Consider the following 72,089-nt stretch of genomic DNA (forward strand, 5'->3'; position numbering starts at 1 on the left):
CCGTTTAATCCTATGTTTTCCAAAAAACAACCTCACTCAAAATTGCATTGCTCTCACATTTTCAATCTCCCAAAATTTTTCCATTTATCATGCATAGCTTCTCATATCTATCTAGCTTTTCTCTTAATTTTCATAGTGTTTTATGTGCTTTCATAGCATCCAACTTATGCAAGTTCGCCTATGCTACTTAAACATGTGAACATATATTTTTTTCCAACATCATCATGGCATAAATAATAAAAACAAAAAAATATATATATGCAAAAAAACTAAAAATAAAATAAGTGCTAGCATGCTTTCCTAGTTGCATTGCTACTAACATATTTGCAGGAAAAATAAAGAGAAAGAAAAATGGACACTGACCTCAAGTGCAGAACAGAAGACTAAAGCTATGAATTGAAGTTGAAAATTGGACCTGCTAGATCGCGACTTGCTCTAGAAAAATTTTTAGAAGTGAGAATTCAAATAAATAAGGTCAGAATGGTCAAAATAAGGCTTTAAGGCCCATTTATAGGCCACCTTATGGCCTGGGCAGCCCGACGCACCTTTAATGGCTATCGATCTGCCTAGCGCACCATAAGTGGCCGCCGGTCATTGTTGACTAGTGGACTGTTGACCCAAAAAAAAAAAAAAGAGTTTTTGCCCAACATCAAGGACCAAGCCAAAAGAAATTTTCGGCCCAGTTGTAGCAGTGTACACAATCAACGTAGTTTCTGCATGCAATTTTGGGGCAACAAATGCGGAATCACGTTCTTTATTCAACTGCTTTCCATACCATCGAGATGTCATATAAAGAAAGGGCACCTATAGATACCGTATTTTGTCCACTCTCAATTTGCATGCCAACCCCGAAAATCTCAAAAATATTAACTTTTCTTCCAAAGGGTTGTGGAAACATTTAGATTGACATGGCGCAACCTGTTCGGGTATTGGGGCACTCAAAGTGCCTTTTTAGGTCAAATTGACCAAAATGCCCTTGTTCAACCCAAGGTTGACTAAAGGTCAAAATTGGTCAAAACCACTCCAAAGCAACATTTCTCATGCTTTTACATCAAACCCAAGCTATTTGGAGATTTTCATCAAATTTTACCAACTTTGACCAAGATTAAACTAAACTTGACTCTCAAGGGCCCCAAAACCCCTAATTTTGATCCAACCATCAGAATGGGTTAGAACTAGCTTCATTGTGAAGAGAATCAAATTCTCTTTCCAATGAATATTCATAAGTCGAAATTGGAGTCAAAACGGTCAAGATATCTTGAAAACCGTGCAAAGCACATCAACTTGCTTCTTGAGGCCATAACTTTTGATTCGACCATTGGGTTTCAAAGTTCTTTAGCTTTTCAAAAACTATACATTCAGAACTTTCTAGGGAAATTCAAACAGAAAGACCTCGTTGTAACCCGCACCCTCACAGACTAACGACGATTGTTCACTCGTTGCTTCTCTATCACCTGACATTTATTCACCTACAAGCGACAGAGGTAGTATTCTAAGAACCTATTTGATAGGTCTCTAAATAGATGACAACTAACTAGGAAAATAAATAAATAAAGGAAGATAATGGAAGGAGATTTACAAGGAAGGTGGACAGTGGCTTGAAGCGAAGGATTCCTCGTAGATGATGGAGTGATGCAAATGACGGGTTACTTGTAGACAACGGCACGACACAAGTGCTCTAGTCTCAAAGCTCTCAAGGGATGAAAGACAAAGTAAAGGAAATAACTAGAGGAAAAGGAACTATTTATAGAGTGAAAGGGCACTGTATACGAAGCGACGTTTATAATTGGAAACGAGGCCAACCAACAAGTGCCACGTGTCACCTCTCATATAAACCAAGGGCTACCTATGCCATTTAATGACACACTCTCCAATAAAACATCTAATTAATGATCATAAATACCCATATTACTCCGTGGCCCATCAGCTAAAGCCTACAGAACCATGGAATAGGGGGCAGTTGATAAGGGACTTTTTGGCACTAGAAATTAACTTAAAGAGACGAAAGACCAAGAAAACTGGCAACGAATACGAGGCCATCGGCTTCACAAAAAGCTAACGAAGACTCTAGAATGACGACAATAGAGGCAACACACCCTTAATAAATTACGAAGCTTACAAAGGATGAGGCTGACAGACGTGTCTCCCTCACAAACCGACGAGGGATCCTTGAAGCAACGGATAACCATAGACTGATAGAGTGGAGAAGCTAACAGGTCCTACGTGGTCTTGCTTGGTTCTCATGAATACTCATATAAGGAAACATCTTGTGTTTCACGCCCAAGAACCTAATACTGATCCATATCTCTTTTGTATGGAAAGACACCCTAAAATCTCGGAAACCCTAATACCAAATCTTTCCTACAAGGAAAAATCCCCATTCTTAAGGGATCTTGGTTCACTACTCACCACTATATAAGCATCAAACCCCCTCTTTCGTTAGGTACACAAAAAAATCCCTAGCTCTCTCACTATAGAGGTCTTAGAGATTTCTCATTCACTAACTTAATCTTCAGAGGGATTTTGGCTGGTATTACACCGATGCCTTCTGCTTGATCCTTGTGTCCTTGTTCTGCAAGTGTCTATTAGCGTAGTTTAGAGCCAACAACTCACTAACGATTTTCATGCATCATCAACCATGATCTTCTTTTTTTATGATATTTTATGTTTATATGTGCTTTCCTAAATCAGATGGAAAGCCAAGCCTTTATAATATTTGAGAGAAAAAACAATAACAACAAGAAGCAGTAATCCTTGCCTCCATTTACTTAATGCTTCTAGGTTAGTCAAACCTTCCCCAAGGAGAAGACATAAGCATGGTGCTAAAATTTGTAGTTTTTGTTGGGAAATTTTAGACCCTGACTGATAAAATCAACTAATTTTAAGTCAAGTGATTAATTAGTTAAATTATAAATAATCATTGGTTAAAGAAACAAACATTAATATCATGTACAATGAAATGGTAAATAAGACAAGATATGATAACTAAGAAAAACTAAAACGAAATAAACTAGTTTCATAGTTTTAAAAAAAAAAAAAAACCTTTGGAGATCCTGTAAACTCTTTAATATATGAACACCTTCACGGATGATACACCCACACAATCACACTTGAAACCTCCAACTGACTCCAAGAACTTCTTAAGGTTTTCTTCACAGCAACAAGTTGGTGGTGGTTGCTATCTTCAAAAACTTCACACAAAACACCAATATGATCTTCAATTATTGGAGTCAAAGACTTTTCTTAGTACGGATCCAAAAACGCATAAGAGTTGCAATAATATCTCCTTTTGTTTTTTGAACTCATAGGTTCAATAGGTCGAGGCTAGGGTTTCAAGTATGTAAGCATTAGGTTTTCAGTCTCTACCACCTTATTTAAATAGGACCTTAATAACCCTTTAAATAGACTTTCTTACTAGGTTACACAAATCCACAAACAATTAATAGTCACTTAAATAAAATGTTGCAGTTGGTATTAAAAATCCCATAGCTCAATAGATTAAGAGGTGTGAAGCTTGGTATCGAGATTCATTAATGATAGCTTGGCAGGTATTAAGACTTGCAGATTCAAATCTTTTTGAGCAATTTTGAGTTTTCATTAATACCATGTACTTGTTATTAACATTATGACAGACTTAAACTTGGACTCAATTACATAATTTGATCTCAAATATGGCAATATATAAAAATATGATACTTACAGTTTTAATTTTCTTTTTCTTTTTTTTGGGGACAAAATTAGTGTGTGTGACAACGTATAATATTTTAATTAGGTTTCTAAATATAGAATGAGTACTTTACTTTACTTTACTTCTTTTTTTCTTTTTTCCTTTTGAGAAAGGAATGAGTACTTTACTTGATCCACTTTTCTTGTATACTAGATTTTTGTTTTTGGCAATGGCAAAGCCAACGACCACCGCCACCCCACATTTTTTTTCTTTTTAATTTAATAGATAAACTAGTATGTGAGTTATCCTAGCAATTTTTTTCCTTTTTCCAAAGTATATGTATGCTTCCGGCCCCAAATCCAATCCCCTAATTTAATTTACCCTTTTAAAAATATATATTTTATAAGAAGAAAGTTTAAAGTTACTTCTATCTCCCCCCCACCCCCCCCCCCCCCCCCCCAAACAAAAAAAAAGTTTCAACCAAATAGGTTTACAAGGGATGGGCTCCTCTCCCGTTCTCTCCCGTTCTCTTCAGTTTTTAAATGGATATGCATGACATCTGGCAAGACTGAATCTAAGGATTAATTATCAAGCCATGTCATATTTCACAAAGACTCCTTGACTCCTTCCATCATCTGCTTCCCACTAAAACAAATTCACTGCTCTCCTTGACTCCTTCCATCATCTCCTTCCCACTGAAATCCTTTAAAATCGCTATCCATCTCTCTCAGATTTTTTTATACAACTTCAGCATCACTCTTGCACAATATTTCTTACTTTTTTCTTTCCTTAATTTTTGAAATGGGAAGATCTAAGATAGGCGTCCAATCTATTGAAGAGACTGTTCACATCATATATTTCTTCCAAAAGGGAGAAATTTGATCAAAGAAGTCATTTCTTGCTAAAGCTGGAGCTCTTTCTTTTAGTTTGTGTTAAATTATTAATGATTTCCATAGAGAATGAAAAGATAGCACATCAATTGTATTGAAAGCTTCCTTTCTCTAATTGATATGTACTACCCTTGAGGACTAAGTTGAGCAACTTGTGAAGAGAAGCTATAGTAACCCTTGAAATTTTGTGAAGGTGTTTGTGAAAATGCTTAGGCTGGTGGTAGCTTTTTTTTTTTTTTTTGGTAAAAGTACCTCACTAGCAAGGGTGAATGCAAGGCTGTAAGGTCTTTTTTTTTTGTTGGGTTGTAGGGTCATTTTTTTGTTGGGTGAATGCAAGGCTTGTTTCTGTATTTTCTGCTCATGTAACCATTGTACATTATCTTGATTGATGAAATTTTTTTGTTGGAGTTTAGTACAAATGGGGTCTCTTTATATTTGTTTCTTCTTTGTATCCTTGCGTGAGATATTATAGAATAAGTATAAGAATATTAACTATAGGAAATTTTTATGGAGTAATTTGACAAAACTTGTTTGCTTCTAGAATTGTAAATGCATTAGACTTTGTGTTTAAATCTTACAATTTCTTCATTGTGCCTCTCTAAAGTCATCACTATGACAATGATGTTGTATTTGCTTTCTTTTTTGAGTGCAAGCCTTGGGAAATACTTTGCTGTGTGAGCTACAAGATAAGCACATCATAGCATCTAGAATATTGCACTTTTCTACACAATTGCTTATCTCATATTGGCTAAAAGTTGAGTTAAGCAATTGATTAAAAAATTACTTAAAGATATAGCTAATACTCCATTAATTTCCAAGAGAGAATAAGAAAATGAATATTTTTGCAAAAAACTTTAAACAAATTTCTCTCAAGACACAAAAAAGGGAACAATGGGTCATTTGATCTCTTCAACTTGGGTGCTACAAAAATTTCTCCAAAAGCTATATTATAAACAATGCCAAAAGTAGATTGCTTTTCATGCTTAAAACTTAGCACCATTGGTTGTAAAATCATCGCACAAAGCATATATGTGATGTCCTACTTCTACCAAAAATAATAAAACAATGAGGAGCAATCTGAGGTAGCCAGAGAATGCAAGCAATTTAGCTGCAACATAAGCTTCTATGTTGAAGGAGATGGAGCTCATGGTTGTACAAAAAAGGAGCTTGTTTTGGGTATCACTCCCTCCCCTGCAATCATCCAAACTCTTATTGGTCATTTAATGAGTAAAACTATGAGATGGTAGCATCTAAGACAGTCCAAAAATTCAATTCCATATTGATTTTTTTTTTTTTAATGTTATATTTTTTAAAGAGAAAATTTATGTTGTGGTATCAAGTGAGCAATAGTTTCTTGCACACGCTCAATTCTAGTGACAAATTCAACAATGGGATATAAAATCACAATATAAGTACCTGAGGTTTATGTAATGGTGGTGGAACATGTGGTTGGAGAAGTTAAGCCAGATGTGAGAGTTTGGATTTTTTTTGCTTCTATTTTTTTTAGTTCCCTTTTCAAGACAACCTTTCAACCATTTTCTCCCACGTGAAACTTCCCTTCTCTTTAAACCTTTTGCTTGTATGGTACATGTGCTCTTGACGACCTGATTTTCACAAATCGTTAAGGAAGGCATAAGGGTCTCACTCGGAGATTCAATCTCTAAATATTCTTCTACTTTTGCATCTAACTCACTTGCAAGACTTAGGAAATTAGATGCCTCTTTAGATTCAGCAGCTTTACCCATTAATCTAACATAAGTGGTGCATAAATTTCTATAACGAGCTCGCATTTCTAGCTTAGGGTCACTTTGTACCTCACACTCATGAATGTCCAAGATAATTCCAGCCCTTGCATTCTTGGTCCATCTCTTCAATATGAATTGTTCAGGGATCATCAACTTAATCTTCATCTCATCGAGTACTTTCAAAATATGGCTACACATAATTCCAACAAACTCAAAATTTTTACAACTACATGTAATCAAACCATTTGAAGATGTAACTATATGTTGCCTAGAACCTTCACAATTATGAACTTTATATGTAGAAATCCATTTTGATGAAAGGTGTCAACAACCACCATCAATGACTTTTTGAACTCATCTTGGAACATAATAAAAACAATTCCTCTGTAGATATCTTTGACATGTCTCAGCAAAGAAACATTAACCTTGAAAGTGGGATTTTTTTGGCTCATGTCATAGTTTGCACAAACTTCATTATAACGGACATCATCAACAATCCATTGAAAATGTTTGAAAAATTGTACTATGTCCAAATCAGACTTCAAATAATCTTTTAAAAGAGAGTTGAAACTCTCACTAAGCTATGTACTTTTCTTACCTGTAGAAAAGGTATTTCTCCCGTACACCATAGCCCACTTTTCTCGCACTTTAAATAGATCTTGCAACCATTCATTTTCTTGAAGATCATATTTTTCCAACATTTTCTCCTAAGCACTACTGAACTCCTCTTCATACTCACCATCATATATGCAACTTCTAAAATCAGCATTAAAGGTTTTTTGGCTCTTAAATAGATGATTAAGATTTTTAAGAGCATTTTAATAAATATGCCATAAGCACAATCTATGATAAGTTTCTGGCATCAATAAAGATATTGCCTTTGCCATTGCAGGATCTCAATCAGTAAATATTGTCTTTGGCTTTTTATCGGATATACACTCAAAAACTGTATGAAATAGCCATTCAAATGACTGACTAGTTTCATCATATAACAAAGAGGCCCCAAATACAACTAGCTGATAATGATGATTTACTCCAACAAATGCTCCAAAAGGTCGACACTCTTTATTGCTTCGGTAAGTTGTGTCAAAGAATACCACATCACCATATATACCATAGTCTAAAATCATTTTGGCGTCAGCCCAGAATATGTTAGTGATCTGGTCTTCAACATCCATTTGAACTCAAAAAAAGAACGATGGATTTTCTAATACTTGACTAAGAAAATAATTCAAAAGACCCCTGACTTCACTTTGCTTCAAATCTCTTTTCCTCTTCCTCCTTAAATAATTCTTATGATCCTGCTTAGTAAAACCAAGATTTTCTCTACCTCCAACTTGACAACTCATCAATTCATGTGCTAGTTTAGGTGGTATACCTGAATTATCTGCCAACTCAATTTCAATAGCTTGAACATCAGTAATAATTCTTTAAGAAGGTAACATGTGTACACATGACTTATCCACTAACTCATGATTGTGATTTGATTCAAAACCAATGACCTAATATTTTCCATTAGCTTGAAGAGAAATGGTTAGTCTTGCTAAGCAACCAATTCTAGTTTCTTTTCGTGGCCTTTTCACATCCACTCACTTGTCTTTTTTTCTATAACCTTCCTTATATCAGACAAATCTTCTACTTGATATTACGCCACTAAATCTATCCTCATTTTTCCATTGCTTTTGAATGCTAAATCCAACTTCTTTAGCATAATCATTGTACCATTGGTGAGCATGCTCTTCTGAGTCAAACTCCGTTTTCCAAACAGATATTTTCCCTTGACAATCAAAATTCTGCATAATATTAGCATAAATATCTTCATTTTCTTTATCACCTTCAGGGCATATTTGTTCATATCTAATTATAGGCATTATACTAACTAGTAACTTTGAAAAGAAGAGAACACCTAAATAGAAATTCAAAAACAAAATTGAAACAAAACAAGTTAGTGTTGTTGATAAACAGTCAATGATATAAAAATAAAACAAATAATAAGAAACTGAATACCCATGTTTACTTGCTGCATTACAAAATATTGAATTACTAGTATTGAACAAATCCCTTTTTTCTGTACATTGAAGAGAGCACTTTACCCCACGTCATGTCCATGCTTACTAGATATAATCACTTGAGCATGGTAGCAAGTAAAATAATTATGGACAAATACTTGATAATACTAGATAAGGAAGTCAAATTAGATTTATGAATACTAATTGCAATGGTTTTGATTACTTAAGAAATAATTTTCAAAGTCTAAAAGCTAAAATAGTAGTGAAGCAAAAAGAAAAACAAATCCAAATCAAACAGGGAATTCAATTGTTTGTTAGGAGATCAGTTAAAGACTTAGCAAAAGAGTATAAAAACTATGGGAAAAGGAAAAAAAAAATAATGCAAAGAATGATTGAGCATCTATTGGAATTCAGAACTTTCAACTCCAGTCAAGTTGTTAAAATCAACATCGATTCTGTTTTGTGGTCTCACTAGACAGGGGATTGCTTTGTGGTCTCACTAGACAGGGGATTGCTTTGTGTTCTCACTAGAGTTGGAATGATGTAAAGATTTTTATCTAGGGTATTTTTACTCACTAGAAAGCAAATCTTCTTTGCTGGGCTGGAATTCGAATGACTGGAAGATTTTGGAATGGTTAGATATTTTAGCGGGTTGCTCAAAGGTATAGCGGAATGGCTTTTTGTGAAAATTTTAAGCGCAAGAAGCAGAGTTTTGTGCTAATCTCTGTTAAATGAGATAAAATTTTGCTCACTTAATAAACATCCTTAGATTATATGACTACCAGATGTCATGCATCCAATTAAAAACTGAAGAGAACGGGAGAAAAAAAAAATAGGAGAGGAGCCCATCCCGGTTTATAATCCTACTAGATAAAGTGTATGTATCACTAACTTAAATTAATCAGGTATTTATAAACTTATGATAAAAAATCATAGTTATATAAAATTGTTAACAAACAATTTTAGGAAAATTTTGATAACACTTACATAGGAAATATAAAAAGCCATCAAAATAATTAATTACTTTTTTCTTTTCCCATAAAAAATTTTTAAAACCAATACCCTTGAGGCATCCATTAACTTTTCCCTATAAACAATATCTCAAAAAATAAAGAGAGACCCAATTTTTTCTCCTTCCTCGAATTTAAAATAAATAAATTAAAAATTAAAAAAAAAAAAACCTTCCCTACCTTTGGAGTTAACTGTGGAAAGAGGTTGGATTTTGCCACAACAAACTTAATAGTAAGTGGCAACGTATCTCTTCATTTTCATCTTAAACAATTACACCAACCGGTAACCACAGAGCATCGCCACTAGGCTACAACCTCCCATAGATTTGCAACTAGGCAAATAACAACATGCCTCTCTTTCAATGGTTGTTAGAATCCCGATTTTGGAGCTTAGAACCCTAAGATCCTGATCTTACCCCCTAAAAATGATTCAAATTTGTGTAGAATCTTTTATGGGGTAGGATTTACATGGGATCACAATCCTGGACAATGGAATGTAACATCCTACCTCGTAGAATCAAGTTGGATAAATGTAGATTGTTCATATAGCACAACAAAATTGATGTCTATTAAAGTCATTATAATTATTTTTTTTACTAAACATTATAATTATTTTTAATTATGTCTATTTATGATGAAATTAGGATTGTCTAGACCTATTGATAAAGTTTTAATAGGTTTTCAAGGGTTTGGCATTTCTCATTATCTTAATACAATTGAAACATTTGCAAAGTCTTTGCAACTTTAGAATTTGGATGAATTTTCTTTTTGTAACCAATGATAGATTTGTTAATTTGGAACTTTATGTATATTTTTGGCATTGGAACTTGTAAATTTGAAATTTGAAACTTTTTTTTATACAAGATAGAATTTATACTCTAGCCTAACCTAAGAATATATGTGTGTGAAGCTCCCTCCTAGAGACTTGAACCTTGACCTTAACCCCCACACCTCACAAGCATTTATACTTGTGGAGTAACCACCACACCAAGGGTGCGTGGTGGTCAAATTTGAAACTTTTCATTTGTTCATATATTGGCAATTTACAACCAAGTAATTAGTACATTTATGAGTAATTTGTGTTACATTTATGCATGGTTTTAAAAACCAAACCAGACCGGCCAGTTCGACTGGTTCAATTGGGAACTAATCACCAATCCGGTCCGGTTATGATTAAAAATCTAAAAATAATAAAAAACCAGAATGAATCGAAAATTGGATGGTTAAACCGTAAAAACCAGAACTGGTATGGTTGAACCGGTTATTGGCCATTTTGTATTTATGTCACTGATGAGAGCCTAACACTGGGACGATGTTGCTAGGTTCTCAGCCTAACACTGGGACAACGTTGGTAGGTGGTGGTGAGTGGTGGCACCATTGATTCATTGACATTTGCAAACTGGGGTTGAAGGCATGAACACAGAGAGGAAGAGGTTGAAACTTGAAAGCTTGAACAGAGAGAAAGTGTGTTTACTTTAGAGATCTAAAAAGTGAAAAGTTAAACTTGAAGTGGGTACTAGGAAGATGTAATATAGAAAAAATCTTTAAAAAAAATATTGGAAGACGTGGAAATCATAAAAATGACTTGCTAGCTTTTTTATAGTTCCAATAGCAAGATGGCTGGCTTTTTGAGTTTTGGGTTTCATCCACAAGTTTCTAATTTCTTTAATAATTTTTTACTCCCCCAACGTGGCCATCATTACCATTTTTTATTTAACTAGTCAGGGCAGCACGTGCAAGGCATGTGCTAGCCATGGGAAAAAAAAGAAAGAAAAAAAAAAGTAGTAATTAAAATCAATTCTAGATTTTATTTGTATCACAAAATAAAGATACAAATAATTTGATTTTTAAAATACATAGAGCTTTACATTAATCAAAAGAGATATTAATTATAAGAATTTTGATAATTATGTCATAAAAAGTTAATCTCATTCATATAAGAATTTTGATCAACCACAAAGTTAGGAGAGCTATTTAACATATAAATATCTATTTCACTATAATAATTTTTTAGTACTTATTTGCTATAGTCAATATATCCACTCACTAAAAACTTCTAAGAATTATAACGAATATCATCATCTTCCAACAATAAACAACTGAATTTTGCTAAGAAGATAAAAAATAAAAATAAAAAAAGATAACAAAAGGCATGTGTTATCGAATTTTCCATTAGATAAATTTTAAGTTTTAAAAATTTAAACCTAGAAAATCAATGTTCTTTAGATAACAAATAAAAAACCTGATATTATCATTCTAACTTTCCAAGAATTATTACCGTCTAAAACTCAAAATACTGGAAAAAAAATTTTGGGATGTTAAAATTTAGTGGGAGTATTTTAGACATTACACAATAAAATATTTTAAGAATCATTAACTTTCATTAGGGTTTAACTGAGAGAATAATAACATGACATATTTGCTCTTTTCCAAAATATTAAGGGAAGAATTGCTTGATTTTAAAGTTTAAGAAGGAGGAATTGTAAACTACCCCAAACATAAAGGATGAAAAGTGTTTTTTTACTAAGTTTTTGTTTTTATTTTTGTTTTTGTGTGTAAAATTATGTAGTTTTTAATTAAAATGGTGCACAAAGAAAAAAAATACAAAAAGTCAACCCTAGAAAATTGTATGTGAAATAGTGAATTTTGGCTCAACAAATCTGACTAAACCCACAAAAAATTTCTAAAAACACAAAAGAATGGCATAAAATTTTCATAATACTTTTATAATTTTGTTATATTTTATTTTGACTTGTAAAGAATTGACAGCTCAACATCTTTGAAAATATTGTGATGACAACAAGATGTTTTAACCATTTCACCCAAAAAAAAAAAAAAAATCTATGTCCACGATATTTTCATAACAAATCATAAGTAGTAAGTTGTTATTAGTGGAAAAAAAGTAATTTCATTAGTAAGTTTAAATTAGAACAAAAAACAAATTACTACCTATAATTTGTTATGAAAGTATTGTAAAAAATATTGTGAATGTACACATCTTTTTTCACATTACCTTTATTTTTAGTTGTGGTTGGTTCTAGTATGATATTTTATTATCTTATTTCGAATTATAAGGAATTAACATCTCAAAAATTGTGAAAAAATTGTGCCAATTTATCGTGTTAATATTTTATTATAATGTAAAACAGTGTGAATTGGACAAACCAAAAATAATATAGCAAATCTATTGCAGCGTTACACATTTAAAAATTTATAAAAAAAAAAAAAAAAAAAAAAAAAGCCCCGCAAAACAGTGAAAATTGAACAAGTCAAAACTACTATAACGAAGCTATGATAGCTTTTCCCATATACTCTTTTTATATATAGATGACTAAATTTGAATAAACCAACAAAAAAAAAAGTCTATAAATACAACAAAATATTACAACGTTTTCACAATACCTTTATTTTCAATCGTTTAGGCCATTACTTGAGTGCTTGTCTTCTCAAGCACCTTCCCAAACCTCTTGTGAGTTGAGGCAACCAAGGCAATACTGTTTAGGGTCTTCTCCCTATAAATGCAACCAAGAGATTTGATGTGATGCATTAAATGTGGTGGTAGCCACCATCCCTTCAGTCACGTCAGGACTAACCCCCTCTCTGAAGCTTTTTCCCTACATCATGACTTCCTCTAGTAATGTGCCACTGACGTGGCTTTACTGTCCAAGCGTGTGGCCTCCTCGACGCAATAATGGACTCCTCGACCATGGATATGACATGTGGTATAAGTACTTCATTTAAATTCTAGTGCCCCACAAGTTTTAGTATAAAAAATTATTATTTATTTACATAATTTAAAAAATTATTAATTAAATTATTTATGATGTTACCGGTTGGACCCCGATTCGACCAAAAAATCGATAACTCGTCTCTTTTTCGGTTCTTTTATTGTACCGGTTTTTTAAATGCATTTATGGCTTTTTAATTGGTAGCCAACATAATTATAATAAAAATAATAAAAATAAAATAAAAAACTAATAGCCCCTCCAAGCTAAGCCTATCGGTCTTTCTCTCCATATGTGGCATCGCACAGATCTGAGTCTCCTTTTCTTCATAATCATCGCCGTCCTTCTCTTCCTAATTCTCAAAACAGTCCTCCTAAGGTCAGCTCTTCTCTTACCAATTCCATCTCTTTTCCCTCTCTTCCCATTTTACACTTCTCTCTCTCTCTCTCTCTCTCTCTCTCTCTCTCTCTCTCTCTCTCTCTCTCTCTCCCTTTCTTAATTTGAGACTAGAATCAGGAAAGGAACAAAAAGCAAAGGCCAAAAGTAGTGAGACTGATGAGTCTTCAAATGATGAAGATTCAAAGATGAAGTCCTACATCACTAGAAAGTTCAAGAAGTTTATGAAGAACGCCAATGTGAAAGGATTTGATAAGGACTGTAAGCAATCCAATTCCTCACAGTTCAAAGTCAAGACAAAGGGAAGAAGGAAGCTAAGGATGGCAGTCAGTACACTATTCCCTCTAGACCAAAATGCTTTGGATGTCACGGGTTTGGACACATGAAACAAGAATGTCTAACATATCTCAAGTCAATTGGGAAAAGCAAGGCTTTTGCTGCTACCTTGAGTGACACCGAGCCTGAGATTGAATCAGATAACAATGACGACAAGGAAATCTTGAATGCCTTCACTGCTACAGCTGATCCTCCTAAAGGGGTTATAGAAACAATAGATGAAGAAGAGGACTTGGTCGAGTCTAAATTTGAAAAGATGGATGAGTAGAATGACATCTATACAGCCTATGCAAAGCTGTACAAGGTTTCTGAAAAGCGTGTAAAACTGTATAGGCTAGCCACCAAGAAGCTGAGCAAAGTGGAACTTGATCGAGAAAAGCTCTCCACAAAATTTGATGAAACTAATCAGACCATTGAAGCTTTGCGGTTCAAGAACAACTTCCTAGCTGAAAGGACAAAGAAGCTTGAAGTGGAGTTGTTCCAAGTTAGAGCCCAATTGGAGAGGACTTCTAGTGCTAAGCTAGACAAAATGTTAAGTTTTCAGAAAGTTACTTCTGATAAAACCGTTTGGGGTATGATTTCTCTTCTCCTAATATTACTTCTTCTAATAAGATTGCCATTGTTTCATCTGCTAATGATAATGATGTTGAAAATAATGATGTCAAAACTAAATTTTCTAGTGAGAACTTAGATAAGGGAAAATCTATTCTAGGAGCACCCCCTAAAGTTAAGAAAAAAGAGACTGGAAACCCTAGGACTAAAAAGGAAAAAACAAGAAGTCTCAACAAAAGAAGCTGCATTTATGTCATCAACGTGAAGTTTCTAGGCATAATTGTTCAAATTGCTACAAGTGGTTAGCCACTCAGCAAAGTGATGGTATGCTATCATCCGAAAATCAGAATCAGTTTCCATCCTCTCTTGCCTATCTTTGAGATCTTCTTAAGGCCCTCATGTTCTTTTCGAACTTGAATGGTCTTTACGCTTCCCCTTTTCCTCAAGATCAATGGCTCGCTCAAAGGAAAGGTTTCTCCAAGATGAAGAAGGAAAAAGACTCAAAGTGATTTAGTCACTTTTTCTTCTCTCTCTTCGTTTTTATGTCTTTGCATTACTTGGTTGTTCTACTTTAACGTTTTTTGAGACAATCTAGTTTTTATGCTTTGTATATTTCTTTCATGTTTTTGTTATAGTTGTTTTCAGTTTTTGTTTTATTTGTTTTTCATAAAAAAAAAATTGAAAATTTGGAAAATACAAAAATAGTGTGTGTCTGTGTCTATTGGTACTTGTGTACTTTGGATGGCCATTGAAACAAAATTTTCTAAACTTTGAATCTTTTGTAGCTTAGATGAGCATCTCAATGCACAACTAAGCAAGTGAGTTTTGTGACTCATGTTTGTGATGAGTACGATTAAGTAATCTTTTATACTTAACACTCAAATCACTCTTTTTGACAGGATTGACTAAAACAATCTTAAGAGAAAAGCATAAATAACCATCTTACTACTAAAGCCCACCAATCATTAATAACATCTGTGTGTTTAGGCACAACAAATTGGGATGTTCAAGCAAAATAAATGGGTATTTATTTTCTCTCTTATATGTCCATGCATGCTATGCTCAAAAAGAAAATATGCAAAGAAAAACAAAAGCAAAAAGATCAAAATGCTTTTAAATATGATTGCAAGTGTGTTTCTAGGAGATGTAGGAGTTATACGATGTACCTCAAAGGTGATAGTCCGCATTAAGCAGTTATGATTATGTGCGAGTGTATTTGATTTTCTTATATCTCAAATTGTCATAATACATGTCCAGATACAATGTGATTTAGTCACCACAAGGAATACATGTGTTAATATATGCTCACTAAACTGTTTTAACTTGTTTTTGAAATATAAAATTGGTTAGACATGTTTAGTGTGTTTGTGTGTGTTTTTGGATTCAGGATTGCCTTGCATTTTCTTGTTGAGAGATATTTTTAAGAGCTTAGTATGTTGTTAAAATCTATGTTTGAATAGCTTGCTTGTTGCATTCATCTCTATGTGTTTTTCCCTTCTTTGAAAACACCTTTTCTTCAAGCTCGATAGCTCCTCGACAGATTCGTTTCTATTGAGCCTCTTTTCTTTCTTATCATGACAGATCTTATCGCAATCTCTATCCATCTAGACTTTTGGTGTTCTCCTCGATAGAAGCTCAACAGCTTTATCAATCCATCGAGAAACTGTCTGCCTGGTCGATAGATCCTTGATAGCTTCTCGATCCGTCTAGGTACTTTTGTCGTCAACAAATCCTCAACAACACCTCGATAGATTCACTTCTGTCGAGATTGAGTGCTTGATAGATCTCGATAGATACTTCGATCCATCGAGTTGCGTTTTTCTATATATAGTTGAGGCGAGAATCCAATCTCACTTTTCTCATTCTTTCTCGATAGAAAATCTTTCTTTCTCGCTCCAAACACCTTTCCCTCACTCTAATCCCCTTACCCACTTGCATTTCAGCCTAGATCTTGCATTAGTCCTCTCATAAGTGTCCTAAAACCTTCTTTTTCATGATTCATGCATTTTAGGCCTATGTTTTGGGGTTTTTTGAAAAATTTTGGGGTTTTTGAGAATTTTGTGAAATTGTTAGGTTAGATGTTATAAAATTGATGTTATATGATCATGCATTGCATTCTCATTGCATTTTAACAATGTTTCATGCATTTAGATGTGTGCTTGATTATTGAAAATGTGTGTTGGTAGGTTTGGATTGAGTTTTTAACCCATGATTCAATTTATTTTAGCATGTCACATGTTCATGCATATTTCATGCATACGTACCCTTTCTTTTTTATCTATTTGTTCCTGTTGTGATGTGTTTTCTTTTTCTCTCTTTTTTTCTCTCGAATAGACTATGCATAGCACCCAAGCGCAAATCTACTTCGGCTCTGAACCCTTTTGGTTCGGGGTCTTCTTCTTCTGACCCCGTTTCCCCTTTTCACGTTCGGTTCCGTAATGGGAAGGCCCAACAGGACTTCCTTGAGAACTTTCAGAAACATGGCATTCATCCAGAGTGCCATGTTGTCTTGTCGAATTTTTCCGACACTCCTTTCCCCTGTGTCATTTGGACTAGGGGATGGGAATCTCTCTGTGAGATATCTTTGAGGTGTCCCATTGTGTATATATAGGAGTTTTACGCTAATATACACGGTATCGGTACCTTTGTGCCTCGGTTTGCTACAACATTTCGAGGTACACATATTGTAGTTACTCCGAATCTTATATTCGAGGTACTACATGTCCCGCAAGTAGTGCACCCTGACCACCCAGGCTGTGAGCATCTTAGGATCATGTCTTGAGATGAGCTTCTATCTCTCTTTTGTGAGACATCTTTTATATGAGGTGGTAAGCTAAACACCTCATGCTCGAGCTTTGTAAAAGGTCTGAGATTCCTTAACATAGTGATGTCACTTGTTCTTACTCCATTGTCTCATTATAACTCTATTACTAAGCCTCGTGCTCGCTTTCTATTGTCCCTCCTTGTGGATCTTACCACTAACTTCCCCTCTCACTTCATCATTTCTATCCTTGATGTTTATTAGGATACGGTGAACCGTGATAAGCTCATTTTTCTATCAGTTATCACACGGATCCTTCGCCATTTTTCTGTCTTTATTCCTGATTCTCCCTACTTCACCACCATGGGTACCATCGACACCAGTTCTGTTCAACAGAGTGAGGCCCAACTTCGATCGAAGCAGCCAAGTGTGGAGCCTACTAGTCCTTCGTCTTCGGCCCCTTCTTCTTCTACTTCCTCCTTATCGACTGGTGAGGTGACCCTAGAGGCTATCATGGCGCAGCTTCAATGCATGGATGCTCGCATTGACACTCTTACTATTGAGTTGTGTCAGGTGAACACCATGTCAATCGTATTGCACGACGATAGGCTCGCCTTGGTGGTTTTGCCGCTTCACCTTCACCTTCTCCTTCTCTAGAGGCATCACCAGATGAGGATGGTGATGATGATGATGATGATGAGGATAAGGATGGTAGCTCTTCCAGTGGTGATAAAATGACGACCTCTCAATAACTTACCCTTTGTCATTAGTGACAAAAAGGGGAGTAGTTTTGGGATGAGAGTAGTCTTGTATTTAGAAGGAGAGTTAGTATATAAAATTTTTGTTAGGGGAAGTATTCATATTCTTGAGGAATGTAGTGAGGATTTTATGTACTTTTTTTTTCTTTCTTATTTAGTTACATTACCCTCTTGTACATTGGTCTTGTGACCATTAATTTTGGACATACATTGTATTTATTTTCCTATATATATGATGATGTATGTTATTTATCGCTTATCTCTCCATATGTTGTTTATTTCTCTCTTTATACATATGTTTCTTTATGTATGCAATCTTTATTTCTGTTTCACACAATGATGCTTTAATGAGTTTTGTTAAAATGTTTCAGAAAGAAAGGTTGTGAAAGTTTACCGTGCCATGAATTCTCTTATTGCAAAGTTTTTCAAGAGTTTGTGTTAGGGTTAGATTTGTTTTGTACTTTAACAAGTGATTATGAGTTTAGTGTTTTAAGACTTCTCTTATGATTCATTTATTTGTTGTGGTTTTGTTACGGGTTGCCAAAAGGGGAGATTGTTAGGGTCATATTGATGTAATTGGCTAATCCTTTGACAAAACGTACTTTACTTGTAATTGGATAGATTTAGGATATGTTTAGTACTTCAAGAAACAAGTTTTAAGTTTAATATTGAAGCCATGCAAGTCTGACCAAGAAACAAAAGAAGAAGTGTAGTTCATTAAAGCCCGACAGATATTTCGACAGAAGCCTATCTATTAAGGTTTAATAATGAAGTTCAACAGAAGCTTGACAGATGTTGAATCTATCGAGAATTACAAAATCAGACTTTCTAGAGCTAATTACATGCATATCCTTGAGTATTTGTATAAGGTTTTTTCTCTCACAACCCTAGACATATATATGTGAGAGACCGCACCCCCGGCCTGTTTTTATAGGATGTAGGGCTAAACCCATGTGAATGGGTGGAGTTGTGTTATTGCCTCTCAAAATGGAGGTTCGACTAGTTATATTTTTTCCTTTAGATTAAGGGTTTTACAATGGAGTTGCCACTTATTTAATTATTAGAAAAATAAGAAAATTATAATTGAAATATTCCTTATTTTATTAATTTGAAATTGAATTTACATTGATCATAGAAAAATTACATGACTTTGGTCCTAGATACAATCTAAGATAAAGTACATGGCTTTGTTTCCTAATTACAATCTAAAAATCAAAAATTACATGGATAAGCATTTGATCTACTAACCCTTGATCTAAGTTTGGAGGTTATGTTACAAGGTGGGAACGTGTTAGGCACCCACCTTGCCAGGTGAAACCGGTCTTCTAGACTATGGTGGCCAACATTCATATCACATCATCCAATATATCAGTCAATTTACATGTTGAATTTAATGTGTGTGCATGTGATAAACCCTAATTCAATTTATTAAGCATTGCATTTAGATTAAAAAATAAATTCTAATGAATGTGTGTGGATGGTGATAACCTAGATTCAAGGATTTGAAAGAATTATTAAACAAACATGTTTTTCATATTTTTGATATGAATCTAAGATTAAATCTAGTAATATGCATAAACATGTGATGAACAACCAATAACATGTGAATAATACATAAGAACAATTAAGAACATTCAAATATATTTAAAGGAATTAACATGCTTTAATCTTAAATTTTCATCATGGCAACATAAACAAACAGTTAAGGAAGGAGATTATATTTTCAAGCAAGATTTATATGGTGGAGGAGGGGATTTTTGATGGAGGTCCTAAAGTTGGAGGAAAAGAAGGGCTAGGAGAGGGAGAGTAAGTCTCACTCAATACCTTGAGTTTTAGGAAGACCAAGATATAACAAGACTACTCAACTTCCCTAGAACTCAAGAGAAGAGAAAAGAGGGGAGTTTTTTTTGTGTCTTGGAATGAAGGAGAGGGGGGTTTATATAGTAGTGGTGGAGAAAATATGAATATAAGGCCATTTAATGAGAGTTGAAAGAATCATGAACCTAGACCTCATTTTAGCCTTTGGGGAAATCTGGTGCATTAAATGTGGAGATTGATGAGAGTGAGGAACAAGCAAAATTCGGTTTTCCCGTAACTGCTGTAGCAGCCTATAGAGCCAATTTTGAAAAATCATATCTGATTTAATTCTGATCAGAATTGTCTCATTCTTATGCTCAAATTGAAGTCCCGAATGTCTAGTTTCTGAAAAAATTAATCTCATTCACAGATTCAAAATATTCTGAGAGATATCGATGAAATGATAAGCAGAGGTCATTTGTTAGAAAATGGTTTCAGCACAATTAATATTAATAGTCCCAAATTGGCTCCCAATTAACATTAAATGGCTCCAATCACTTTCATTTCAGACTTAATTGGTTCCAAATTTACTCTAATTAAAAGATAATTGCACAAATTACTCATTGAATAATTAATGTTTAATTATCTAGTTAATTAGGTATATGCAACTCTACCATAAAATATAGTCCTAACCAATCAAATTATGACACATCATCGATCTCAAATTGATTATACTTATAGCCAATTGAAATCAATTGTTCATAATCACATATAGTCAGACTCAATTTGTGATAGTGCATCTCAGCTATTAAAATTTGATTTGATGATAACTTTCAATCTAATAGTCCAATTAGGACTTATGACCAGTCGATTTGATTGTTACAACATCAAGATAATTTTGGTGAAATAAGATTAAGGATCTAATGACCATAACTAAGATGCATATTTCCAAGATAAAATTACCCTTTTACCCTCCATATGAGGTTAAATACAAGTTGCAAAATAGGGTGTCAACAATATAATGATTATTCTAAGGGCTGTCACAGGGGATGCAAAGATGATTGTTACATGCATATTGTGACCGGAGACAATTTGCATTAGTTCATCTTTTTATCTATAAAAGTTACTGCGTCTTTATGCCAAGGGTTTTGTGACCAAAGAGTTTCATGATCTTCATGTTAATGAATTAAAGAACTTTGCAGCCAATATTCTTCCTCAAGTTGGTGTTAGTCACGTACTGAGATTCATGCATTGAATGAAGATATTGCACTACAAAACAAGTCCAATTACGTATTGGAGTAAGGGTTTAACTATAGATGTGAAATATTTTAATAACAATGAATTTAACCATGCTTTTGCAAGTATCAGATTTATTGATGTAGAAGATAACTGTTTATAATTAGAGTTCTGCATTTGGGGTGTTATATGGTATTACATTACACACTGCAAATTGTGGTTGACCTTGGATTCACAAATTATTAACAAGGGAACTAAAATGAAATTTAATAATGGATATGTGAATAAATATTTGCTGGATGTAAATATGAATTTCTCAATATGGCTGCAATGGAAGGCAACATGAGGTTTCCCTTTGGACTCCTCAGGTGCCAAGTTTGAGAAGTAATCAGGCATCATTTTGATGGTGATGAAATCAGTTACAAGTTAAAAGAAGTTATTGCTGTGCCTTTAAATTTTTCCTGCACAGAAAATTGTAGATATTTGTTCCCACTAACTATCCGCTATATATGAAGCTCAACAACATAGATCTTTGACATGGATATAAGATGATGGGTTTGGTAAACTCTGCATGATTGGCCAGTGTTGTTTGTTGGGCCTTTTTATAGGCTTCTAAGCAATGAAACTGTGGTAGATTAGTCCTGTAAAACTTCTGGTAGTGTAGGCCAGTTGATTCCTTGAACGAGTCTTTAATCCATCAATAGAGAAAAGCATCACTTGTTGGTGATAGTCTGCAATCTTGCAAATTCTTTAGTCAGGCTTAATTCTCTCTGCAAGGGTCCCCCCCCTGCATGTCATGATATTGTGGTACTTACATTTTGAGTGATCTTTTTCAGTTTGGTCTGCTTAGTCTCTAATTTGAAATTCGGATTTTTATATTTAAAAAAAATTTCTCATCCTGCGTATTTGTCACCCATTCTTGAGTTAGTATGTTGCTTACTTTGACATCTCACATGTGGAGACCTCTAATTTCAGAAGGATGTTTTCTTATTCTTGCAGGCAGCTCAGAACAATGTGCTTCTTGCTGTTCCAGCACTTCTTTATGCTATTAATAACTATCTAAAGTTCACAATGCAGGTAAGATTCCTATATAGGTCCTCTTACCATATGTTTACACTTTTAGATAGCATGTCTATCTCTCTTTTTATCTATCTATAAATATAATTTAATAATTTTTTTAATCTTTTCTTGAGTATAGACTTGATTATTCTGCAAGCCTTGTATGTCAATACCATGCATAGACCAGTGCCTGGAAGTGTTGGCCACCTAGGCTGTCTTTTTTGGGCTAAGAGTCTGGGTGTGTTTGCACTGCAATGGCAGTATTCTCAATACTCAATGGCTTAGGTCTGTCGTTTTGGAGATAGAATAATCTGAGTAAAGAGACTGGACTACTGCAAATAGCAAATGAAAAAGAAAATAGAGAGAGGAGAAAGATCAACTCGGTATCACCTTAGGGTTCTTGAGCATCACACCTGAGTGATGGGTGCATCATGTATCAAACAAGCAGCTGGGTTTTCCATCCTTTTGCTTGATTCCTGAATTATTAATAAACTATATATAGGCATCTACCTATGCAGCTTTGGGACCAAGTTTCTCAAAGTTAATTGAGCATGCAATTAAAGTGCATCCAAAATGGCCCACATATCAACCAAAATGAAGAAACAAAATTCAGAAAATTGGCCATATGTATAATTAGGCGCAACTAAAGCTGCTGGGAACAATGCAAAAAAACCAAAATACACCTGAGTATCTGACTTGAAAAATTATTAAAATGTATCTTGGAGCAATATTTCAGCTCCTTGAGCAAGTTCCATTTGAGAGTTTTGTGAATTGTTTGACTTTGAACCAGCGTATCTCATATGATAATTTTCCACCTCCATTACATATTTGGGTCATGCTCATCCATGTGAATAGACTCTGATTAAGACTGGAATATCTATTGTCTATCTCCTGTGATGGTCCTTGGGCTCTGATTAGACCAGAATATTAAGCTCTTAGAGCCATTGCAACAAGAAAAGGATTAGTGGTTTGTGCAAATATCTGGAAACAATGTTTGTAGATGTAATGTGTGGTGTTCCTTCAATGTACATTATGTATGCCATGTTATGTAATGTGGCAGCTGGTTACCTGCCTAGGCTGGTGTCTGCAGTCTGCACTACCAAATATGGTTGGGTGTGTAGACTTCCTAGGTGTTTTGACATCATTTGCTGCTTTTTATTTAGAATAGAACTGTCTTCATCATAAGTTATTCTGTTACTGGAATTTTCAGGACTTGTGTGTTTGTCTAAAGTTATAAATTGATAGATATAAGGTCATCTGTTATGCAGCTATATTTCAATCCTGTGACAGTGAAGATGCTGAGCTATTTGATGGTATTTTGAGATTTATTGCTTTTGTAAATGGTATTTTAGTGATATTACTTGCCATTTTCTTAGCTTTGCTATTTGTATCTCTCATGGCCACTAACATTACCTGCTGTGAAAAAAATGCTCATTTGTATTACATTTTACATTGTCCACTGTTGATAATAGTTTAGCTGGATTCAACAGAGTTCTCCTTACTTGTGTTATATTTTTGGCATATATGTTAAGTGTCATTTTCAATATCCTGTAGAAGCATACTTGTTATGGCTGTAAACATGCATTTTTAATCTTTTGATATTGAACGTTTTTTTTTTTTTTTATCAATATCAGAGGTACACGGTATCAGCAATTTCTTACACAGTAATTTTATTATGTGTTTTGCTTTTTATAATTTGATTTTGGTCATTATGTGGACCCTCTTACAGTTTTCGTCTTTAATCTTATTCAAGTTAGTTTTGAAGCTGAACTTCCACTTGGTATGATAGATGGTTTGTTTGAGTGAGAGCAAGGAAACAAAAATACACAGGATCATATGGCTCCATCATGAGCTTCCACTATTGGCCCTTGTCATTAAGAGTAGGAAAAAGGAAACTCAAAAGAAAAAATGAAGCCTTGTCTTAATCTGAACTTTAGTTTAGTGATTTGGTGAAAACTGTCTTAATGTTCATATTTAGTCTTATATATATTTTGTAGAAATGGTGGAAGTCTTGTAAAGATTTGATGTTTGTTCATTGACATGCAGGTTTTAGTAATTACTGTTTTGTTGAAATTCATAATGAGACGCCGGTTTTCCATAATTCAGGTTAGTATCATATATTAGTTGCACCTCATCTTGCTCAGCAAAAGAAAAGTTTCTTCTCTCTATCATCGTTTGTTCTTCAATGTTGTATGAGAGCTTGGCAATGTTAACACCTTTGGGGTTCTCTATTGATAACACCTCTATGTGCCTTGATAATTGTATGGTATGTTGATGATTCATTTGTTTTGTTACAGCGGGAAGCTCTTGCTCTGCTGCTCATTGGAATTAGTGTAAATCAGTTGCGTTCTTTGCCTGAAGGTACCACTGCTTTGGGTCTTCCAGTCGCAACGGGTGCATACATGTACACGTTGGTCTTTGTAAGTAACTTCTGGTAATTATTGTCCTCTTATTTAACATGGACAATTGGAATGCTTGACAAGAAGGAAGTTTGGAAAAACTACTCTGTTTACATTGTGTTTCTTATTTTCAAAACTTATCTGTGGATGTTGGAGGCTAATGTAAATAATTTTATTTACAGGTAACTGTTCCATCTTTGGCATCAGCCTACAATGAGTATGCTCTAAAAAGTCAATATTGTACAAGCATTTACCTCGAGGTAACATACTATGATCATGTATAGTTAATTTATTAGTTTCACTTGGTGCAACAATTTGAGGTTTAAAATTGCATTATTTGATTAAGGAAAATAGCAAGTACGGTCTGTGCTTGATGTATAGTAAATATTTCTCTATTATCAAACTATGAGTTATATGCAGTATGCCTGTTTTTCTCCTTGCATCATATGAAAATGGTTCGTTAATGCTTTTATGAATATCTGGGAGGGGCTACCCATTATGTTTGTCAAAGCATATTGAGTGAAATTTGGGTGTGGTTGTTCCCTAGGCTGGAAAGTGTAATTTTTGAAAATGAGATATAGTTTTAAGTTATAGCATAATTCACCAAAGAAAGTTGAAGGGCTCTTCGGTTCTTTTGTTGTAAGTCAAGAAAGCAAGTGTTTGTGGACCATGTCTGCTGGTGATAAATTCATTGGAGCTCCTGGTCCTGTCTTTTTGGGTTTGTTAGGGTCAGTTTGATTTAGCTTAAAACCCTAGCTTATTTTCGACAGCTTATGTACAGCTTTTTAAAGCCTTGCCATTTCTATGTGCAACTGTACTTGCACACATCTTATTTTTTAAACAAAATAAACCAATGAAAATAAGCTCACCCAAACACACCCTTAATTGGCCTGAAGGAGATAAATTAGGAATTGTCCATTATATTTGGGTCAATTGGCCTTAAATTCAATCTACAAGATCCTGATTCTGTTTGTAATGTTCTTTCCATATCTGACATACAGAATCATGTTGTATTTCAGTTGCAATATCAGTTAATTAATGAAAGTATATAAAGGAAGTTGATGTCTACAATTTGAATCTCTGTAATTTTGGCTTGCAGAACTTATTTATATATGGGTGTGGGTGCTATATTTAACCTTCTAGGAATACTGGGAACTGCCATTATCAAAGGTATGCACATGGATCTTTATTTTTAATATTTCAGATATTACTTGACAAGAAAAAAAAAACATGGCATTTCAGATTATATTGGCATAACCAACAAATATTGCTAAATTTAGGAGTAGTATTCTGTATCATTATTATATGAGAAACTGGTTCTTTGTGGATACTTCCCAATATGTATATGATACTTGGACATATTGAGGATTTAAAACTAGATCTTTTAGTACTGAAATTCATAGAAAAAGGTTTTGGCACATCTGGTTTGATAAAATACAAATATATATTTTTACTTGTAGAAACAGGAATATAATTGTCAGGAGAAATGCATGGAGTTTTTATGTCAACATTTTATTTTCCCTTTTTCCGCGAATGGTTTGTTATTCTATTATGTGTGTAAATGTATCTGTGCCATACCCTTTGTTTCTGCTTCATGGATATTAAGGTGGATGTTTGAGTTCTATTGAAATGAAGCCTCTGATAGTATATTGGCACACAGTTGTCCATGCCTAATGGTTGAAGGTTTGGGGTGGATTTTGGGTTCAAAATTTTGGTTTTTGTGGAAATGCTTGTGTGTGTCTTGATAGGAATGATTTGTTTAACATTCTTGGTAAATAGTGGTACTATTTTTGTGCATTCAATTAATAGCTTTCCTGTGTGTCGCACGGGTTAGCGACTAATTAAATAATCAATTACAAAGTGGATTCTTAATTTAGAACTTCTATTTGAAGCTAATTTGTTGTCTAAATAAAGAACCGCTTCAAGTGTTGTGTGCACTAAAGGATCTAATTTTGTATATATAGAAAAGAAATTAGTTGTGTTCATTGCCTAATAATAATCAAATCTCAACCATCTGTGACTATCTTATATTTTAAAATAGGATAAGCATCGATTTGTTGTATGACTTTTTCTTCTCAAAAATGATTTTGAGTTAGATATACATTTATTACTTATTTACCATAGCCGACTACACTAGAATTAGTCCATTCAATTTTATTTTAATATTTTCCTTTTCACATGATATCCTGTATTTAGTAAGATGCTAAATTTTTCATAGACTTGTTCACATCTATTAAATAGTATGTACAGATTGAGTGCGAATTATACTCATCCGTTATAAGTCAAGACAAATATTATATATATATATATATTTGAAGTCTTAGACACAAATCTGAGGACCAGATTCAAAGATTTTTGCAATTAAAATGTCAAATCCTCCAACAACTGAGTTAAGGCTAGAAGAAGAAAACAAAATAGAAATCCAGAGTGAAGGCAAACTAAAGAGAATTAAAAATTTTCTTTCTAAATTTACCTACACGGGCTATGGTGGACAGTGGATCCAGGAAACCAGGGGCGCCTTGCTTGTAGTGGCCACTGTCGTTATGGCAATGTGCTACCAGCCGGTTCTTAGTCCACCCGGTGGACTCTGGGAAAATACAGTTACTGATGGATCAGTTTGTGGAATCCACAGGTGCGTAGCTGGAAAGTCGATACTGGCCAATTCTAACGGCACAGACTACATGTCATATATGACGTTTAACACGATATCATTTAGTTCATCATTGGCCATAATATTGATTCTAGTTAGTGGGGTTCCACTCAACAATAGTCTCGCCATGTCTGTACTTGGTTTTTTCATATCTGTCACTCTTGTTACCCTAGCCCTCTCCTACAATAGTGCTCTGTATGTGATCACGCCTGATCATGTACTCTTGAATGGGTATTTGTACATGATTCTCTCGATACACATTTTGGTCGGGATTATCTGTGCCATTGTCGTCTATCACTTTGTTCGATCCATTATATGGATAGTAAGCCACCATCTTGAAATCATAAGAACAAAACTTATGTCAGTACAAAGCTAAATTGTGTGTATATATATCATAGTTTGGTGAGGTTTGAAAGTTGTAATATTGTATTCTCAAAAAGTTTGTAATAAATTGCAATAAACATTATTTATGGATATGTGAATGAATATTTGCTAGATGTGAATTTCTCAATATGGCTGCAATGCAAGGCAACATGAGGTTTCCCTTTTTTATAGAGTCTTCAATTGTATTGGACTCCTCAGGTGCCAAGTTTGAGAAGTAATGAGGCATCATTTTGACGGTGATGAAATCAGTTACGAGTTAAAAGAAGTTATTGCTGTGCCTTTTAATTTTTCCTGCACAGAAAATTTAGATATTTGTTCCCACGTACTATCCACTATATATGAAGCTCAACAACATAGATCTTTGACATGGATATAAGATGATGGATTTGGCAAACTCTGCATGATTGGCCAGTGTTGTTTGTTGGGCCTTTTTATAGGCTTCTAAGCAATGAAACTGTGGTAGATTAGTCCTATAAAACTTCTGGTAGTGTAGGCCAGTTGATTCCTTGAACGAGTCTTTAATGTTAATGTATATTATGTTATGGGCTTTAGGCCCAATTAGGTTACTTGTATAGCACACTTGTACTTGTATTACATTCTACTTGTACTGCACACATATGCCTCCTATATAAAGGCAGTGATGTATATTCTTTTAGTTATGAAATACAATACAATTATTCTGTATTTCTAACATGGTATCAGAGCCACTGCTCTGATCCTTTGATGTGCCGCTCTTAAGCAGTCTTGTCTTCTTGGGTGTCCTCTGTAGCCGTTTTTGTGAGCAGCACCGCTGCCTTCACCGCGACTCCAGTACATCAAAGACCACTGCCTTGCCTCCACCACTGCTTCCGCTTCTCCGATCAGACCACAGACAGCATCATTGGAAAGTAGTCTCTCCGATCTGCCGTTCTGTGAAATTTCGTCTTCATCGGAAGTCCCACACGCCCCCACGCGCCGCCAGAAGTCTCGACGTCACAGCCACGCGCCTCCACGCGCAGCCACGCGCCGCCACGCGCCTCCACGCGCGGCCTGTCTCTGTCACGCGCTTCCACGCGCCGGATCTGTCCGCTGACGTCATCACCTGTGCCACGTCAGCCCTAGCTGCGTCAGCATCCACTGATCTGCTGACGTCATCGCCACGTCATCCTGTGACGTCATCTGCCGACCGTTGACCGTTGACTTTCGCCAGGTTGACCGTTGACTTTGACCAGGTTGCCCGTTGACCGTTGACTTTTTGCAGTCCGGGTCCTCCTTACCCAGTTTTTCGCGTAGATTTCATTTTTGCGCTCCATTTTTGCATATTTTGCTTCAAAATGAAGAATAAGGACAAGTCTTCTACCTCTTGCAACAATCGTCGCCGACAATCCAACAAACATTTTTGCAATTTTTGCAAACGTTTTGGCCATAATATTGAGACTTGCTATCAACGCAACAAATCAGCTGTTTCCATTTCTGCTGCTACTGTTGCTAACACTGAGAGTGTCCAACCTATGGCTCCCGTCTCTGCAAAGTCTCAGTCTTCTGGATCCACTTTCACCATTTCCAGAGATGACCTTATAAATATCATCGCCAATGTCATTCGTACGGTTGGTAATGCATCTTATTCCTCTTCTCTCTCAGCTTTATCTGGTATGTCTCCTACCTCTTGGCTTATGGATTCTGCTTGTTGCAATCACATGACACCTCACTCGTCCTTATTTTCTGAGCTTAAACCTGCACCGCACCCTCTTAATATTCGCACAGCAAATGGTTCCACAATGTCTGGTCATAATATAGGTTCCGTTATGACCTCCAATCTCTCGGTTCCTGGAGTCTTTAATATTCCTGACCTTTCTTATAATTTATTTTCTGTTGGACAATTAGCTGAGTTGGGTTACCGCATTATCTTTGATTATTCTGGGTGTATTGTGCAGGATCCGAGGACGGGACAGGAGCTTGGGACTGGTCCCAGAGTTGGGCGTATGTTTCCCGTGGACAACCTTCGTCTTCCACTTGTTGCTCCTGTTTCTGTTGCTGCAGCTGCTACAGCTTCTTCAATTCCTTCCCTTGCACTTTGGCATGCTCGACTTGGTCATGCATCCTCCTCTCGGGTACAACAATTAGCTTCTAGAGGTTTGTTAGGTTCAGTGTCTACAAAAAATTTTGATTGTGTTTCGTGCCAATTAGGAAAACAACCAGCTTTGCCCTTCAATACTAGTGAATCAATATCCACTGATATCTTTGACCTTATTCATTCTGATGTTTGGGGCCCTTCTTCTGTCTCTAGTATTGGTGGGTCTCGATATTTTGTTGTCTTTGTTGATGATTACTCTCGCTATAGCTGGATTTTTAATATGAAACATCGTTCTGAATTATTGCAAGTATATTCTAATTTTGCAAAAATGGTTGAAACTCAATTTTCCAAACGCATCAAAATTTTTCGATCTGATAATGCTCTTGAATATACTCAATATGCTTTCCAAGCTGTTTTGCATTCCTATGGCACTGTTCATCAACTAACTTGTCCAGGTACCTCTCAGCAAAATGGTAGAGCCGAACGGAAACTTCGTCATATTCTTGACACTGTTCGTGCTCTTCTTCTCTCTGCCAAAGTTCCTGCTCCTTTTTGGGGCGAAGCTGCTCTTCATGCTGTTCATACTATTAATCGCATTCCGAGTCCGGTTATCCAAAATCAAATTCCATATGAGTGCCTTTTTGGGTCATCTCCAGACTATCACCACCTTCGCTCCTTTGGTTCTGCTTGTTTCGTTCTTCTTTAGCCACGTGAGCATAACAAACTTGAGCCTCGATCAAGGCTTTGTTGTTTTCTTGGCTATGGCGAAACTCAAAAGGGGTATCGGTGTTATGACCCTGTCTCTCATCGTCTTCGTGTTTCCCGCAATGTTGTCTTTTGGGAACATCGCCTCTTTGTCGAGCTCTCTCACTTTCGTGCCTCCCTATCTTCCTCCTCTGTTTTAGATCTTTTTCCAGATGAGGCACATATTCCTTCTGTAGCTGCTCCTGATCCTCCTGTAGTTGCTCCTGATTCTCTTGTAGACTTCTCTGTCCAACCACCAAATATCACTGATCCCTTTCCTAGTTCACCCTTTAATGAACAGGTGGAAGATGAACAGGTTGAAGACGAGCTACCCAACCCCAACCCTGAGCTTGGGTCCCCTGCTCCTGCTCCGCCTGAAGATCTTGCACAAGACATTCCACCTCGTCACTCAACTCGAGTAAGATCTATTCCTACACATTTACTTGACTATCATTGTTACACTGCTCTTGCTACATTACATGAGCCTCACACCTATCGTGAGGCTTCCACTGACCCTTTATGGCAGATTGCAATGAAAGAGGAACTTGATGCATTATCTAAAAATCATACTTGGGATTTGGTGACACTCCCTCCCGGGAAATCTGTGGTTGGTTGTAAGTGGATCTACAAGATTAAGACTCGCTCTGATGGGTCCATTGAGCGCTACAAAGCTCGTCTTGTTGCAAAAGGTTTTACACAGGAGTATGGGATTGATTATGAAGAGACCTTTGCTCCGGTTGCTCGTATCTCATCTATCCGTGCCCTCTTAGCTGTTGCTGCTGCCCGTAAATGGGATCTTTTTCAGATGGATGTCAAAAATGCATTCCTTAATGGGGATTTACATGAAGAAGTTTATATGCAACCTCCTCCTGGTCTCTCTGTTGACTCAAATAAGGTTTGTTACCTTCGACGTGCACTTTATGGCCTTAAACAAGCTCCACGAGCTTGGTTTGCCAAATTCAGCTCCACCATCTCTCATTTGGGTTACATGGCCAGTCATTATGATTCTGCCTTATTTCTTCGTCGCACTGACAAAGGCACTATTTTACTTCTCCTGTATGTGGATGATATGATCATAACTGGTGATGACCTCAGTGGCATTCAAGAACTCAAGAATTTTCTCAGTCAACAATTTGAGATGAAAGATCTTGGACATCTCAGCTACTTCTTGGATCTTGAAATCACTTATTCTACTGATGGACTTTATCTTACTCAAGCTAAATATGCTTCTGAACTCTTGTCTTGAGCTGGACTCACTGATAGTAAGACTGTTGACACTCCAGTTGAGCTTAATGCGCATCTGACTCCCTCAGGGGGGAAACCATTGTCTAATCCCTCTCTTTACAGACGATTGGTTGGCAGCCTAGTTTATCTCACAGTTACTCGTCCAGACATCTCCTATGCTGTTCATCAGGTGAGCCAGTATCTGTCTGCTCCACGATCAACTCACTATGCTGCTGTTCTGCGCATTCTTCGATACTTGAAGGGCACCCTCTTTCATGGCCTTTTCTACTCAGCTCAGTCTCCTCTTGTACTCCGTGCATTCTCTGATGCTGATTGGGCAGGAGATCCTACTGATCGCAGGTCTACTACAGGTTACTGTTTTCTCCTTGGTTCTTCTTTGATTTCTTGGCGAAGTAAGAAACAAACTTTTGTGGCCCGCTCCAGTACTAAAGCAGAGTATCGTGCTCTTGCTGATACCACATCTGAGCTCCTTTGGTTATGATGGCTCCTTAAGGATTTGGGTGTGTCCACCTCCTCTGCTACTCCCCTCTATTGTGACAACCAGAGTGCCATTCATATTGCTCATAATGATGTCTTTCATAAACGGACTAAGCACATCGAGATTGATTGTCATTTTATCCGTTATCATCTTGTCCATGGTGCTCTTAAGCTTTTCTCCGTCTCCTCCAAAGATCAACTTGCAGATATCTTCACCAAGTCACTTCTTAAGGGACGCACTCGTGATTTGGTTGACAACCTCAAGTTGGTCTCACATCCACCTTGAGTTTGAGGGGGGCTGTTAATGTATATTATGTTATGGGCTTTAGGCCCAATTAGCTTACTTGTATAGCACACTTGTACTTGTACTACATTCTACTTGTACTGCACACATATGCCTCATATATAAAGGCAGTGATGTATATTCTTTTAGTTATGAAATACAATACAATTATTCTGTATTTCTAACATTTAATTCATCAATAGAGAAAAGCATCACTTGTTGGTGATAGTCTGCAATCTTGCAAATTCTTTAGTCAGGCTTAATTCTCTCTGCAAGGGTTCCCGCCTCCCTTTGCATGTCATGATATTGTGGTACTTAATTTTGAGTGATCTTTTTCAGTTTGGTCTGCTTAGTCTCTAATTTGAAATTCGGATTTTTATATTTAAAAACATATTCTCATCCTGTGTATTTGTCACCCATTTTCGAGTTAGCATGTTGCTTACTTTGACATCTCACACGTGGAGACCTCTAATTTCAGAAGGATGTTTTCTTATTCTTGCAGGCAGCTCAAAACAATGTGCTTTTTGCTGTTCCAGCACTTCTTTATGCTATTAATAACTATCTAAAGTTCACAATGCAGGTAATATTCCTATATAGGTCCTCTTACCATATATTTACGCTTTTAGATAGCATGTCTATCTCTCTTTTTATCTATCTATTATCTATCTATACAATATAATTTAATAATTTTTTTAATCTTTTCTTTGAATATAGACTTGATTATTCTGCAAGCATTGTATATCAATACCATGCCTAGACCAGTGCCTGGAAGTGTTGGCCACCTAGGCTGTCTTTTTTGGGCTAAGAGTCTGGGTGTGTTTGAACTGCAATGGCAGTATTCTAGATACTCAATGGCTTAGGTTTGTCGGTTTGGAGATAGAATAATCTGAGTAAAAGACTGGACTGCTGCAAATAGCAAATGAAAAAGAAAATAGAGAGAGGAGAAAGATCAACTTGGTATCAACTTAGGGTTCTTGAGCATCACACCCGAGTGATGGGTGCAACATGTATCAAACAAGCAGCTGGGTTTTCCAGAGACTGGACTGCTGCAAATAGCAAATGAAAAAGAAAATAGAGAGAGGAGAAAGATCAACTTGGTATCAACTTAGGGTTCTTGAGCATCACACCTGAGTGATGGGTGCATCATGTATCAAACAAGCAGCTGGGTTTTCCATCCTTTTTCTTAACTGCTGAAGTATCAATAAACTATATATAGGCATCTACCTATGCTGCTTTGGGACCAAGTTTCTCAAAGTTAATTGAGAATGCAATTAAAGTGCATCCAAAATGGCCCTCATATCAACCAAAATGAAGAAATAAAATCCAGAAAATTGGCCATATGTATAATTAGGCGCAACTAAAGAGTCTGGGAACAATGCAAAAAATCCAAAATACACCTGAGTATCTGACTTGAAAAATTATTAAAATATATCTTGGAGCAATATTTCAGCTCCTTGAGCAAGTTCCATTTGAGAGTATTGTGAAATTATTTTGTTTGACTTTGAACCAGCTAATCTCATATAATAATTTTCCACCTCCATTACATATTTGGGTCATGCTCATCCACGTGAATAGACTCTGATTAAGACTGGAATATCCATTGTCTATCTCTTGTGATGGTCCTTGGGCTCTGATTAGACCAGAATATTAAGCTCTTAGAGCCATTGCAACAAGAAAAGGATTAGTGGTTTGTGCGAATATCTGGAAACAATGTTTGTAGATGTAATGTGTGGTGTTCCTTCAATGTACATTATGTATGCCATGATATGTACATGTGGCAGCTGGCTACCTGCCTAGGCTGGTGTCTGCAGTCTGCACTACCAAATATGGTTGGGTGTGTAGGCTTCCTAGGTGTTTTGACGTCATTTGCTGCTTTTTATTTAGAATAGAACTGTCTTCATCATAAGTTATTCTGTTACTGGCATTTTCAGGCCTTGTGTGTTTGTCTAAAGTTATAAATTGATTGATATAAGGTCATCTGTTATGCAGCTATATTTCAATCCTGCAACAGTGAAGATGCTGAGCATTTGAAGGTATTTTGAGATTTATTGCTTTTGTAAATGGTATTTTAGTGATATTACTTGCCATTTTCTTAGCTTTGCTATTTGTATCTCTCATGGCCACTAACATTACCTGCTGTGAAAAAAATGCTAATTTGTATTACATTCTACATTGTCCACTGATGATAGTAGTTTAGCTGGATATAACAGAATTCTCCTTACTTGTGTTATATTTTTGGCATATATGTTAAGTGTCATTTTCAATATCCTGTAGAAGCATACTTGTTATGGCTGTAAACATGCATTTTTAATCTTTTGATATTGAACGTTTTTTTTTTGTTTTTTTATCAATATCAGAGGTACACAGTATCAGCAATTTCTTACACAGTATTTTTATTATGTGTCTTGCTTTTTATAATTTGATTTTGGTCATTACGTGGGCCCTCTTACAGTTTTGGTCTTTAATCTTATTCAAGTTAGTTTTGAAGCTGAACTTCCACTTGGTATGATAGATGGTTTGTTTGAGTGAGAGCAAGGAAACAAAAATACACAGGATCATATGGCTCCATCATGAGCTTCCACTATTGGCCCTTGTCATTAAGAGTAGGAAAAAGGAAACTCATAAGAAAAAATGAAGCCTTGTAATATTGTTGCTTAATCTGAACTTTAGTTTAGTGATTTGGTGAAAACTGTCTTAATGTTCATAATTAGTCTTATATATATTTTGTAGAAATAGTGAAAGTCTTGTAAAGATTTGATGTTTGTTCATTGACATGCAGGTTTTAGTAATTGCTGTTTTCGTTGAAGTTCATAATGAGACGCCGGTTTTCCATAATTCAGGTTAGTATCATATATTAGTTGCACCTCATCTTGCTTAGCAAAAGAAAAGTTTCTTCTCTCTATCATCATTTGTTCTTCAATGTTGTATGAGAGCTTGGCAATGTTAACACCTTTGGGGTTCTCTATTGATAACACCTCTGTGTGCCTTGAAAATTGTATGGTATGTTGATGATTCATTTGTTTTGTTACAGCGGGAAGCTCTTGCTCTGCTGCTCATTGGAATTAGTGTAAATCAGTTGCGTTCTTTGCCTGAAGGTACCACTGCTTTGGGTCTTCCAGTCGCAACAGGTGCATACATGTACACGTTGGTCTTTGTAAGTAACTTCTGGTAATTATTGTCCTCTTATTTAACATGGACAATTGGAATGCTTGATAAGAAGAAAGTTTGGAAAAACTACTCTGTTTACATTTTGTTTCTTATTTGCAAAACTTATCTGTGGATGTTGGAGGCTAATGTAAATAATTTTATTTACAGGTAACTGTTCCATCTTTGGCATCTGTCTACAATGAGTATGCTCTAAAAAGTCAATATTGTACAAGCATTTACCTCCAGGTAACATACTATGATCATGTATAGTTAATTTATTAGTTTCACTTGGTGCAACAATTTGAGGTTTAAAATTGCATTATTTGATCAAGGAAAATAGCAAGTACGATCTGTGCTTGATGTATAGTAAATATTGCTCTATTATCAAACTATGAGTTATATGCAGTATGCCTGTTTTTCCCCTTGCATCATATGAAAATGGTTCGTTAATGCTTTTATGAATATCTGGGAGGGGCTACCCATTATGTTTGTCAAAGCATATTGAGTGAAATTTGGGTGTGGTTGTTCCCTAGGCTGGAAAGTGAAATTTTTGAAAATGAGATATAGTTTTAAGTTATAGCATAATTCACCAAAGAAAGTTGAAGGGCTCTTCGGTTCATTTGTTGTAAGTCAAGAAAGCAAGTGTTTGTGGACCATGTCTGCTGGTGATAAATTCATTGGAGCTCCTGTTCCTGTCTTTTTGGGTTTGTTAGGATCAGTTTGATTTAGCTTAAAACCCTAGCTTATTCTCGACAGCTTATGTACAGCTTTTTAAAGCCTTGCCATTTCTATGTGCAACTGTACTTGCACACATCTTATTTTTTAAACAAAATAAACCCAATGAAAATAAGCTCACCCAAACACACTCTTAATTGGCCTGAAGGAGATAAATTAGGAATTGTCCATTATATTTGGGTCAATTGGCCTTAAATTCAATCTACAAGATCCTAATTCTGTTTGTAATGTTCTTTCCATATCTGACATACAGAATCATGTTGTATTTCAGTTGCAATATCAGTTAATTAATGAAAGTATATAAAGGAAGTTAATGTCTACAATTTGAATCTCTGTAATTTTGGCTTACAGAACTTATTTTTATATGGGTGTGGGTGCCATATTTAACCTTCTAGGAATATTGGGAACTGCCATTATCAAAGGTATGCACATGGATCTTTATTTTTAATATTTCAGATATTACTTGACAAGAAAAAAAACATGGTATTTAAGATTATATTGGCATAACCAACAAATATGGCTAAATTTAGGAGTAGTATTATGTATCATTATTATATAAGAAACTGGTTCTTTGCGGATACTTCCCAATATGTATATGATACTTGGACATATCCAGGATTTAAAACTAGATCTTTTAGTACTGAAATTCATAGAAAAAGGTTTTGGCACATCTGGTTTGATAAAATACGAATATATTTTTTTAATTGTAGAAACAGGAATATAATTGTCTGGAGAAATGCAAGGAGTTTTTATGTCAACATTTTCTTTACCCTTTTTCTGCAAATGGTTTGTTATTCCATTATGTGTGTAAATGTATCTGTGCCATACCCTTTGTTTCTGCTTCATGGATATTAGGGAGGATGTTTGAGTTCTATTGAAATGAAGCCTCTGATAGCATATTGGGCACACAGTTGTCCATGCCTAATGGTTGAAGGTTTGGGGTAGGTCGTGTGTACTCTTCCTCACCCATCCTGACTTCCCTTCCCTGCATCCAAACTGATATATTAAAAATATTAAATATTTTATTTTTATGTCTTAAAAATATCGAAAGGTATGTAACAACACTATCACTCATCACTTTTCATCACAAACCCTAGCCACCCTTCCTTCCCCCTCTCTCCCTCTCTTTCTCCTTTGATTAATTATCAAAACCTAGCCCCCATCCCTCCTCCCTCTGTCTCCTTGCTGTCAATCTCTATCTCCGTTGCCATGGAGGCTATATTCATCAACAGTAATGATCCTTGTCTTCTGATGACCCCAAATCCAATAACTCTCATTTCCAAAGACTCCTGTGAGGCTATGACCTCAATTCCATAGTTCGTGGCTGGAGTTGTATGATTTGCTGAACATCCTGCCAAGTTAGGATAAATAATGGTTTGGTTGGTGGGTATTATGTGGTTCTATGCTGTGAAATTCAATGTTTGGTTTGTGATGTATAAATTTTATTGTGAAATATATATGAGACCATATTTTTCTAATTTTGCCTTGTTACTTACTCCCTGCCTTATTTATTTATTTACTTACTCTGTGCTTATTCTAAATTGTTTTATTCTCTGAAGAGTTTTGTTCCGTGTGTAATTGATGGATGGGGTAGTGAGGAATGATGATTGGATCAAAATTTCCAAATTGTATTTCTGGGTCAATAAATTTTCTATTTTCTGTTTTCTTTTTTGCACAAAGCAATTAAAGTGTTAGTCAAAATGTATTAGCGAGTAGTTAATTATAAACTTTGAAAGGGGATCCCAGAGTATGTAAGTTTAGAATTTGAAAGCAATTGTCAAGAATGGATGAGGTGGGATTAGGAGGAATTTTGTTAGTTCCAAATGATGGCAACAGGTCAGGTTGTGTAGGGGCGATGGTGGGGGTGGGGTCAAACCCCCTACCTCGAAGTGGGGTGGGGGCATCACTTGTCCCATTGCCATCAGAAGGAGATCTTTAAAGGATATTTCATCCATTCCCTTGTTTGAGAGTTTAGTGTGTCAGAATGAAATGGCTGTGAGGGAATTGCCCATTCCATTCCATACATAAGCATTCCTCCCAAAAATGGGAGAAACACTGATTCCTGAAGATGAAATATGGATTTTATCCTTATTTTTTTTTTAAGAAAAAAAAAGGGCAAATGAAAGTTGAAGGGTATATACAATTATATATTTCTTAGATTTCTATTCTGTCATTGATAAACTTCCACACACTAGGAAAAGTACACCATATTCCATTCCATTCCTTTATGATCTACCTCTTCTATTATTTTATATGCTTCTTGCCCTTAAATGTATGTGTTGTATTTATAAAAAAAATTCTTATATGCTCCCAAATATAGTGTAAAACTAAAAGCCCATTTTGATTTTTTACTTATCTTTGTCTTCGAGAACAATGTGAAGTACAATGAAGTCATTTTTATCAAACTTGTAAATGTACCCCTTGCCAATAGACTCTTGCATTTTTTGTAATCAAACTAAGCTGTGGGTCTCAGAAATCACAATGTTAAATTTTCAGGTCCTAGTAGCTTTGATATCTTAGAAGGTCATTCAAAAGCTACCAAGCTTCTGATAGCTAACAATGCAGCACAAGGAATTCTATCATCATTTTTCTTCAAATATGCAGGTAATAATATGTTTACCTATTTGGTAAATGTATTTAAGGACTTATTTTATTTAATAAAATTCCTTATTACTGAAAAAAAAATTATGTATGTCCTCTCTCTCTCTGTTTGTGTGTGTTTTGTTCTGTCCCCCCATATCCCCTCCCCACCCCACCACACACACCCCCCCCCCCCCCCCCCCCACAAAAAACACCGCAGGTGGGTGCCTGTGTTTAGCGATCATATTTATTGAGCTTATTGTGATGCATTTGAAATTTCCAGATACAATTTTTAAGAAGTACTCATCAACAGTTGCCACAATCTTTACGGGCATAGCATCTGCTGTGATGTTTGGTCATACTTTGACTGTAAACTTTTTGTTAGGGATTTCTATTATATTTATCTCAATGCACCAGGTAATTTGAGACAAACTTTTTGGATGGATGAAAAGTGAGAAAAGAGAGAAGTGTTTTATTGTTAATCAGTCTTTTTGATCTTCTGCTTCTTTTTTCCCTTTAGTTCTTTTCACCCCTTTCTAAAGTCAGAGATGAACAAAATGGGAAGCTTGAACTAGTAGATGCTCATGAAAATCAAAGGTACAGGCTCATTTTTTGCTGATTTTTTGTGCCTTGGTTAAGTAGTATCATTGGGCAATTGCTTCAGTTGGGGGTTTGGGGAAACTTTGTGACTTGTACATTCTTTATTCTACATTTTAATTATGAATTTATTATTCCTTCTTCAGGCCAAAGGATTCTTTTATAAATATGGCAGCAGGAGCAAGTGAAGAGGTGTGAACCTGCAGTCCTTGTTTTGCAGAGTCGAATTCTAATATGTTATACTTTTGCTCACTATGTGCTTATTAATTTTCCCCTCTTAGGCAAGTCATCTTGTAGGGTCTGATGAGAGAAAGCCACTTCTTCCCACCTGAGGCTACTCTTTGTGTATGTTACTGTCTCTCTATTTGCTCTTGGTTTAATCTCTGTCCCATTTGCTATCACAACATGCATATTGGAATCTTTTGAATTTAGACTGAAGCCAAACGCTTCAATTTAGACTGTACATCTATGTTTCTTTCTTGGGTGTGCATTTCGGGTGCTGGGTATTCTTCAGGAGCCAGATATATCTACTGATATTCATACTTTGGAATAGGGACAAAAGGTTAATTCATCGAAGCATCCAATTGTATTGCTAGTTTAAGTTGGTCTCAGGGGGATGGTGGAAAGTTTATGCCTTACCCAGCAATTTTAGTTTAACAGGCCAACTAAAATTGTCTTGGTAATGCCTGTTTTGGTGGAACTGATGGGTAGCTGGAGATAAAGAGGCTTGGGAATAATTTTCCTCATGATTCTATATTGGAATGCTACCCGATACAAAAACATTAGTGATATTTTGATCTTTAATCTGTTTTTCATTTATTCTAAGATGTATGTACGACATTAGAATGGTATACTTTCTGTTTCTTTATTCAATTGCCACCCGATATATAATCAAGCTGTATTATTTTGAATGTTATTGCAGGAACTTTCTTCGAAGAAATTCTTTTGGCAGGATTTATAGGATGGTACAAATGATAGCCAGGTCTCCAATCACTCAATAAAATAAAACTAAGAAAAATAGCCTTCTACTTTTTTGGGATCCCTTGTCCATTTAATGGGATTTTCTAGCTGGGGCGTAAAGCTTTTCATGGATGTACATGCAGAGTAGAAGCTGGCGGATGACCTGGGGGTTTTTGCTGCTCTGAGATTTTGATAAGGAGACATACCTGTCTTCCTGGCCGGATCTCCAAATTCCAGCCCCGAATTCAATACACCTATTTGGTTTTACTAATGGTGATTTTTTTTTTTTTTTTAAATATTAAGAGTATCAAATATTTTTGACCCCTTTTCTTCCCAATATATCATTTTATTTATTTATTTATAGAAAGTGTTTTGATATTGATACTAGACTGCTGCAGGAAAAAAAAAAAAAAAAAAAAGAGAACTGTTCTTTTTTCATTCTCAATATCAAAAGTGATACTTCAATGGTACAATTAAAAAAAATTTACACTAGCTACCCTCATTCTTTTCTCTTTTTCTTCTGAGGAAGTAAAACGTGGGAGAGTCCTAACTTTTTGCTTAAACTGAGCAAAATGGACTTGTTGAGTTCCTGGTTCAAGCGTTTTAACTTATACGAAACAATAGTATTCCCTTTATCTTCCTGGTATGTAATGGCTCAATCATGCAGTCTAAAAATTATTTAACTTAATGGATACTAATTCCTTTAGGGTATACTTGGAACGGAGAGGGCCAACCTGACGAGTGGTTAGAGGGGAAGGTGACTAAAATATACCAAATTTAGTACATTATGATTATTGTCACCTTCACTCTCCTCTTCCTTATTCAAATATATGATCACAGTTCTTTTTCACTAAGAATAAGAACACGACGGCAATATTTTCTGGTCCCAGCTAGTTCTGTGATGGGTTCAGAAGATGTGTTTTTTTCCCTAATAACAAGAACAATAAGGGACTCTTACTTTGTGTAACAGTAGATTAGTTAAGTCAGTTACTCTATTTTAAATATGTTGTAACTAATTGGAGTTTGTTAATTTGTTAGGGGTTTGTTTATTGATGTTTATAGAGCTTGATTAAGATTAGTTGTAAGGGCTCTTCTTCATGGGCTATTAGTATAAACTAGTAGCAAACACCGAGTGCGATGTAAGAGCTGCTTTACAAAAAGAATTGTAAATGATCTAGCAACAAATTACTTACAGTATTGGATATCCAAACTGGACATGTCATGGATTATTGATCGAACCTTTTTGTCTTAAATCTACCTTCTCCAAAATGCACCACCTCTCACTAGAGTTTTAATGGTCACTTTGTAGGTCCAAGCAATGACGGAGACAATTTACAATTTTGTTTTTTGTCGATATCTATATATATATATATATATATATATATAAATTTGTATTACGTAAAAATTATGGTTCTTCTTCCAACCAACATAAAGAGCTTGTTTTGCATCATTTTATTATTTATTTTTTATATTAACTATTTTGAATGTTTGTATGAAAATATATAATATCATTCTCGTTAGAGATTGAAGAGGATAATAAATTTTTTTATAAAGGAATTTTTGTCATATCAAATAACTTATACATTGCAAAATGAGATTCGCACGTCAATAGAAAAAAAAAAAAAAAAAAAAAAAAGCTTTCATTTGCTCAGGTGAATCATTTAAAAGTCTATGAGAAACATAGTTATAGCAATTTTCTAATTTTTATTTGACTTAGAAATTGGTCTTCTAATTGAAATTATATCATATCAAAACAATAAAATTGTGTAATTCACTCAAAAAAACTAACCAATATAAGCTAAGATGGAAAAAAAATAAAAAAAGATAATACCACAAATTATTAAATTAAACAATTAAAAATAATACCATTTTTACCCAAATCTACCTTTTCACATTCTTAAGTAAGTGCACTAATATGGAACAAACTGGATGGAATGGATCGAAGTATGGCCAAATGGATGGAAGTAGACCAAAATGGACCACATTAAAATGAAATAGATTGAAGTGGACCAAAGGGGACTAGATTAGATCTAATGGACAGAATCATCAGCCATGTCACCCTCTTTTCTTTTCTTTTATTTAGAATTTTAATTTATTGATTTGTTCTTCTAATTTAGAGAAGCCCTTTGATCGACTTTTCAAACAGTTCAGGTCCCGAGGTAGAGTAGCCGCTTGATCGCCACAGCTCAAGATTTGAGGTAGAAAAGCCCCTTGGATATTCACCACATTCCAGATCGAGGTGGAGAAGCCCCTTGATCGACTTGCTATGTTCAGATTGATCAGTTATCAAATAGGTCAAGTATTCACAAGTTTTCAATTTCAACAAACAGAAAGGCACTAGTTCTATGTTCCAAGATTAGGTTTGAGGGCTAGGTAATCTTTGAAAAGTTCAACCTTAATTAAATCACGGCTACTAAAATCAGTGTCTTTGTTTTATATTGACATTCACTTTCCAAGCTCTGTCAATGAGGGGCATTCTATAGACACTTGATTTTGCACTCATGATTTAATCAAGGAAGATAGCTAGAATGACCATTTATATACCCAAAATTCATGATTGCATTACATGCATTAATTTGTTCATTGCATATCATAAAAATGATCTTGTAATTCTAACAGTCGCGACGATATGCCTGATTTCCAAATCAAACGTTCGGATTGAAAGATATTGCATGATTAAGTTTGCACGATTAGCATGCATTGTGTTTAGACAGAATCAACCACACATGATTAATTTAAATTAATTTTGATTGGTTAGACAATTAAAATTAATTAAATAATTTTGTGATTGGTTGTTAGTTAGCATAAAAAAATAGGCTTGTTTGCATGGGAATTAAGGGAATAATCGGATAACAATAAAATTGTGAATAATCAAGACTTTTTGGAGTATTTATCTACAAGATAATCATCACTAAAAAGGCCTAAATTATCAAGAAAATAGTTTAATTTTTAGAATATGGATTAAAAACGCGTCTAAGTACAAGTCTCGGCTCAAAAAATCTCAAAAAAAGAGTTCAAAATGGACCAAAACTCAAACAAGGGACCGGCACCCAAAAGGGCCATTTGGCATTTCTAGAGTGCCGATTGGCCCAAATTCGGGCCGAGCCCGTGGGCACTTGGATTGAGCTAAAATACATCCTTCTTGATTTTTTAGAGATAAGGACGTGTCCTAGTTCGTATTTTGATCACTTTAGCTAATTTTTCGAACATCCTAGCCTCTATAAATAAAGGCTACATCTCAAAATTTAGGGACTTTTGGGGACGCTCTCTGAGTTTCCCTCTTTCTGACTCTTCTTCTCTATTATTTTCTCTCTTACATTAAAGATGTTCTGGAGGCTCTAGCTTTAGGGATTTCTTTTTTGTAAGCAAAAGATATTTTAGGTTTCAAAGATAATTGAATAAATTTCTTTGAACCCTAAAATATTCCCTCAATAAGAAGAGCACGTCCATGCAAGAGGTAGTTTTTTCTTTTTTCCTTTTTCTGGTTTTTTATTTATTTTTTATTTTTAAATTTTACTTGATGATGCATGAATTGATGTGTTCTTTTATTTTTAATTTATGATGTTGATGCCAAGTGCTGTTAAACTTTTCTTTAAAACATGTTCTTAATTCTTTTGTTGTTATGGTTTTCCATTTGAGTTTCAAAAATCTACTCATTAATAATAAAAAAAAAAATTAAAATGTATTTTCATTAAATACAAATCTGAATTTTTTACATATCAAAACAGATCTATATTTTCATTAAATATAGATCTAAATTTTTTTACAAATCAAAACTAATTTGTATTTTCATTAAATACAGATCTAATTTTTTTAACAACAAAACTGATCTGTATTTTTATTAAATACAGATCTGATTTTTTTAACAACAAAATTGATTTGTATTTTCATTAAATACAGATCTGATTTTTTTTAAAGAAAATTTTATTTGTCACAAAAAAGTCTAAAAAAGAGAAAGTCGATAGTTGAGATGTTTTTGTTTGATGCATGTAGCGTAAGTTTATTTCATGAGTGTAGTCCTCTTCTAAAAAAGTCTTTTTCTTATTTTATTCATAAAAAACAGATCTAATTTTTTCTCTTTACAAATCTAGATTTTCTTATTTACAAATTGGATCTGATTTTTTTTACATATAAACCAAAAACCACTTTTTTTACTTTACTGCAAAATAGATCTGATATTTTTTAGCAAAAAACCTTGTTCTTTTGACTTACCAAAAACAAATTTGATTTTTCTTTACAAAACTTTCTTTTTTTTTTTTTTACATATACCAAAACAGATCTGGTTTCTTTTTAATGAATCAAGCCAATTTTTTTTTATCCACAAGAGCAGATCTGAATTTTTTCTAAAAAAGAGGACACATTCATAAAATAGATTTATGTGAGTTAGTTTTGGTTAAGTTTGTCATGTACGCAACATATCGTTCATATCATGCGTAAAGGGTATATTGGTCATGAGAGTCTAGAAGACCAGATTCTGTCTGGGCGAAATGGGTGCCTAACACCTTCCCATTTTGTAACCTAGCCTCCGAACTTAGTTTCTCTTGGATAGGTATACCTATGCTTTGTCTTTATTTTTATTTTTGGGTAGATTGTAACTAGGACAAAAGGCCATGTAATTCTTGGGTTACATACTAGTATATATTAAAAGCCAAAGCTCAGAGAAAATTCAAATTATATTTCAATGGGATTCTCAATTTTATGCCACAAGTTCCATCTAATTTTTAATTTTTGTGTCAAGTAAATTATTGGGTGCAAAAATTGAAGAACATCTCACCCTAATTAAATCAACAACACAGCATCAAATTCCCTACTTATCTTCCTCCTTACCACTCTCCATGTATTATGAGTTCTAGAACAACAACAAAAAATCACTTAGGAATTTTATCAAACAACTTGTGTATATGTAAGAGAAACAACACTTAATGAAAGTGGACATCAATGAGAATGATCTTTTACTCTACTTTAAAATAGTAGGACAATAGTCATGAATCATTGCAAAACTTCCAAAAGACTATAAAAGAGAGAATTTTAAAAAGAAAAGAGAGTACCATGTTGCAACAACGCTAGCTTCAATATAACCAAGGGTTGTTTTTTCTCTCTCAAGGCCTGCACAAGCTCCTTTGTGCCTAAAAATTGAAAACATGTAATGAGGTTTTTGTAGGTACCTATGTATTTTTGATACCACATAAACAGGTAAGTTTGGTTATGAAGTTAAAAGATTTGATGTACATACTCCAAATTAAAAGGATATGTTTAACCTTCTATTTACAATTTGGCTCAAAGCATATTATATATATTTTTTCTTTATCATTTTAATCCAAAATTGTAAAAAGAGGATGAAACTCTTAACAAATTTAAGTTAACAAAGAACATTTGTGTATGTAAATCGTTCCATTTAAGATGAGAGAAAAACTTCTGCCATAGTTTTCTGTCCATGAAACAGAAAAATTAGTTTTTAATGAAGTGATCTATGCTTGATCTACAAAAAAAAAAAAAAAAAAAAAAAAGAAGTGGAGAGAGAGAGAGAGATTAAAGCCCTCTAATACATCAGCCTTTGTGTGTTTTAGGGTTTGAAAGAGGATATACTCTGGCAATCTTTAACTTTAGCTATCTTTTGCCTTTTACATGGATTTAGATGTATATTATTGCCTACACAACAAAGCAAAAAACCCAACCTTGATGCGAATATGCTTAATTTCTGTATTCTTTCTAATTAATAAATAAATAAAAAACAAAACAAAGATAAAAGAAGCAAAAAAACCCAACCTTGATCTAAATATGCTTAATTACAAATTTGCTAATAAATTAAACTTATCTTGGGACTGTGACAATAATTCATAACATTCGTTGCTTTCGCTTTTGCTTTGGCTCCTCCTCAACTTCGAGAGAGACAGCCTTAGCCCCAGCCTCAGCCCCTCCTTCCCACCAACGGACTATGGCAAAGGTTCACAACAATCATTGCCCCCTTAGGTCTCTTTCTGCATTAGCGTTAGGATTTTTTTTTTTTTAAATGGAAGAGATTGCGTGCATGAGGTTAACGATTTGGGGGAAGGTTAGAGATTTAAAGAGAGAGGGAGTTCTTCTACATCAGGAGGGGAGTCAGGAGAGAGATAGAAGAGTCGGGTTATTCTCCAAAAAAAAAATAAACTTAAATAAATAAAATAAAAATAATCTTTAAAAAAAAAATAGTGTTGACGTGGAAAATTGTGAGAGTTTCGAAGGCTTCAATTATAATTATATATATATATATATATATATATATAGATTAACCCCTTCATGAAAATATTCTTAGTAAGACAAAGTCACAATATATAACTGCCACTTTGAAAATTACTATCTCTTGATCCTTGAGTACCCAGTTTAATCCTTTAAGTTATTCATATATATGTGTGTGTGTATATATATATATATATATATATATTTATGAAATCAAATTTCATAAAATATAAACTTTAGTAACTCTTTACTAAAGTGGTCAGGCCTAATACTCTGAATAACCAAACTCATTAAACTTATCTCAAGGGAATATTTTATATCTCTATAAAGAGACTATGAATTCCATCTTGAGGATATGTGTTCCTTTACCACTACATGTAGTTGTCCAACATACTAAGGTTTTGACCGTTGAATTAGATCTCATTCCTGATATATCAAAACAACCTACATTTCATGATCGGGTTCACTATCCTCTCAGGATTGAGAATTATGTAAATTAAAGTCGTGAGATTTATTATTCATTTGACAATCATTAAAAGAATAATAAATCTCATAGCAATCTAGTTCAATATGTCTTAACTCTTAAAACATGTCAACATATTAACTAAAAGTCTCCACAGATGAAATGCCTAATTTCATCACTGACTACGAACTAAAATTCTGAGTTTACAAAGAACTTGTGATCTATATCTTCTATGACTAAATCACATACTATACATCTCATGGACTAAATGATAATTTCCAAATATTCATGTTACCATTATTTTAGATAATAATAATAAAACTTTATTAATCATAGCATTAAATCATATATAATGTCATACATAGCATCATACAATAGGATTTAAGGGCATTAATCCTAACATGAGAGCCACCCAATGAGAAATTTACTACTACAATGACATATTTGATGTTTATTATTTTGAATTGATAAATTTATGTGGAATAAACTATAAGACAATGTGTGTGTGTGTATATAGCGGTAATCTCGAAATGATATATTAAAATAGTTCGGTATTGAATACTAGTTCCAACGGAAAAACTGGAACGAGCACTGAAACAATATTCATAACTTTATAAATATAATACAATTTAATAAATAGGAAATACATAACGTTTGTTACATGTGTTTACTGTTATCATATTATAATAACTTTTTGGTATAAACTTAGAGATTCAAAAAAATAAATAAAGTTAGGGCTCGTTTGGGATGAGGGAATGGAATGGAATGAAAAGAATAATTTTAGAATATTCTTCCCTTCCCTTGTTTAGGAGTTTTAATGGAGGGAATGGACTTTTCCATTCCCTTGTGATAGGCCAAAAACAAATTTACCCCTTGCTATAAATTAATTGATTAATTAGCCAAGTTTATTAATTAATCAAATTAACATGCAAACACGTGATAGCACAAACAAATCACCAATTAAATTAAGTGTAGCAGAAATTAAATTGACACGGTGATTTTTTTACGAATGGGGAAAACCAATACGGCAAAAACCCCACCGAGTGATTTTAAGGTCACCACTCCGGAAAATCCACTATTATCAAAACAAGCGGTTACAAGTAAAGAAATCCCAGTACCTTTACCAACCTACAGTTGAACCCTTACCCCAATACCCAATTGTACTTGCTCTGTAATGACAATCTCTCCTTTTGATGCACAGCTCTTAGTGCATGACTAACCAACTAGAGAAAGTTGTTGGTTGCAAAGTTCTTCAATTCATCCAGACAATGAAGATCGAGAAGATGCTTGGTCACAAAACTCTACGGTGTACAAACACAACAACTTCTTCACAAAAGAGATAAACTAAGGCAAAACTGCATCTCCTGTCATAATTTTCTTGAACAAAATTTGCTCAACACTTGTGCAACTTGTTCCACCTTTGACGGCCCTTAAAATAATCCTTTTATATGTCAAGGGTTATGAGAAAAGAAAGCCCAAACACATAATCACAGATTAGAGTCAAAACAGAACTGAAATTCTATTTTTCATAAATCTCAACAGATACCCAATTTGTCGAGCTGCTGTCGAGGCATGGGGCTGGAACAGCTCTTCAAGCTAGATAGATGCTAAATGTCGAGCTAGCTGTCGAGATTTAATGATCTTGCACTTTTCAGCTTGAATCTAGGACAGACTTGCATAGTTTTAACACTTGATCTTGAAACAAGGTTTCTTAAAGTATTAAAGACATCCTAGATCTACCCAAATACAAGTAAAATGCGTTTTATCAAAAGATTAGCCAATTACATAAAATAGTGACATGTTCCTAGCAAGTGAATTACATATGTCCTAACACTTTGTTTGGGAGTTTAAGTGGGAGAGAATGGAATGGGTAGAAGAGAACACTCATTCCTCTCTATTCCCTTAAAACCTCAAATTTTCATTCCTCTCGAAATTGGGAGGAATGGGAGGGAATGGAATTAGATTTAATGACTTTTTTTTACTGAAACTCCCAAAATACCCCTATATATTCAACCCTTTATTTTAAAATAGAGGTCTAATAGTAATATTGTTATAAAATGATTTCATTCCATTCCCTCCATGTTACTCCCAAACAAGATTACTTACATTCCATTCATTTTCATCCATTTCCATCCATTTCCATTCCTTGATGCTTCAAGATAGCTGTTTCATTCTATATGTAATGGACAAATTGGTAAGTACCAGATGGAACAAGCTCAATAAAATATTTGCTCATCATGTAGGCCCCTTCGGAAGTTTTTAGACATGCAAAGACATGATTTTGCTAGAAAACCAAATTCCTTTCTCAGTTTTGATACTTTTGAAGAGACTTAGATACAATGATGAAAAAGTAAGACTAAGAATGATCAAGCCATTTGTTTATTTCATAATTTGGGCAATAAATCCAGAGGAACTTACAAGAGGCAAGAATAAGGAGCCAATAGCTCGTCATCTCCTTGAATGTATGTATCAGGAATTTTCCAAAGTTGGTGATCTAAATGAGAAACCTCATCATTGTTTCAATTAGTTGAGTTCCCACACGATATTATTTCAAATCAGACTTAGATTCTACCTTTGGGCTTGTGAGGTGAGGGTCTCTTGAAGTGCATTCATTATTTCACATAGACTCAATACTACTACAACCAATTTTATACTAAATTTCACAACTATTTAACATGGCTGACTTTGAGTGATAAAATAAAAATAGTAAGTTCATATGAAAGTGACATGTAGTTAATCACAATATGCTAAGAGAGTAGAAACATGTATTAATTTTTAAAATTTGTTGAAGTAGTAACTTCTGATTTGGAATAACATCTTCTTCTTTTTTTAATGAATCCTCCATTATTAATATTATTTTGATTTTTCCCTAATTCACAACATACCACCTCATCAATAAAATAAATAAATAAAATAAATTTTACATTACAAACACACTTTTTGCAATCTATTGTAATAACATAAAATAAAGAAATCATTGCAATAACTTGATACCAATTATTTTTGCAAGTTATTACAACAAAAAATTCGAAATTATAGCTTATTGCAACGAAGTTATCATTGCAATAACTTGATATAAATTATTTTACCATCTATTGCAATGACAAATATTAAGATATCATTACAATAACTTGGTATAAATTTTTACAATCTATTTTAATGAAAAATATTAAGATATCATTGCAATAACCTAATATTAATTATTTTATAATTTATTGTAAAGACAAACATGAAATTATTATCTATTACAATAAATATATTATTGCAATAATTTTATCTAAATTATTTTTGTCAATTATTTCCAATATATTGCAATAACATTTTTAAAGCAGTAAATTTTTTATTGTAACAACATATATATTATTGTATCAAGATTGTCATTAAAATATTTGGAGTTTATTGCAACAAAATAATATTAAGTGTATCCAATTTCTTGTTTGTGCTTACTCCAAGGTAGTCAATACCGTATTGGAAGTTCTATCAGTTTGATCAAAGGAGCGAAAAATTTCGGTACCAATTAATACTACTATACCGCTTCCGTATTATTTCTATTTTTATATCAAAAAATTAAATTATATATATATATACACACATATATACACTTATTTATTTTTATATATAATTTTAATATATATACACATTATTTACTTCTTCGTACAATGTGTCAATATTTTCATGTAATTTGATCTAATTAATCAACTTGAGTAATTGAATTAATTAACTAAAGTCAATCTATAACCCAACAAATATAATATAGAAACAAATATAATATAAAAAACATTAAGCTTGGGAGTAAAAATTGACAAAGTCAAATTGTGAAAAACGCCTACCTAAACTCAAAAAATACCAAGCTCAGGTGTAAAAAATCTAATGGTGCACACAATTCAAGGGTCATCTAAAGTCTTGGATATTTTTTTCTTTAAAATTAATATATACCCTCTTTTCGACTTCGTTCACATAAAAATGCTCTTTGTTTCAGTAACAGACATAGAGTATTTGTTTGGGAGTAATTTATTTAACATTTTGAGTTTTGTGTTTTGTTGAAATTGTTTTAGAGAAAATATAAATAAGAAATAAAATAATCTGATTTTTTTTTTTTTTGGGTAAAAATACTATTGAAAAAAGTTATATGTGCAATTCAATTATATTTTTAATCCTTGGAAATATAAAATGGCTTGCAAATAAGAAACAACACTATTGAATAATAATGACGTTAATAATAATAATTATTATTATTATTATTGTAGTAGAAAGAAATTGTTTTGAATTTAATTTGCTATCAATTTGTTTTATACCGTAAAGAAGTTTAAATTTTCAACACATCCATAAACTAGATTTTCAAGAACCAAGATAATTACAACAATATTAACCAACCAATTCCTATAATGTGCTAGTCCTAGATATTGATTATGTGATTTTGTTATGAACTACTTTCATTTATATTTCATCTAAAGAAGAAATAAAATTGTCACATCATCTTAATACCTTCATGTGCTAGTCCCATTGATATCCCACATCATCTTGTTTTTATCTTCATTAATTCTCACCATACAAAGAGTGAATAGTATTCTTAATTTCTCATCAGACAAAGCGTACCTACAAAGACTAGGGATGAGAGATGTTAATTATTATCTGTACAAGCCATCAATTTATGCATCCAACTCCAAGTAATGAAAAATTATACCCTATATCGAGTATATATATCATATCTCTTATAGTAGATAGATCCCATTCTGTGTTTATTCAAAAATTGTGGGTTTCATGGGTTAATATTTGTAGGATTGTGGTTTCAATTTGGGTTTGAGTGTGGTGGGTTTAGGTGGTGGTGGTTGGTTGTGGTTTGTTAGTGGTTCCAATTTGGGTTTGGTTCGTGGCTTGCTTCGCAGTTTGATTATTGGTTTATGGTTTGTTGGTGGGTTTGGTCATGATGTTTGTCATTGGGTTTATGGCTTGCTTCAAACGTGGTGTTTTTTGGGTTTGGGTGCAATGTATTATTGTGGTTCTTGGTGTGATTATGGATGGTTAGCCTTCTAGGGTGCGTTTTGTTGTTCTTGGATGGTGGTTGCAGTTGTGTAATTTAAGGTGGTTGTTCATTTAATGTTAATGGATTTTGGTGGTTGTTGTTGAGTGTAGCCTGGTGGTGGAGTGTTGGTGGTGATTGTAGTTGGTGTGGTTAATTATGACGTTGGTTTCAGTTTTGGTTGGTAGTGGTGGCTACGTTTTTTATGCTAGAGCATCTTCTAAGCTGTTTTAAGATGTTTTGTTTGAGTTCTAGCTAGCAGCTTTAGCTGTTAAGAATAGTTAGTTACAACTATTTTTGTGCCCAAACAAGAGACTTAAGACAGTTAGCTTATATGACAGTCATTCTTATCTGAATTAGTTAGTCTTGTTAATGAGTTAGTTACTTGTATTAGATGTAACCAATGTTAGTTTGACACTTGGCAAGATACTAATGGTTGTTAGTTGTAGAACAGATTGTATATGTACTCTTGTACTCTCATTTTGTAACCAAATTTTATAGAATTAGTGATTTTAAGCGGTGCCTAACCATCTGCTATATGTTCTAAGCAACTCTCATTGCTAAAAAAAACCCCAAAATAGTTTAGCTTACACACATTCCCTACCCAAACTGATGCAAGGAATGTGATGGGCTGTTTGTGTATGGTTTAGAAACAATGAAAGGGCTGAGTTACTTAGAACACATTGATAGATTGATAAGTACCTTTGCAAGAAACAATTAGATCCAAATAGCACACAAAAACTAACAATTCATTCAATTACCAAAACTCGTTTACAAAGAACTTACATTCTCCTACTTATATTATTTGTTTGGCATTGGCAGCCTCTAAATGTTTAACAAATGTCTAAATCCTATAGGCTAATGCTTAAGAAATCATCTAACTAACTAACTAATCAATTACAAATGGATTACGATATAGGCATATAGTTACTTGAAATGCCTTGCATCAGTTTTGGTGGTCTGGTTGATTTGGGATTAGGTGGTGGGCAAATGTTATGGGTTGTTAAGAGAAAGATACAAAGAGGAAGAGAGAGACACATTTGGTGAGGAAGAAAGAGAAGAGAGAGAGATGGGAGAGAGGAGAGAGTTGGGATATATTATTTTTATTGAGATATTTATATTATTTTAATGTGTTGTATGTTAAAATAAAAGTTGGTATGTTGGATGAGTTGTAAAATGCTATGGTAAAATAGATAAAGTAGCAGTTTATGTGTATTAAAAAATTTCCCTTAACAACTATTTGTTTAATATGTTTAGCAAACACTAGATAATTTTAAAAGAAAATGGTTTATCCAACATCATTTAAAAGAGTATATTTTGTGTAGTATAACTTAGTTCATTCTCTTTTAAAATCTACCATAATTTTTTAGTGGAGTATGTGATATGCCTTTGTGTTTTGAATCTCACCCCTTCTATAACCTGTCAATCAAATTTACCAACAATATTTTATTATTTTATTTTTGGTTCATAAAATAAATAGTGTGTCTAATATTTGACTCAAATTTCAGTTGGATTACAATCCTTGTATTCTATGCCTGCCTTATGAAGAGTCATTTTTTATTCCTTAATTGAATGCAAAAACAATACAAATTAAACATTGTAGCATTCCCAACACCCCCCCCCCCCCCCACAAAAAAAAAAAAGCAGCATAGAAATTAGGACAGATTTTACTTTAACCTCTATAGTTTACAAATTAAACTCTATAATTTTAAAATTACTAAATTAAATTTTGAATTTTTGAAAATTCACGCACGACACCAATTTTGACATCAGGAAAAATTGTTTGTTCGATTAAATTTGTATTTTCTATAATATTTTTGCAATTATAAGGTTTTAATTTGGACCACCTTTATAGGATTTAAAGTGAAGTTTGCCCTAAAAAATACAAAATATATTATTGAATCCCTTCTCCTCTATGTAGCATATTACCACGGCCAATCTATTAGGGTGCGTTTGTGAACTACTTCATAAAGTTTTGTTTTTTGTCATTTGTCTCAATTAGTATTTTTTTTTTTTTACAAATAATCTGAATTTTTACTTTTTGTAATACATTTATCATAAAAGTGACCAAAAACCTTATCTTTTGATAAGCAATATGCACATATAAGTCACCAAAAATGAACAATTCCCAAACATGCACATATTTTTTACTATAATCAACTTAGAGAAAAAAAAAATTACTACTTTGGAACTTCCACTTAATTCCGAGCAACTTTTAACAATTTTCATTAGACCAATGATCTTTGCTAATACAAGTATTTCCCTCGGCCAACGAGGCAACGACCCGGCCTTATTGGTTGGGTCATCTCTTGGTTGCTAGGTTAGTTAAAAATGAACTAAACCGGTTCTCATAGCTAAAAACTTAAAAAATGAAGGATGTAAAGTCTAAAATTTATAATATTACCTTACGTTTTGAATTTTCAAGTGTGGCCCATATATAACTAACATCTTTATGTGATGATAAGTTGATAACTATAACAACAGGAACCAGTTTAACCTCCATGACTTTGGATCCACATCCGGTTGCAACAAGGAACACATGAAATTATCTAGATATTAACTATTTCTCTAATATAGTTATATATGTTTCGAATCTTTCGATTAGTAATAGATCAAAGGTCCTGGGCTCCACAATCCAAATCAAAACTTTAGCCTCACAAGTCACAACACCTTCTCTTGGGCCCAACCATGAGATCCAACACCACATTTAAACCCAAACACAATCAGACCAGCCCCACATTTTAAGCTCATACCAAAGCCCCATTTTGAATTAAATTTAACATGCATATATTTGGGTTGGGCTGAGTGAGTTTGGTTTGAGTGTGGTGCTTTGGATTTTGAGATTTAAATGGGCTAAGATTTTGATGGGCCTAGCATGTTTTCAGATTGGATTAGTGTACTTGAGAGAGACATTCAGGGCCTGATATGTATTGGTTTTTTTACTTTTATTTTTATTTTTTGAATTTTCAATTGGGCCTTTATATATATATATATATATATATATATATATATTAGTTGGGCAGCACATGCAAGGCACGTACTTGCTGTGAAAAAAGAACAATAATTAAGGTCAGTTCTAAATTTTATTTGTATCACGTAAAAAAAGATATAATTTATTTGATTTTTAATACATAGAGATTTACATTAATCAAAAGAGATATTAATTTTAAGAATTTTGATAATTAGGTTAAAAAAAAAATCTCATTTGTATAAGAATTTTGATCAACCACAAAGTTAAGGTAGTTATTTAACATATAAATATCTGTTTTACTATAATAGTTTTTTAGTTCCTATTTGCTAAAGGCAATATATTCACTCACTAAAAACTTCTAAGAATGACAACAAATATCATCATATTCCAACAACAAACAACTAAGTTTTGTTAAGAAAATAAAAAATAAAAAAATAAAAGATAAAAAATTGCATGTGTCATCAAATTTTCCATTAGATAAATTATGAGTTTCAAAAATTTAAACATCGAAAATGAATGTTCTTTAGATAACAAATAAAACACTTTATATCATCATTTCAATTTTCCAAGAATTACTACCATCTAAAACTCAAAATATGTGAAAAAAATTGTTGGGATGTTAAAATTTAATGAAAGTATTTTGGACATTACACAATAAAATATTTTAAGAATCATAAGTTTTCATTAGGGTTTAACTGAGAGAACAACAATATGACATATTTACTCTTTTCCAAAATATTAAGGGAAAGATTGCCTGATTTTAAAGTTTAAGGAGGAATTGTAAACTACCCCAAACATAAAGAATTAAAAGTGTTTTTATCCTAAGTTTTTGTGTATAAAACTATGTGTTTTTACTTAAAATGGTGCACAAAGAAAAAAAAATACAAAAAGTCAACTGAAGAAAATCGTCTGTGAAATAATGAATTTTGGCTCAACAAAGCTGACTAGACCAACAAAAAATTTCTAAAAACACAACAGAATGACACAACATTTTCATAATACATTTATAATTTTGTTATATTTTATTTTGACTTGTAAAGAATTGACAGCTAAGCAATTTTGAAAATATTGTGACAGCAAGAAGATGTCAAACATTTTCATAAAAAAATGTTATGTCCACGACATTTTCACAACAAATCATAAATAGTAAGTTGTTACAAGTTGTTATTGATGGGTAAAAAAGTAGTTTCATTGGTAAGTCTAAATTAGAGCTAGTAACAATTTACCGTTTATGATATGTTATGAAAGTGTTATGTAAAATATTGTGAATGTGGCACTTTTTTTTTTACAACACCTTTATTTTTAGTTGCGGTTGGTTCCAGTATGATAATTTTTAATTTTATTTTAACCTATAAAGAATTAAGACCTCAATAATTGTGAAAATATTGTGCCAATTTGTTATGTTAATATTTTATTACAATGTGAAACAATGCGAATTGGACAAACCAAAAATACTGTAACAAATCTATTGGAGCTATACACATTCACCGAAGAAAAAAAAAAAAAAAAAAAAAAAAAAAAAAAAAAAAGCCAGCAAAACAATGATTATTGGACAAACCAAAACTAATATTGTGAAACTATTATAGCTTTTTCCATTCATGCTTTTTATATATAGATTTTTTTTTTTTTTTTTTGCAAATATGTATAATATTTGCCACTTTTTGTATGTCTACAACATAAGCTTACAAATTAAACATATAAAGATTTAAAAAAACAAAAACAAAAACAAAAAACTAGCGTACTTAAAAAAAAAGCTCAACAATTGAATAAACCAAAAATACTATTCATGAGACACTATTCATAAGCTATTGGCTCTTTTTATATAGTTAATAGAATAGAAATAGATAGAGGGAAAAAAAGCCTCAACGATTAAATACGTGCTGCCCCTTTAGTGAGAAAATTAATATATATATATGTGGGGCCCAATAATTTATGGGTCAGATCCACTTGCTCGTGGGAAGTCCAGAGGCCCAAGCCAAAGAAGATTACGGCCCAAGCTCAATAACATAAAGCCCAAATGGCCCGAAGATGTTGCCGTGGACAGTTCAGTTCTCGGCAGACCCAAAATTCCACCGAGAAGAGGGGCAAAAGCGGTATAGGACCAGACTGGAAAGGAGACTTAAGATATCTCGGAAAAGCTGCCTTCATTACCCATCCCAGATAAGACTCTGCATCCAGCAAAGCCGGATTCTTCGGCTTTATCAACCATCCCCAACAATTCTGGGATTAGACTGACGGGACAAATATCAGTCTTGTAAAAGTTGTCCCTACACGTGGACGAAGGACAGCAAACATAGGCTAGTATAAAAGAGAAAGTAAGTAATCTGGAGAAGGGAGGAAAATAAAGAGAGGACTCCCATCCCACTGGGAAAAAAGAGAAACTCCAGGGAGGAAAACACCTGAACTGTGTATGCCACCACAAAAAAAACTCACCGCCGGGTAACCGGGGGAAGACCTTAACGCTCCTCGGAATAAGTCCGAGGAGCCCTACCTTCGAGCTGCAAAGCTGTGGGGTCTGGGTGCCCAAGCTTGACCCTCTCTTTTATAATAGTGCCCCTAAAACCAGGACCGGATCACTGCCCCGTGATCGATGGCCAACCTTTCAAACCCACTCTCTACAAATCATATTGTGAGGGATCTTTCATGTACGAGCCCAGCATCATTATTGGGCCGTTAAGAAAATCGTGCCCCTACAATATATATATATATATATATATATATATATATATATATATATATATAATTTTTTTTTAAAGTATAAAATCATGTACTTAAATTTAAAATAGCCATTTGAATATCTATTTAGTATTTACTATGACAATTTCTTAGAACCTCTTTACTAAATATAATATCTACTCACCAAAAAATGCTACAAATAATGATAATGAATGTCATTATCTTTCCACAATATTTAAATTTTTGCAATGAATGATGATATATGCTACATTTTTTTTGAAGATCTTCATCAAATTAAATACTTGCAACCATCTACAATGAAGATTTTGTTATTCATACTTCATTCTTTATCATCTTATTTTATGAGTCTAACTACGATATTTAGTTTACTTATTTTTAATGAACACCCTTTTAAGTAAGAAAAGAAATTAAAAAAAGAACAAAATAACAAAAGACATCTGTCATCAAAGTTTCTATTAGATAAAATTATAAGTTTAGAAGATTTAAACCTAATAAATTAGTGTTCTCTAGGTAACAAATAGAACACCATATATCATCATTCTAACTTTCCCAACATGACTACCAGTCTATCACATAATATTCAAAATACAAGAAGAAATTTTTTGGGACATTAAAATTTAGTAGGAGTATTTTAGACATTGCATAATTGAATATTTTAGGAAATATAAGATTTCGTTAAGGTTTAACTAAGAGAGTAACAGTAGGAGTATATGCTCATTTACAAAATATAAAGGAAGAAATTATTCAACTTTAATTTAGGGGGGAATGAAACTACCCCAAACATAAAGGGAAAAAGTGTCACTTCGTCAATTTGTGTGTGGGTAAAACAATGTGTGTGTGTGTGTGTTTTTTATTTTTTAAACTTGAAACAATGTGTTAAAAAAATTAACCTAAAAAAATTATGCATAAAACAATGAATTTTGGTTCAAAAAATTGACTAAACCAAAAACGAAGTCTAGGAACACAACAAAATGTCACGATATTTTTACAATACCTTTATTTCTAACTATGGTGAGTTCTGGTCTGATATTTTATTATTTTGTTTTAGAGTAATATCTACAACATTTTCATAATAAATTCTAGGTTGTAAATTGTTACTGGTTTTAAATTGGGCTAACCACTTTTGACCGTGCATTAACAAATAAAAAGCTAATTAAAGAAAATTGTGCCTAAAACAATGAATTTTGGCTTACCAAATATGACTAAACAAAAAAAGAAGCCCAGGAAGACAACAAAATGTCACACAAAAAAGAATTCTAGGAACACAACAAAATGTTACAACATTTTCGCAATTTTTTTTTATTTCCAGCTGTGGTAGGTCTCAGTTTGATATTATTATTTTATTTATTACATCCACAGCATTTTCACAACAAATCTTAGATGAAAAATTATTATTAGTTTTAAAATTATGCACTAAAAAAAAAAAACCAAACAAAAAGACAACACGAGAAAATTGTGTGTGAAATCGTGAATTTTGGCTCATCCAATTTAACTATATTAAAAAAGAAGTCCAAGAATACAACAAAATATCACAACATTTTCACAATACCTTCATTTTTAGGATCCAAATAGATTTTTTTTTTTTTTTTTTTTATTTGAGAGAAATGCTACATCCATAACATTTTTAGAATAAATTCTAAATGACAAGTTGTTATTGGTTATAAACTGAGCCCACTACTGATGTCACTTTTTTATCCATCAAAAATACCTTGCCACATAAAATTTATTGTGAAATTATTATGAAAATGTTATGGACATGGCATTACTCCTTAAATTTTAAAATCAAGCAATTTTTCCCTTGATATTGTGGAAAATAGCAAATATGTCATATTGTTATTCTCTCCGTTAAACCTTAATAAAAACTTATGATTCTTAAAATATTTATTGTGTAATGTCTAAAATACTCCCACTAAATTTTAATATCCCCAAAAAAATTTTCACGCATTTTGAGTTTTAGATGGTAGTAATTCTCCGTCTCTAATTTTATTATTTATTTAGACCTTTAAAAAATTGACACCTCAATAATTATGAAAATATTGTAAAAATACGCTGTGTTAGTGTAACTATGTATGCACATATAAATATTTAAAAGAAAAGACAAAAAGAGCACAAGCAAAACTGGCATACAATGGAAAAAAAAAATGGCCCATGAACTGTGCAGATTATCAAATAATTGTGAAAATATTGTAAGAATTTGTTAAGCCTGTGTAATTGAATATGTACATATAAATAATAAATATTTAAAAGAAAAGACAAAAAAAAAAAAGCACAAACAAAACCGGCGAAAAAAAGAGAACAAGCAAAACTGACATACGGTGGAAAAAAGAAAAAAAGAAGAAAAAGAGGCCCATGAACGATGCAGATTGTCAAATAATTGTGAAAATATTGTAAGAATGTGTTAAGCCAGTGTAATTGAATATTTACATATAAATAATAAATATTTAAAAGAAAAGACAAAAAATAAAAAGCACAAACAAAACCGGCGAAGAAAAAAAAAAGTGCAGGTTGAACAAACCAAATGCACTATACAAAAACACCGTTTGCGCATTGGTGCTTTATATATACACTAGTTAGCCGTGGAAAAAAAAAGTAGTAATTAAGGTCAATTCTAGATTTTATTTGTATCACAAAATAAAGATATGAATCATTTGATTTTTAAAGTATATAAAGATTTACATTAATCAAAAGAGACATTAATTTTAAGAATTTTGATAATTATGTTGTAAAAAGTTAATTTCATTCGCATAAGAATTTTGATCAACCACAAAATTAGAGTAGCTATTTAACATATAAATATTTATTTAACTATGATAGTCTTTTAGTACCTACTTGCTAAAGACAATATATTTACTCTCTAAAAACTTCTAAGAATGATAATGAATATCATCATCTTCCACAAGTATAAGTGCTTGTGGGGTGTGAGGGACAAGGGTCAGGGTTCAAATTTCCAAGAGGGAGCTTCACACACATATATACTTAGATTAGGTTAGAGTAGAAATTCTATCTTGTATCAAAAAATAAAAATAAATAAACAACTAAGTTTTGCTAAGAAATTTAAAATAAAAATAATAATAAAAGATAACATAAGGCATGTGTCATTGAATTTTTCATTATATAAATTATAAGTTTTGAAAATTTAAATCTAGAAAATCAACGTTCTTTAGATAACAAATAAAACACCTAATATCACCATTCTAACTTTCTAAGAATTTCTATCATTTAAAACTCAAAATACGTAAAGAAAATTTTTATGATGTTAAAATTTAGCGGGAGTAATTTAGACATTACACAATTAAATATTTTAAGAGTCATAAGTTTTCATTAGGGTTTAACTAAAAGAATAACAATATGACATATTTGCTCTTTTCCAAAATATTGAGAGAAAAATTGCTTGATTTTAAACTTTAAGGAAGAATTGTAAATTACCCCAAACATAAAGGATGAAAAATATTTTTTTCCTAAGTTTTTGTTTTTGTTTTTGTGTGTAAAATTATGTGTTTTTACTTAAAATAATGTGTAAAGAAAAAAATATACAAAAAGTCAACCCAAGAAAATTGTATGTAAAATAGTGAATTTTGGTTCAACAAAGTTGACTAAGCCAACAAAAAATTTCTAAAAACACAACAGAATGACGCAACATTTTCTAATACCTTTATAATTTTGTTATAATTTATTTTAACTTGTAAAGAATTGACAGCTCAACAGTTTTGAAAATATTGTGACGACATCAAAATGTCTTAACATTTTTCACACAAAAAAATATTATGTCCATGACATTTTCAAAACAAATCATAATTAGTAGGTTACTACAAGTTGATATTGGTGGGCAAAAAAATAGTTTCATTGGTAAGTTTAAATTATAATCAATAACAATTTACCATATTTGATTTGTTATGAAAGTGTTGTGAAAATTATTGTGGATATAGCACTTCTTTTTCACAATAATTTTATTTTTAGTTGTAACTGGTTCTAAAATGATATTTTATTATTTTATTTTGACTTATAATGAATTAACACCTCAACAATTGAGAAAATATTGTGCTAATTTGTAATGTTAATATTTTATTATAATGTGAAACATTGTGAATTGGACAAACCAAAAATAATATAGCAAATATACTACAACTTTATGCATTCACAAAAAAAAAAAAAAAAAAAAAAAAAAAAAAAAAGTGTGGCCAGCAAAACAATGAAAGTTGAACAAACTAAAACTACTGTGATGAAATTACTGTAATTTTTTCCATTCACTCTTTTTATATATAGAAATATACATTGCACTTACAATGTAAATTTATATTGTAAACAAATAAAAATTGGCAAATGTTGTACACATTTGCAAAATTTGTACAATTTTTTTTTTTTTTTTTTTACAAATGTATATAATATTTGTTACTTTTTGTGTGTATACAATGTAAGCTTACATTACAAGTAGAAAGTAAACATATAAAGATCCTTTAAAAAAAAAAAAAAAAGGAAAGAGGCAGCTCACCAAACCAAAAATACTGTTTATAACACTGTTTGTAAGCTTATTAAATGTATATAATATTTGCTACTTTTTGTGTGTATACAATGTAAACTTACATTACAAGTACAAAGTAAACATATAAAGATCCTTAAAAAAATAATTAAAAAAACTAAACTCAAACTAAATTGATGAACTTGAAGAAAAAAATGGGGGGGGGGGGGGAAGGCAAGTCACTAAATCAAAAATACTATTTATAACACTATTCATGAGCCTATTCACTCTTTTTATATATAGAAAAAAGAGCACAAATCAATGACTAAAAAAAAAAAAGATGAACAATACATATTGAACAAACCAAAAGTACGATAGCTTTTATACATTCACCCAACAAGTGTCACAACATTTTCACAAAATATTTATTTTCAGTTGTGATTAATCACAGTTTATATTTTATTATTTTATTTTGACTTATAAGAAATTGACACCTCAATAATGGTGAAAATATTGTGAAATTTATTGTATCAATATAACAATATATATAGGGATTCTTATAAATATTTAAAAGAAAAAAAAAAGTACAAACGAAAGACTTAAAAAAAAAAAAAAAAAAAAAAATCCAAATGTGTACTGTAGGGGCATTGTCGCTTTTTATATAGCTAATGGATATATATATATATTATTATGCTTGAGTAGTTTTGGATTTGAATATTTGAATGGGCTTGCTGTTATAACGAGAGATATGGGTTTAATGGACATTTGGGTTAGGCCGGGAATGAGAGTGGACTGCAAGTTTAGGCTATTTCAGATTGGACTGATGGACCTAACTTCTATGGGCTTGAGCCTGGTGATTGCTGTGGTGGTGTCCGGGTCCCTAGGCTTAGGGGAGGTGTCTGGACCAAAAAATACCACAATTGACCTTTAGCATAAATTCATTGATTTTTAACGTGGTGATTCTTGTACGAAACAATTTGTTAAGCACTTGATTTAAAAATTTTAAATAAAAAAATATATATGGAAAAATCAAGAAAAACACTTTTTTTTTTTTTGAGATGTTTATAATATGATTCTAACCCCGTAGTTCAAACAATTTTTCCACCTAAACCCCAAATACTGTGCATGGGGGGTTGCAAATTCAATTACAAGCCCTTGATTAGAAAAGCCGTTTGAAAAACACACCTCATGCAGTTCCAAAAGATATTTGGGTCCATATTGAAACTACTAGAAAAGGAGTACACATTATTTAAATATTAAGCGACAAGTTTGTAACTTCAACTTATTTGTTACTAGCATTTTACTCATGCATACACATGAATGCATTTAAAAATAAATACATTTTTGTAATCATAAAAATTTACATGATTGACTGAATTATTACAAAAAATAATCATAATTAGATACATATTAAAATTTCTGCTTAAGTTTAATACTACTTATGATCATTTTTATTCTGATTTTTAATAAGAATAAAAATTGTGGTGATTTTTGCTGAATAGATATATATGATTGGTTTTTTATTTTTTTTATTTTTATATTCAATTAATATTGGACTCTTAGTATTTTGCACTCATTAACTCACTTGACACAAATATTAAAAAACTTTAGTGGACAAATGGCACAACATTAGCCCACAATTAATCCAAAGAATCCTACTTTTTCTAATTTAGCTATCTTTTTTTTTTCTTTTTCTTTTTTCCATTTCTAATTTAGCTATCTTTTTTTTTCCAATTAAATGCATCCGGCTCAATATTATATAACTCTTTCAATTAAACATTATTTCCTTCTCTTCACAATATTTATGAAAACAGTGAAAGGCTGGTATTACATCAAAAAGAAACAAAGCACCCAATTTAAGATCACAAAATTAGACCCAAAAGAAAATGGACAAGAGTTTGTTATTTATTTAGAAGAGTTCTCAACAAGTCCTTCACAAGAATACGACAACACACTGCACATGAGATACATTCTCCTAGTGTAGCTCTATTAAATTATTGCACTCCACTGACACCACAAAACAAGACAATAATTTTATTGCAATCCAACACAACTTACTCTTTTTAGGCTATACCACGAAATTTTTCATAATTTTTGTCACAATTTTGATACAACAAACTGTGAAAACTGTGAATGGTTACTTATTAGAATGGTTACTTATTACTTACACATAGATTAATTATTATTTTTCCCTTCCAATCATACCTTGTCTCATCATAGTTGTGATAAATAAATTGTGAAATAGATTGTCATGCTAACCTTTTTTTTCAACTAAAATCCAAAAAGATTTGAAAAAGAACCATATAAAAAGATATGAGATTCGGCATTTTGAGCCTGTGAGGTTAGGTTTTTTTTTTTTTTAATATTTATTATTATTATTTTAATGGGAAATGAAAATTACTTCATTCAATATTGAAATTGATGGTGTTACAAAAAAGCACCAACTCCTGAACTCGTCCATATGGCTCGTCCAATGGAAGACCGATTGAGGCGAACCAAGCACATGAGGCGATCGTCCCAAGCGTCCTTGATGACCTCGTTCGTCTTTGGACGGATGAGGTCATCAAGAAAAGCTTGCCCATCCTTAGAATCATTTGAATGGACAAGCCCTACATGAAATTAGAAAAAAATGAATGCACAAGGAAAAGTCATCCCTAATAGCCTCGTCTGTCCTTAATAAAGGATGGACGAGTTCATTGGGTTGAACATGTTAGACTATGAACAACTTTGATCTCCACCAAGCGTAAGGGACGAGTTGAACTACTATGTGCCAAGTTCTCTATTAACCCTTACGAAACACAAGTCCAAATAAGGTAACTTCCATGGTGGTTATGGAAGTTACCTCCGAATCCTCCAAACTCCTCGACAATAAGAACAGTTATTAAACAGATAACTGTTTCACGTATGCTATATAAGCATTCATCGATGAGAAGGTAAGGATCATTAGACACTTTTCTCAGAAATTACTTCCTTTTACTTGGAATTACAAATCCACTAACTTTATCATCGGAGGACTTTTGGCTGGTCCCCTCTGACTTAGTATTTGTTTTCAGGATCAAGCCCTAAGATCATCAGTGCCCGAGACTTTTAACCTACTAATTTCCAAGGAATCATCATTTGGTGCCGTTTGTGGGGAAGAGATTGTTTTGCAGTTTTCTTTTCCATGACAAAAGGTTGGATGGTTCGAACCAGATCGAGGGCTACTAGCCCAGGCCATCAAGGAAGCAGAGACGCTTCAAGCAAACCTCATCGCGATCGCCAATCTGCACCGATCATGCAGACATCATCAGCCCAATATGTGCAATCTATGGCGGCTGCAATGGCAGAGTTAACTCGCCAAAACCAAGAGTTAAGAATGAAGATTAATTTGAGAAGGCGGACACATGAGAACATGAAGGAGGAGGACAAACACAAAGTCATGATGATAGAGAAAATACTGAAATTGGAAGTCAGTTAAGATGCACCATTTCACGAATGGTACCACACTTGAAAGAGGAGATGGACCAAATGAAGAAAGTCATGGAAGAAATGAAAGAGAACATGAGAAGGGCAAATCCTATAAAAGATTTGGTCTACACAACTGATTCCCCCTTTACGGCTTCCATCAACGGTCACCCTCTACCATCAAAGTTCAAGTTGCCTTCTTTGGATTCATATGATGGAACGCGTGACCCGTTTGATCACATTGCTACTTTTAAGACAACAATGCACCTTCAAGGGGTCCCTGATGAAATCATGTGTAGAGCCTTCCCTACCACCCTTAAAGGTTCGGCATGAGTCTGGTTCAACAAAATACCCCCGAATTCTATAAGTTATTTTGAAGAGTTGAGCAAGTTGTTTGTTAATAATTTCATTGTGGGACAAAGACACAAGCGTTCCTCGTCCAGCTTGTTGACCATAGAGTAAGGGGAGAATGAGAGCCTGTGGTCATTCATCACTCATTTTAACAGAGAAGCCTTGAGTGTGGAGGACATAGATGACAAGCTTTTATTGGCAGCCTTCCATAATGGGGTGAATTCGGACTTATTTATACATAAACTCTATGAAAAAAAGCCTCAGTCCATGGCCGAACTCATCCATTCGGCCCAAAATTTTATGAATGTAGAAGACGTAATCATTGCTAAGAAAAGGAAGAGATCTGAGAGAGTAGAAGTAAACCCCAATCGTCATTCCGAGCAAGGCTCTCGTCCAAAGAAGGGACTGACGAAAGAAAGGAAAGACCGAGATAATAAGAAGCTTGGCTCTTTAGCACGGAATCAGCAATATACCCCTTTGAACATGCCATTTGAGCAGGTCCTTATACAAATCAAGAATGATCATTCCTTGAAGTGGCCGGAGAAAATGAAGGGAGATCCCAATAAGCGCCATAGGAATAAGTATTATCGCTTCCATAGGGATCATGGGCATGATACAGATGAGTGTTTTGATTTAAAGTAGCAGATTGAAAATCTCATAAGGCAAGGGAAGTTGAGGAATTTCCTTGGACGAGAGCACAAGGACGAGAAATTGAAAGGGAAGATAGAAGAATCATCGCGACCACCACTCGGAGAAATAAGAGTCATCATAGGGGGAAGTTCGACAGGCCAGTCGTCCAAGTCTAAGAAAGCATACTTGAAGGTGGTGCAGAGCATCCAAATTTCTAGACGATTACCAAGGGCAAGGTCCATGGACGAACAGGCAATCACTTTCACGGACGAAGACGCTGAGAGAATTCATCACCCTCATGATGATTCTATTGTCATCACCTTACTTATTGCTGACTACACAACCAGAGGAGTGCTAGTGGACAACGGAAGCTCGGCAAACATTTTATATTATCCAGCTTTTCAGCAGATGAGATTAGAATGAGACCAACTCCATCCAGTGAACTCACCCCTAGTAGGTTTTGGTGGAATGAAGGTACAGCCTGTGGGTACTATTTCATTATCAGTGGTAGTGGGGGCATACCCGCGACAAATTACCAAGGATGTGAACTTCCTTGTGGTAAATTGTTCATCCTCCTACAACGCTATAATTGGAAGGCCAACTTTAAATAGTTGGAAGGCTGTTACATCTACCTACCATCTATCAGTCAAGTTTCCAACAGAACACGAAGTAGGATAGGTACAAGGAGACCAACTAGCAGTAAGAGAATGTTACCTGGCCATGTTGGCCATGGATGAACAAGTTCAGACCATGAATATTGAAGAAAAGAGAATTGTAGCAGAGCCCACCGAAGCATTGGAAGATATTGCCTTAGATGACAATAAACATAAGAGGTGTACCAAGGTTGGAGCAGATCTAGAAGATAAGATTAAGAAGGACATCGTCCATTTTTTGAAGAAAAATATTAATGTGTTTGCTTGGAGTCATGAGGACATGCCGGGTATAGATCCTAGTGTCATCACCCACCATTTGAATGTATGTCCTTTCGCTAAGCCAGTGCGACAAAAGAAGAGGGTATTTGCCCCTGAAAGAGATAATGCTATCAAAGATGATGTTCAAAAGTTAATTGTGGCGAAGTTTATTCGAGAAGTGTACTGTCTGGATTGGTTGGCCAATGTAGTAATGGTCAAGAAGGCAAATAGCAAGTGGAGAATGTGTGTAGACTTCATCGATCTAAACAAGACTTGCCCCAAGGATAGTTGTCCGTTGCCACGCATTGACCAATTGGTAGATTCCACTGCAGGACATAAGTTGCTTAGCTTCATGGACGCTTTCTTTGGATACAATCAGATAAGGATGGACAAGGTAGACTAAGAGAAGACGTCCTTTGTCACAAGTCAAGGCTTATTCTGTTATAAGGTGATGCACTTTGGTTTAAAGAACGCGGGGGCAGCATATCAGAGATTGGTTAACCACATGTTTCGTCCACAGATTGGGCGAAATATGGAAGTCTATGTAGATGATATGCTGGTGAAGAATCAGGACGAGGGAAGGCATCTGGACGACCTACAGGAGACATTTGACACACTTAGACGGTACCACATGAAGTTGAACCCTAGCAAATGTGCTTTTCGAGTATCATCAGGGAAATTCCTTGGATTAATGGTCTCCCACAAGGGAATTAAAGCGAATCCCGACAAAATTCAAGCAATACTGGACATGAAGCCTCCATAAAATACCAAAGAAATCCAATCCTTCACTGGGCAAGTTGCTGCACTTAACAGGTTTATCTCTAAAGCCACTGACAAATGTTTGCTATTTTTTAAGGTTCTTAAAAAAGCATTTGAATGGACCAATAAGTGTCAGAAAGCTTTCGAAGATCTGAAAGCATATCTTACAATGGCTCCTTTACTAAGTCCGTCCGTGGTGGGAGAAGAGTTGTATTTGTACTTGGCAGTCACCCTACATGCCGTGAGTTCAGCATTGATAAGCGAAGAAGACAAAGTGCAAAGACCTATATACTATGCAAGTAAGGCATTGAGGGGAACAGAAGGACGAAATCCACAAATAGAGAAATTAGCCTTCGCATTGATAACCGCTTCCAGGAAGGTAAGGCATTATTTCCAAGCACATGTCATTAATGTCATGACAGATCATACGCTCAAGAAGGTAATGAACATATTGGAAGCTGCAGGATGATTGATCTAGTGGGCTATAGAGCTTAGTGAGTTTGACATTAGATATCAACCAAGGCATGCTATAAAAACTCAAGCCCTAGCAGATTTCATTGCGGAGTTTACCCCAAATCATGATGAGACGGAAAACAGTAAGAGATGGGTCGTCCATGTGGATGGTTCATTTACACGACACGCAGGAGGAATTGGTGTGGTCCTATAATTCCCGGAAGTAGATAAACTAAAACACAAAGTTCATTTGCAGAACCAAACAACTAATAATGAAGTCGAGTATGAAGCCCTCCTCAAAGGGCTAGAATTGGCTATCTTAGGGGATTCTTAGTTAATTATGGGCCAAGTGAATGGGATATACGAGGCTAAGGAAGAACGGATGAGGAAATACCTTAGTAGGGTGATGCGCCTTATGAAAAGATTTGAAGAAACTGACTTCATTTAAATCCCACGAGAGGAGAACATGGAAGCTGATACCATAGCGATGGAAGCCTCAACAAATGAATCCATGGACGAATTTAATGATATTCAATATATGCCAAGTATAGATATCCCAGAAGTACAACAGGTAAAGAGCAGAGGAAATTGGATGACCCCGATTGTATCGTACCTGAAAGACAAATTGGCTATCTTAGGGGATTCTTAGTTAATTATGGGCCAAGTGAATGGGATATACGAGGCTAAGGAAGAACGGATGAGGAAATACCTTAGTAGGGTGATGCGCCTTATGAAAAGATTTGAAGAAACTGACTTCATTTAAATCCCATGAGAGGAGAACATGGAAGCTGATACCATAGCGATGGAAGCCTCAACAAATGAATCCATGGACGAATTTAATGATATTCAATATATGCCAAGTATAGATATCCCAGAAGTACAACAGGTAAAGAGCAGAGGAAATTGGATGACCCCGATTGTATCGTACCTGAAAGACAGATGACTTCCGGAAGAGAAAGATGAAGCCAGGAAGTTGAGGGTAAGATCGGCTAGGTACGTTCTTATGGACAAGGTGCTATACAAAAGAGGTTTTTCTCAGCCTTATCTTAGATGCTTGGCTCTGGACGAAGCAAACTATGTATTGAGAGAAGTTCATGAAGGAGCGTGTGGCAATCATTTAGAAGCCAGGTCATTTGTCCACAAGGTTATCTATGCAGGGTATTATTGGCCAAATATGCAAGCTGATGCTAAAGTATACGTCAAGGTCTGCGACCAATGCCAACAGTTTAGCAACATCCCGACAACTATCAGAGTACCTCACCCTGATGATGGCACCATACCATTTGCATAATAGGGACTAGACATTTTGGGTCCCTTCCCATTGGGCACAAGGTAGATGAAATTTTCTAGTAGTGGGCATTGATTATTTTACCAAATGGGTGGAAGCTGAACCGTTAGCAAATATCACACAACAGAATGTTAAAAATTTCGCGTGAAAGAACATTGTGTGCAGGTTTGAAGTGCCTAAGGTATTGGTGTCTAACAACGGACGAAAATTTGACAATGCACTTTTCAAGGACTTTTGTGCACACTTTGGAATTCAAAATCATTATTCCTCACCCGCCCATCCCCTAACCAATGGTCAGGCTGAAGTTGCAAACCGATCCTTGTTGAAAATCATCAAGACTCGACTTGAGGGGGCAAAGGGAATATGGCCAGATGAGTTACCAGGTGTTCTATGGTCGTACAGGATGACAGTGAGAACCCCTACGGGAGAAACTCCTTTCAAGCTAGCCTATGGAAGCGAAACAGTTGTACTAGCAGAAGTGCACATGGCCAATCACAGGGTGATGATGTATCAAGATAAGTATAATGAGAAACAACTTCATTTGAATCTTGATCTAATGGACGAGGTAAGGGCAGATGCAGAGCACAGGGCAGCAAAGTACAAGAACCCCATGGCTAGGCAATATGATGCAATAGTGAAGCCAAGGTGGTTCAACATAGGAGATCTCGTCCTGAGAAAGGTCTCTTTGGCAACCAAAAACCCAGCTCATGGGAAATTAGGCCCTAATTAGGAAGGACCCTACAGAGTTATCAACTGCAAAAGGCAAGGATCATACTGGCCCTGGACGGGAGAAAATTGGAGCATCCTTGGAATGTGGAGCACCTGAGGAGGTACTATCAATAAAAGTGAGTCTGGACGAGTATTACTATGGACGAGCTTGAAGCTTGTTTGTCTACTTACGTTCTACTTATGTTTGATGTTGTTTGTGTTTGATACTGCTATTTTATTATTTATGTTGTGATTATTTATGTCGCGATTATGGACGAAGTTATGGAGTTTGTACATATTAAATAAAAAAAGGCATTAGCATGCATGTGCCTTATCTGTAAATGATATTTATGTTATGTACAAAATGTTGTGTGAATTTCAAATCTCCATGCTATTTTTGTTTAAGCTAACCCACAAGGGGGCTAAAAGATTCAAGACAAATAATTTCTCTGGACGCAGAGATGTAACGTCTATAAGTTTTCCTGAGTAAAACAAGGAAAAAACTTAGGCATACTCGTCCAAGTCATGGACGAGGGAAAGCCTTATGAAGCATATTCGTCCAATTTAACAATGAGAATCGAAGGCCAACTGAAACAATCCAATCCTTGGACGAGTGAAATGTTAGGCGAAAGAAACTCGATAGTATGTAAAATCAACTTGCAAGTCTTAGGATGAATAAAGCTAAATGAAAATACTACCCGCAAAGACGAGTTACATTAACAAAAATCATATAAATATATATTTTTTCACCATGGACAAGCCAATACTGGAGTTGATATAGATAACAACATTTGTCCACACAAAGATAGAAAATAAACTTTCATTCATTAACTAAAGGGTGGACATCCTACGTCTAAAAACCCTTGTTAAGTCAAAACCAACTAAAATGATTGTTTAAAACCCCGTCCTAAAACCATGGACGAGGCAAATGTACTTTGGTTACATAAAAATGTCCCAAAACAAAGAACCAAACAAAAAACCAAATGAAAGGAAAAGAAATACAAGGATTGCTTTAAATGTAAAAGTCTCGTCCCTAAGAAGAGGGGGCATTAGCCTTGGGGTCATTTTGGGGTGGCTGAGTACTGGCATCGTCTTCCACATTGACATCTTCAGAGCTAGTTTGAAGAAGATAGCTAGTAGCAGTAGCAAGGTTAAGCTTAATAGAGATAAAGTCCACTTCTGGGAAGTTTTTCATAACGTCCGCTCTGAAGTCCTCAAAACCTGCTGCATAATTGGCGTCCAGAAGATCAATGTATTGCTTAGACGCCTTAAATTCAGTCACTGCATCCTCTTTAGCCTTGGAAAAAAGAACACTCAGCTCATTGTTCTTCTTCTATAAATGATCAAGATGAGTGCCTTTTTCCGTTGTATCAGTCTTCAACTCCTCAATCAATTTCTAGAGCTCTGTTGTTTTCTCCTTAGCTTGAGCAGCCACCCCAGCCCATTTCTTGGATTCCTCCTTCACCTCCTGAGTCCTCGTCTTCAGCAAGACTCTTGTCTTGTCCAATCCTGTAGCCTACCTAGACG

General features: G+C 34.1%; 1 pseudogene; it reads left to right on the forward strand.

Annotated features, from left to right (window-relative positions):
• The first annotated feature begins 31,378 nt into the window (after window positions 1-31,378).
• Window positions 31,379-40,582, forward strand: LOC126717477 (CMP-sialic acid transporter 2-like; annotated as a pseudogene).
• The last annotated feature ends 31,507 nt before the right edge of the window (window positions 40,583-72,089 follow it).

The sequence above is a fragment of the Quercus robur genome, chromosome 3, assembly GCF_932294415.1.
Source record: "Quercus robur chromosome 3, dhQueRobu3.1, whole genome shotgun sequence".
Lineage (NCBI taxonomy): Eukaryota > Viridiplantae > Streptophyta > Magnoliopsida > Fagales > Fagaceae > Quercus > Quercus robur.